At 37.0% G+C, this 72089-nt stretch overlaps 4 protein-coding genes and 2 pseudogenes across 12 annotated transcripts in view; 3 read left to right on the forward strand and 3 right to left on the reverse strand.

Moving 5' to 3' along the window:
• Positions 1 to 285: 285 nt before the first annotated feature.
• Positions 286 to 641, forward strand: LOC104610419 (dolichyl-diphosphooligosaccharide--protein glycosyltransferase subunit DAD1 pseudogene; annotated as a pseudogene).
• Positions 642 to 1902: 1261 nt separating this feature from the next.
• LOC104610349 (uncharacterized) lies at positions 1903 to 4684 on the forward strand (annotated as a pseudogene). The gene is made up of 2 exons (XR_016081003.1): positions 1903 to 2157; positions 3228 to 4684. The product of XR_016081003.1 is annotated as an uncharacterized LOC104610349 (transcript).
• A 17131-nt stretch (positions 4685 to 21815) lies between these two features.
• LOC104610348 (protein HAIKU1) lies at positions 21816 to 26628 on the reverse strand. Of its 3 annotated transcripts, none has more exons than XM_088896019.1 (2): positions 24812 to 26628; positions 21816 to 22239 (listed from the first exon to the last, which is right to left on the reverse strand). In XM_088896019.1, the coding sequence occupies exon 1, from the start codon at positions 26008 to 26010 to the stop codon at positions 25102 to 25104; it is 909 nt and encodes a 302-aa protein (XP_088752145.1). In that variant the 5' UTR covers positions 26011 to 26628; the 3' UTR covers positions 21816 to 22239; positions 24812 to 25101. The 3 variants fall into 3 exon arrangements, with proteins under 3 accessions (XP_088752145.1, XP_088752144.1, XP_010275211.1); XM_088896018.1 differs by having other exon boundaries at positions 21816 to 22255; XM_010276909.3 differs by lacking the exon at positions 21816 to 22239 and adding an exon at positions 24500 to 24642.
• Positions 26629 to 44155: 17527 nt separating this feature from the next.
• Positions 44156 to 48738, forward strand: LOC148804432 (FAM50A-like protein). Of its 6 annotated transcripts, none has more exons than XM_088896025.1 (6): positions 44156 to 44429; positions 44849 to 45108; positions 46719 to 47007; positions 47100 to 47230; positions 47651 to 48360; positions 48446 to 48738. In XM_088896025.1, the coding sequence occupies exons 3-5, from the start codon at positions 46731 to 46733 to the stop codon at positions 48182 to 48184; spliced, it is 942 nt and encodes a 313-aa protein (XP_088752151.1). In that variant the 5' UTR covers positions 44156 to 44429; positions 44849 to 45108; positions 46719 to 46730; the 3' UTR covers positions 48185 to 48360; positions 48446 to 48738. The 6 variants fall into 6 exon arrangements, with proteins under 6 accessions (XP_088752151.1, XP_088752147.1, XP_088752150.1 ...); XM_088896021.1 differs by having other exon boundaries at positions 44160 to 44429; positions 44849 to 45414; XM_088896024.1 differs by lacking the exon at positions 44849 to 45108 and having other exon boundaries at positions 44162 to 44429.
• Positions 48739 to 62470: 13732 nt separating this feature from the next.
• LOC148804433 (uncharacterized) lies at positions 62471 to 62824 on the reverse strand. Its single transcript, XM_088901272.1, has one exon. It carries the CDS (start codon positions 62822 to 62824, stop codon positions 62471 to 62473), a length of 354 nt encoding a protein of 117 aa, XP_088757398.1.
• Positions 62825 to 69524: 6700 nt separating this feature from the next.
• Positions 69525 to 72089, reverse strand: part of LOC104610347 (transcription factor MYC2-like) — a 2816-nt gene continuing 251 nt past the window's right edge. Inside the window, exon 1 of the mRNA XM_010276908.3 lies at positions 69525 to 72089. This exon is cut by the window's right edge and continues 251 nt beyond it. Within this exon, the coding sequence (XP_010275210.1) occupies positions 69926 to 71926 (2001 nt within the window). The 5' untranslated portion in view covers positions 71927 to 72089 and the 3' untranslated portion in view covers positions 69525 to 69925.

Below are 72089 nucleotides of genomic sequence, written 5' to 3' on the forward strand. Positions count from 1 at the left end.
CACTTCTCACGTTCCTTCTCTTCAACCTCCTCTTCTTTGACAGCAACACCACAGGCCTGAAACATCACTCCACAATCCCCTCCTCTTTGCAGATTCGCGGTTCCTTAGTAACCAGAAATGAAGTTCAATCTTCAAAAAAATCACCTCTCTACTTCGAAGTTCCTCTGATCTCTCTCTACTTTGAAGTTGAATCCTTGTTTCAATTCGTCAAAAAGAACATATAACTCTTTGCGAAGGTTTTATTTTGTGTGTTGGCGTCGTCGGAGAAACAGAAGCAGAAAAAGTATGGCGAGGTTGACATCCAAGGATACCCAAGCCCTCTTCCGGTTCTGGTCTCTTCGCTTGGCGTACACCGCTACACCCGCAACTCTCAAGATAATTGATCTCTACGTGATTTTGCGATTTTTCACAGTGTTAATTCAGGTTGTTTACATGGCAATTGTTGGATTTTTCCCATCCAATTCTTTACTTTCAGGAGTCCTATCTTGCGTGGGGACAGCCAATCCTAGCTGTTTGACTTCACATTCAGGTTAACAAAGAGAACAAGGAAATCAAGGACTTGCTACCAGAACGTGCATTTACCCACTTTGTGCTCTACAATTTGGTTGGTGCTACATTTGGTGATCACGAATTTCTTCTAAACATTGTAGTTTAATTACTTTAAAATTTGACGATGGATGGATATACATATCAGCATGGATCACCAAATTTAGCCTTTTGGAGCTATTAATCTCTTCCAAACCAAAAGATGAATACACAAAATCACCACGGAGAATAAAAATAAAAGAACTGATTAAAGACTACCAGTGATGCTTGGGAAATCTATACAAGGCTTGTAAAGGTTTTCCTACTTTTCTTTCTGTTTTTTTTTTTTTTTTTGTTCCTTTTTCCTTTAAATCAAACACAGCCTAAAGGAATGAGAGAAACCAACTGACATGACTGGGTTTGGATTTCAATTACTGTTCAAAACTTTGGCTTTTAGGCTGTATTTGGTTGCAATGTAAATAAATTTACACTGATGTAAAATCATGGCAGTACAAATGATTTGAGGCTGTTTTTGTTTCAAATTTTAACTTATTTTGTTTGATTATGATATAAATTTGCATTTTCATGTATTTATACTAGTATAAATAAATTTGCACTGCAACCAAACACAGCATTAAGATTTTCCGTTGATGTTTCAGAGGAGGAATTTCCAAAAATAAATTGCTGAAATTTCTGGTAATAGATTCAGCAGCAAGTTTAGAGGAAGGTGTTTTGACAATATGTAAAGACTAGGGGTACTTCTGCCAGACCCAGATTCGTAGTTCTTTCGTAATCTTGTTTACAGTGACAAAGATACCCAGAACCGTTTGTGGAGGTGGAGAAATTGCTGTTTCCCTTTCTTTTTCAGAAATTAGGGTTTTGCTTTTAAAGTTTGAGAGACGATGGAAGGCAAATTTGACATTTTGGTTTAATTTGAAAGGAGTACAAATGCAAATATATTTTATAATGTTTATTTATTTTTTTAATTTTTTGAAAATAAATAATAAATAATTATTAATTATATATAATATTTATTTATGTTTTACATTATACATATTTGTATTTGTACTCTCTCAGCTTTTATTTATTTTTCATTATAAAAAAAAAGAAAAATAATAAGGGTATTTAAAAAATAGTAATTGTATAGTTAGCCAATTTCTTTAAAAAGTTATCAAAAATTAAGAAATTTTACTTTTAGTACTTTACATACCGTACTTTTTAACTGTGATCACATTAGCTCCGCACAGAGCGCGCCCCATATCACATCACAACCGTGCATTGGGTACATCTCCCACCCAATGCACGCTGAGACGTGCTGTGGGGCGTTCGTGCGGTGCACTCCGTGGGAGCCAATCCGGATTCCTTTTCACTAGTTGAAAGACTTGAAACCTAAAACGAACACTAAACCTCTGTTCGCCGACCTCCATGGCTCCATCTCTACGTTCATCCGTATTTGCCGATCTCCATCTCTGCGTTCCCTGTGTTTGCCTTTATTTTTTTGAGGCATATTCTCTATAAAACTCCGGTTGCCACCTTGAACTCTTTGTTCGCTGGTCTCTGCAGTCGCAGGCCAACTCGTCGTCAGCCATCAATATCGCCAGCACTTGAACACTCCTTGGAATCACCAATCAAGTAAGTTGGTTCAGATTTCATTCCCCTTTTTGTTTTCGACCCCTTCATTGATTCATTGTCATCGGTTCAAATTGCGAAGTGAACTTGGTTGAGCAGCCCTGGACACTATCGAACCCACTAGTTAATATTCCTATTGTAAAAGAACTTATTCCCACTATTTAAGGAAACATCGAGAATGCATGTTTGATTTAGAGGTAATTTCCCGATACTTGGATGTTAATATTGAAGATCCAAAGCAATGGTGGTGCTTTTTGTTACTCATTTGATTATATAAAATTATTGATGTTGCTCTACATCCTTCATGTACATTTACCTCCCTCATTTTTTATCTATAAATGAAAGTTACCTTCTTTGAAAAGGAAAAAAAAATTATTGATGTTGCCTAGTAGCTTTACTCAGAAGATTATTTTAAGTTCACGTGTCATGGTTCATTTTATTGGTTTTCGGTGTGTTTTGATTGTACCTATGTCTGAGCACATTATCAAATTGCTTAACCAATTTCACTTAGACCTTCAATCATTTCTGTCCATGTCTTTTCAGCTAGCTATCTTGCTTACCTTTTTTAGTTGGCTACTCATGGTCATACTTTTGGTTTTGTTGATTAAGATCCCTTTTTAGTGTTTGGTTTGTTAGAATTCTAACTTTTCTAGATTAGTACGCAGCTTGTAAGTAAATTTTTAGATTCAATTTTTGTGCTTTTGAGCTGATTGTAACATGGATTTTGCTGACATTTAACATGTTTTTAGTTTTCTATCTCTAAATTAACGTGGATGGTTCCAATTTTCAGCTATTCCAAGTTTTTTTTTCTTTGTTAATTCTTGTAACTATGCCTTTTCTTTTCGTCCATTTTCAATACTTCATTTTCTGGGGACATTTACGTGGTTCAGATGGCTAGAGTAATTTGAAATGGATAGCTTATTACCGGGAGATCTCATTTATGGATCAATGAAATGTGTATCTCCAGTAATGCCTTTAATCAGTTAACATTGATTGTTTTAGAGAATCAAAGAATGTTTTTCTTTCTCAATTTGGTTAACTTTCTAACTCTTTTCTCCTATGCTTTCTTCTAGGTAATTAAAATTCATATTGGATTTGCCAGAGATGGATAGTGAAGCGGTATATTCAAGGTTCATCAAACCATGGGTAGTGTTCTGTGTTGCAAGTGTGGGATCCCTATGACCCCAAATGCAGCTAATATGTGTGTCAAATGTCTGCGTTCTGAAGTTGACATCACCGAGGGTCTACAGAAGCATGTTATTATCATGCATTGCCCTGAGTGTGACAGTTACTTGCAGCCACCCAAAACTTGGATAAAAGCTCAGTTGGAGTCAAAGGAGCTGTTAACATTTTGTGTGAAGAGGTTGAAGAACTTGAATAAGTGGGTGGCACCTGTCCAACTCAGGCAGCATGTTTCTCACAGGAGGACTTTCTTCTATTTGAAGCAGCTTATCCTTCGCCATGACGCCGCTGTTCATGCAATAAAAATTAAGCAGATGGATCAGGGTATTGACTTCTTCTTTGTTAATAGGAGCCATGGTGTAAAATTTGTGGAGTCCTTGGGTAAAGTTGCCCCTATAAGGAGCCACAATGATAAGCAACTCATATCCCATGATCCCAAGAGAGTAACAACTACAACTACAAGTACACATTCTCTGTTGATTTATGCCCAATTTAATTTGCAGGGAAGATCTGATATGTCTGCCCCCAAAAGTGGCAGCTAATTTAAGAAATTTAGGTCCGCTTGTGTTGTGCACAAAGGTGACTAATAGCATGACTCTACTGGATCCATTTACTCTACGGTATACTGTTTCATGGATGCTGACCAGTATTGGTGGGCCCCCTTCACATCTCTACTCTCAAGTAGGCAGCTTGTGGAATATATAGTGTTGGACATGGAGATTGTGTCCCCTGAAGTCAATGTTGGAGGTTCAAATATGTTTTAGCTGATGCCCAAGTGGCACGCATGTCTGATTTTGGGAGAAATGACAAGATTTTCCATACAAGGACACATCTGGGCCATATTTTAAATCCTGGAGATTATGCTCTGGGCTATGACCTATATGGAGCTAATAGTAATGATATTCAACTTGACAAGTACAAAGGTCTTGTTCTTCCAGAGGCAATCTTGATAAAGAAGAGGTATGAAGAGAAGCGCCAGAGGTAGCGTGGGAAGCCTCGTCAAATCTCTGAACATGGAAGTAGATAGCTCTGCTAAAGGTAGAATTGATGAAGATAAGATGAACAAGGAGTATGGTGAGTTCTTAAAGGACTTAGAGGAGAACCCTGAATTGAGATTTAATATATCTTTGTACCGAAATAAAGAATACCAGCCATCAGAGATGGCATCTATGGCTGATGAGGAGGATGTACCTTCTGTGCCATTGGAGGAATTGCTTGCTGATCTTGATCTAAGTGATGGTGAAAGTAGGGATGACAACATGAGGGAGTAATTTGCACTTTGTTGTCCTGTTGGATTTTGCATTCATTTTTCATCAATGCATATGTAACGACTTGCCTTTTTCTTTGCACCTTACCAAGATAGTAGAAAAATAATGTTGTGATATTTGTTACACACACACACACACAGGGAGAATGTCAATCTGAACGGATGAATTTCTGATTCACTTTTCACATAGAGCTATAGACGTAGATGTCATATGTAGCAAGTCCCTGAAATCCTGAGATGTGAACATCCTACCTATATTTATGTGGCAATCCTAGCTCCTTAGGAGTGGGTATGTTTGGATACAATTTGGCCAATATTTTTATTGAATTACGCTGGTCCAATTGGTACAGGAAACTCCTTTGTAGCCAAACTCTTTCTGATAAAGGACTAAAGTTCGCATTTGTATGGGATGGTTTTTGATTGTGGAAGGGGACTGCCAAGTTGTGATCAGTTTGTTGTTGGATAGGTAGGTGGCACTTGAGTGATCAAATATCATATTTGAAAAGCAGATCCTTTAGGCTGAATGGCTCAGTGAGATGGGTTCCTATCAACAGATAATGATCTTGCAAACCCTCTTGATAGTTAATTGTGAGGATACTTTCCGGGGGCTATCAGCCTTGAGGTACATCTTGTATTGTATGTAATATATGGTATTCCTATACCTGTGTTATGTCTGCTGTTAGCGGGTATCTTTGGTCCCTTTCAATTATTGACTTGTATGAGTGGAGGGGTTTCTATTTTCTTTAACATTTATCGAGCATTAGAACCTCTTTGATAGAGTTTTAGATAAAAATGATATTTCTGTATGTTTCATATGCCTTGTTCATTTTGCATGTTATTTAAGTTTGAAATAAAATTTACTTGTTTGTAGTATCTTCTTTAGAAGTAAATACAAGTAGACATAGATCTGTGTCCAACCTTGTCAACCTTGTATTGTTAAATAGACATATCTATTTGGTTTGAAAAGCATGTTCTTGGTTTTTGTTTCCAAAACCGAAACCAAAATCATGTTGTTGTTGCTGTTGTTTTTTCTTTTGTTGCTGCAGGAAACCAAAAACATGTTTTTGAAATTTATTTTTAAATAACATGTTTTCATTTGGTTATTTAATCTTATGTTCTATAAATCATATAATATCTGAACTACATTTTTTTTATTGTTTTAAAAACATCATTTTGATGGTTTGAGAAATATGAACCGTTTTTTTAAACAAAACCAACTTGTTTTTCTTTTGTTTTACAAAACGAAAACACAGTTCAAAAACTACATTTTTTTTTTTCTTTTGGTGATGTGACAATTTCAAAAAACAAATGAATACAAAAAGCATTTATGCTACAGCAACACCCCATAAACCACATCCTGCCCGTGAATTTGGCATCAATCCACGGGCAGATTCAGTCCACCCGTAGAAATCTTAGCTCCACCAAACTATGAAAACCCCTAAAAAAATCCATCTTGATTTCTAACGTGGCATGTAAACATTGTCGAATCTTCTTTTCTTGGTTTTTTATCAGGTAAATTAGAAAGACCCCCTTGTATTATGGGGTCAGTGACAAAGGCTCCCCTGTACTTTTTTTTACGACAAAGACCCCCTGAATTTTAGCGTTATGACAAAAACCCCCTTGACCATTAAGTTAGATGACGGAAAGTGTTAAATTACCAAAATACCCTACTAAACTTTTTTTTTTTAATTTTTTTCTTGCCCTTTTTCTCTTAAAACCTATTTAACGTAGGAAATGGATATCTAATCCTCCAGAGTGATTTTATTTATTTTGATTGCCGATCTTTGTTTGTATCCCGAGCACTCTACAAAGTTCCGGAAACGCCCACTTCCTAGTGGCCAAGGCCAACTTGTCACAATCTCACCCATGTGCAATGCGGCCTCCAGAGTCTCCGCCGCGCTATCATGTGCCGAGTCTACGATCCCTATTTTGACCGCCTCCTTGGCCTTTACCTTCGCGGCGTGCAGAACAGTATAAAAAGGGTCCCCATACCATTGTACTCTTCAAATGCAGTCGCCGCGGATCTGCAAGGAGCCCCATCCCATGAGATGATGAGAATGAGTGGGGGATCCATCGGTGGATTTGTTTCACATGGGATACTTCATAGTTGTTCGGTGGCCAGTGTGGGGACCATCTAGCCGAGATTGAAATTCAATTCATGTTCGATCGAGTTTTATGTTTTATACTCTGAACTCGATTCAATATTTTACATTTCACATTTTTTCTTCTAGAATTCTGATATTTTCTATCATCTAGAATTCTGATGTTTTACATTTCAAAAACAGAGCATTATTTCTATCTTCTAGAATTCTGATATTTTCCTTCTTATTCTATCTTCTCTGTTACATTTCACGTTTTCTCTCTTTTCTTCTTCTTCTACTTCTTCTTCTGTATTTGCTGCAATTTTCCTTCTGCGCTGGACGTTGATCGGATATCGCTTGAGAGTCCTGGTGGTCGGGAAGAAATTAGCTTGTCTTCGTCGGCCGGAGCCCAGCTGCAATTATTCGTTTATCTTTGAAAACCCAGAATCAGAAACGCAGAAAATTTTCATTTTTCTTTTCCTGGTGCATGTATAAATCATACTGACGAGGTGGTGGAGGAAGACTGAGATCTCGACTCGAGCAAGCTCATACACAGGACAAAGACGTGGGCCAACGCCGAATGGCGTAAACAGATTCCTTGTCGATGTTGCTGCTCCTCCCCCCCGTATTACTCTGTTTCAATTATATTTTTTTACGTTACAACGTTTCTCTCATTATTTCATTGAAATAAATAAATGAATAAATTCAACAGAGAGGGAGAGAGCACAGCCCGAAATGATGCAAAAACTTTCCAACCCTTTGTTATGGTGTAGAGTGCTTGAGGTTAGTTTTGAGGTTCAATTGAGAAGAGAATGAACAGTATAAAAGGGTAGTAAGGACATTTAAAAAATTTTAAACGTTCAAATGAGAATCTTTTTCAAATTAACGAATAGAATTCTAACAGAGGGGTCTTTGTGACAAAAAAAAAAGTACAGGGGGATTTTGTCACTGGCCCATAGTACAAGGGGGTTTTTGTAATTTATTTTCTTTATCTTTCTTTTTTGGGTAAAATATAAAAACCTCCCATGGGTTTTCTGATAATCATAAAAATCTCCCCTTGACATAAGGGGTGTATTGAACTTCCAAAAATGCCCTTATTACCATTAGGGCATCGTTGTATATAATCCAAAATTCCAACTTTGCCCTTCCATACTTCACTCGGCATGACACCTTCACTTTGTCCAAATCTGAAAACACATCTCTACTGGCAATGGCCTTAACATATCATTTATCTGCTCCACAAATTTGAGATCTCATTGGAGTTGGAGCACTCAAAGAAGGCATTAGCATTCATTTCTCTTTCAAATCTGTATATATAAATCCAGACCCACAAGCAGCTCGGTGATGACAGTCTTGGTCGATGACTGGTTCACAAAATAGAGTGCATGCATAAGAAGAACATTTGTCTTTGGCATCAAATCAAAGCTATGCTCACTCTGCCATTCTATCATACATGTTGTGTGCTAACAGTGGTAATCAACCCAGAATCCTTCCAAATGCATCTCTCCACTCTCTAGCCCCTAGCAACATCTTATGCTAGTTGACAATATTCCTTAGCAGTCATCCCTAGCATCAACATCAAGAGCAATTGATTCGTGTCTGAAGCAAATGGGGTTCTTGCCTGAAAGGGATTTTTCAGAGCTGGATGAGCTTGGACATTAGCCCACTGATCTCAAAAGCTAAGATGCCAACATGGATATATTACACATTTTGTTGGTTGTTGTAGACTTTAGTTGTCCAAATCAATCTGTCTCCAGAGACATGGATTTGAAGGTTGAGGATGTGGTATTATTGCTTTTGTTAGGAAGAATGAGAAAGGCATGGAGAAGACAAAGGAAAAGAAAATGATTGAATAATAGAACTGTAGAGAAAGAGAAATTTCAAATGCCAGTCTTTACTGCTATACTTCAAATATGAAATTTGCTGCTTCTCCGATGGCTGAACTTTGGCTACGATGAGGTTTCAGGGAAAGTGAAGAGTAAGTACATAGGATCATTTGACCGGATAGTCCTTGGTTTGGGGTAATTTAGGAAATGAATACTAAATGGAAATTTTCAAGGATAAAATTGGTATTTAAAAAAATCAATTCTCCTTTTCTGTTGGGAAAGATAGCAAAGGGACGGTATTTATACATCTTTTTAAAATGTTAGGAGAATTTTTTTGTTAAAATTAAAAATACAAAGGAGATTTTTATGATTGTCATAAAACTTATGGGAGGTTTTTATATTTTACCCTTTTTTCTTAAGAAAAGGGAAGGAAAAGACACAGGCAAGCACTCCGGCACTCCCTATCACAAGGGGGGAGTGCAGTTTAGCACCATACTCACACATGAGCTTCTAGACATGCAGTGTACAGTGACTTTATAGGAAATTACTGGCACACAACTTTTTAATCCGAACCTCCCCTGCCTAAGCCACCCTTGAATATTTTTTGGGTTTGGTTGGGCCTTGGGCGGTAGTAAAGTAGTAGTACAATGAGGGTTTCTCACTTCTCAGGGGATCTGAGCAACTACGAACAAGGTCTTTGCTGTTAGCCTCCAAGAACTGCTATCACCAAAGACCGGTTGCTGGTTATAGCTCTCTTTCATGCAACGTTTTAAAAATCGATCTGGAAATGGAATTGTTCTAGCCATTGGTTTTTCGGTTGGTGGTCCGATAGTCTAGTCTGAACAAATGGTCTGTTTTGACAAATAAATTAAAAAAATAAAAAAAAAATAATCAAAAACCGCTAAACGGGTTAATTGCTCGACCATTTTAATTAATAGGTTATTGACTTTTTTAACCAAATACCGGATTTGGAGTAAAACAAAACCGATTACCTGAACGATTCCCAGGCCAAACGGTCCAACCGTCTGGACCAACGGCGCTTGCTTTCATGAATGCATTGAGTTGAAAACAATGCGGCAATGCCCCATCTAACAGTTCGAACATAGACATTTTTTTAATGTAATCTCAGGTTTAGGAATTATGAGAGGTGGCTGTACTGTGCTTGCATCCAACTGAGTAATAAATTAATAATAAAACCATGGACTTTTTAACAAATGGGATGGTATCAGTGTTTTACCGGTTGGTTTGGTTACAGTATTTGCTGTGAGCCTGGGACAGCAGCAGAATATGAGTTTTGTGCCTTTCAGAACAGATGATACTCAAATCGGATTTTCTGCCCACTACTGACATCTTGAATTGTGAGATATGTGGGTGTAATTCACGGCAGCGACGGGTAGAGTGTGGATAAAAAAAGTGAATATGCAATCAGAGAACAACAACAATGTACCCAGTTACCTGGCCTTATTCTTCAAGAAATAAATAGTTTGAAAGCATTAATTCTTGGCATGATTATTGATAATGTTGGACAGTTTTGTATGCCCTTAGCTTCAATCATAATGATGTACTCTATGAGTTTATTATAAATGAATAAAAGTGCATATTTGATTCATGATCCCTTGGTATGTTTCTGTGTAATACCCTTAAACTGGACACCTAATGAGACTCGAGTTAGTTTAGAATGTTCACAGCCAGTGGGTCGGTCTGGGGAGATCTATCCTGACAAGGCTGACACTGTTGTGCCACCAAGTCGGTTGGGGTGGCCTGTCTCAGCTGCCAGGGTGAGACCCTAGGCACATACAGTGTGGGATTAATTGAATCTATGAATTGGACCGGATTTCCAGTGTTGCCCTGGACCTTGCATATTGATGGGCAAAACTGTAAAGTTACACCCGACCCCTAGACTCGATTATGATACTGCACTAGGTGTCGGATTGGACTGTTTTTGATGTACCAATCAGTGAGATCCTTAGCGGGGGTCAAAATCCGGGTATGTTGGGACAGTCTGAGAATTCATCTGAGTGGGTGATCATAGTGACAGGATCAGCCCCTTTGTCGGACAAAGGTAATGATCGGGGATGCACTCTCACTGATGGAAACCAAGACTGCCGGCAGCCGAGTTCAATTGTTGAGATTTGTTTTACAAAGTATATTTTATATGAGATATAAAAGTATATATATTATGGTTTCTAAAAGGTTTGCAAAAGGTTTTAATTCCCGGGATCCATATAAGTAGAGAGTGCAACACTGTTCCTTGTAGCCGAGGGAGAGGTCATCTCTTGTCGAGTAGTGTATGATCATTATGGGCTGAGAGGTTATGTGTAAAACCATTGAGGATAATACCTAATGGGATAATCTTGCATCTGCCCACAGTCCCTGGGTGTTACAAGGTGGCTTGGCCCAGGGACCATTTAGGGTAAGTGTTGGGCCCATAGAGCCCATTTGATGGGTTTCAAGGGGTGCATTGTTCATAACAGTGTATTCGGCTAGGCCTGGTAACAAAGGCTGGGCTAAACCCATGTGGCTAATGTGTAGATCAATGCTTGGGTCCCACGCCATACAAGGAAGCCCAACTGGGCAGCAGTTAGGAAGGTTAAGTGAGCACATAAGCTTGATGGGCCTAAAGCCCATTTCGAACTGGGCTATTTAATTAATTAATTATGGGGCGAATTCTGAGATGGATTAGCTGATAGGATAGGGTCTTGACCCTATCCACTCAGAGAGTTCAGATTAATGTGATTCAGATCTAGAAACCTCCTAATGAGATTAGGAGAAAGCTAATCTAATCTGCAGATAAGATAAGGGTTTATCCCTATCACCTAAAGAGAGGTCTTATCCAAATATGATTTGGATAAGCAGCTCCTAATTGGATTAGGAGCTGATCTTTTATGTTAACAAAAGAAGGAAGGGGGCGGCAGTTTTTAGAAGACAATTCATTCAGATCCTCTTGAGTGGTGAAAAATCAAGAAGGAAGAATTAAGCATCCCTACAGAATTCTTTCTTGCCGCCTCCCTGTTCTTGCCGCCTTGTTTGCCAGTTCGATCTCCAGTTGTGGGAGAAGTCAAGATTCGATCTTGACATCAGTTCTTTTAGAAAGAATTGCTTGAAAGCTGTGCTCACGTGCCATCCTGCTGATTCTTGCGAAGGACAGAGTTCTTGGAGAAGAACACTGCTGATTCTGCTCCATCCTACACTGCGCCATATTCAGTGGGAGCAGTCTTTGGATCCTTCCTTGGGCGTGAACACTTTCGTTGGGGGATACTGTTTCTCCGTATCAGATATAATCCTCTCCTACTCCTTTTGGTTCAGATCTGGTTCAGTTTATGGTTCAAGAATGATCATTGAAAATATGATTTTCTAAATAGGGAATGCGATTCCCAGTTGAAGGGAGAGAAAAAGTTTTTTGAGATTCGCCTCCTTATTCCGCAATCTTTGAGCGTCCATAGGATGGATCTCTCATCTCTTCAGATAACACATCCTATAATGCTATAATGGCATGGCATGGGTCCCCAATCTCCATTCCTGAAATAAGCCGGATCAGCTGCACTTAGATGGTTGTGTTAATGGTTGTTTAACTTAATTTAGCTAATAATGATGTCCCCATGTCAGCTATCAAGTGTATTATGTCTATGGCCTAATGGTCCACTCCACATTCCTTCACTTGGCTGATGCGGGCCGGGGGCCTTATTATTATTAGTTAAACAGCAGCCAGCACTAGCAGCCCCTAACCTAAAGACAAACATCATCAAATAATTAAAATAATTAATGCAGCTAAATCTGGATTCCACTTCCACATAAATATGCCAGGCAATTGATATATAATCTGAATCATATCTTTATTTATTATTAAAATACAAAAAAGCATCTTTTACGCTATTTGTAGAAATGACCACAAAGAAAAGAAAGCAACTTCAGCGAGGGGAGGAACTGATCATAGCTTTGAGGAGAGCACTGCACTCCCCAAACCTAGCTAATGGAGAACAAACAAGGACGGATCTCGCCTCTCGGTGTTATAAAATGTAAATTCAGAACAACCCTTGAACTGATTTTGGTTTTCATTGCTGGCAATGGCAAGAACGTGTTTCATTAAGGGATGGTGTTCCAAGTTCCAAGGGAGTGCTGATGTGAACTCAAAGACACACATCAACCCCCATAATCAGCTTTCAAGCTTCCAACAAAAGTACATAGTCATCTACCCTATATGTAAATGGAAATGGAAATGGAAATGGAAATGTAATGTGCTTCCAGTTGATTCCATTTGGTGATAATAGTTCTGGCAGTTATGGTTCTAAATTTTTAAATTCCCGTGGTTATAGTTCTGAATAGTTAAAGTTATGATGAATTGCTAATGTATTTATCCATCTCTTTTGATGATTGGAAATGTGCTCATTTATCTCTTTTATTGGTGATTCTGTCTCATCTTTCATCTATTGTAAAAGTTTTTTCATTTTCTCCTTATTCATTATAAATATTTTGTTTTTTCTAAAAATTTGTATTTTACTTGGTACTGTTACGAGTTCTTTGTTTTCATACAATGTTTCTATACTTTTTTGCTTGATACATTGACTATTACTTTGTATTCATACAAGTTTCATAGTTGAATGAAATATGATGTTTTTCCTTCAAAAAAAAATGTAGACCCTAAAAACGATTTTAGGCAGAAATAGAGAGTGATTATATTGGATAACAAACTACTAATGGTTGAGTTAGCATTTGGTTATATGTAGTATCTTAGATCTCACTCATCTTATGCCCCAACATAAACCCATATATGAAAACGTTCAGCAAGGATCACTTATATCTGTGGATTCTACGGATAGAGAGATCAAAGGTTGAAACCCAAGAGAATGTTTAATACCTGTATTTATTTCATTATGTGAATTATATGAGAGTTGGTTAGAAGTTAGATTGCTTAAGGCCTCAACCCAAATCAAATCCATTGTACATATTTTTCTTCAAGATGACTGCCACCAAGAACATGTACATGCCAGGAGAGATTTTCCATCCATTATAAATATCAACCTAGATAAACAATGGCATCAGATTCAGGGCTACGTCACATTTTTTCAGTTGATGGTTCTTTAAGACGACTGGTTTAGTTGATACAATTTCAAAATAAGAAGGCCAAACGCCTACAGCATGGACTTGGGTACTGCATTGGCCTTGACCTTTGATGGGAGAATAATAGTTCAGCCCAGAGTTGGAATTTTTAGGCCTAAAGTACAATTGGGATGGGTGTAAGTTTGAAATTTATACCAATTCACGGATGGGCATTCGTGTATAAATGGGAGTTTTTTTTTTTACTTAAAAGTGTTTTCTTTTTTTAAGAGAAATACTTACCAAACGCTTAAAACACTTGTTGTCACATTTTATTTATCACATCCCAAAGCTCAGTAGCAGAAGTTTATCCAAATGTATCGTTGTTTTAGGGGCGTTCAGTATTCCCAAAAAATGTGAATTGTTTTTATTGCTAGAGTTCCAACAACAAAAAACAAACATTCATCAATTGTTTGTTTCCAAAACTGAACATGTTCTTGGTTGTGTGTCTATGTATGTTTTCGTTTTGTTTTAGATACGGAAAATCAAAATACATATTCTTGAATTTCTGATTTAAAGAATAAATCATATAATATCTATATTCATGGTTTTAAAAAGCTTTTCGGAAATGGAACAGTTCTATCCATTGGTTTCCGGGTCGATGGTCTAACTGTCTGGTTTGAATAAATGGCCCGTTCTGACAAAAAAATTAAATAAAATAATTAAAAATAAAAATGGCCAAAAACCATTAAACAGGTCGACGGTTCGATTACCCAGGTCTATGGGTCATTGACTTTTTCAACGGTTTTTGGCAAGGGACTGGATTTGGGGTAAAATGGAACCGGTTTGGATAGACGGTTCCTAAGCCAAATGGTCCGACCATCCGGGTCAATGGCGGTTTGAGAACCATGTCTATACTAACTTGTTTTTGTTTTTTAGGACAAGTAAAAACTTGTTTTTGTTTTTAAAAACAATGTTTTCATGGTTTCATAAACATGAATTATTCTTTTAAAGAACCAATTTGCTTCTCAAAGGACAATTCAAGAATATTTCTCAATTGTGTGTGTGGGTGTTTGCCAAATGTGGCAATTTTAAAGCAAATGGAAACAAAAACATTCATATTATAAAACACCATCTTCATAAGCTACTTTTTGTTCTTGGGGAAAGGTAACCAAGGGATTTCATAAATAGAATCAGCTTCTAATGTATTCAATTTTCCATAAAAGAATTAGCACGGCTACTTTGCTTGTATAGTTCCACAGTTGACCAGTTGTATAAGCTTTCCCTATAGACAGACAAGAAGTACATGTTACCCTAAAATGGCTATAGTTGCAAGTAAAAAGAGAATGCCAAGAAATGGAAGTTAGAAAATCACCCCTTCTGAAAACAAGATGCAGTATCAATTTCAATCTTCTGATAAATGCAACTTTAAGGGGCGCATTCTTTTTCTGGATTTTGAATCCCATTGACCAAGAATCCTATGTTCTTTTTTCAGATTTATGTGGGGACCAGGGAAAGTTTATTTTCCTGCCTACCACTTACCCAGGTAAGTGATACCCATCTCCTAGGTGGGTAAATAACTTTCCCACCTTGGGGGAAAGTTGCCAATACTTGAATGGGACAAAAATGCCCCTTGTAATAATGGATTTTTATGGCTAAAATGGTCATTGTCTTGTTTGCATGGGAAATAAAAGAACATGGGTAAATGCACTTACCCAAGCAAGTCTTTACTGGGAAACACTTACCTGGGTAAATGTATTTACCCGAGTAAGTAACTTACCAAAAAGTGAACGGGGCCTAAGTATTACCTACCTTTTAGGACCCTATCCCTATGCATTTCTACCTTGTAAACTGTAACTACTGCATTTGGCTTAAGTATAGGAATTAGGAACTACATCTCCAAGATATGGATCCTGTTGGAATTGACTCAAAAATATTGGAATCAAATCCTAGAAAAATTCAGCTCATAATATGATTCTCGGGTACTGTTCAAGCATGAACAGTAACCCATAGAAGGAATTTCTGTTTCCTTTAGTTTTTCGGTCCCATTTTGTTATCTTTATATGGTGTTTTATACACCGTTGAATCGGGGACGAATCAAGGGTCAAGATTAGTTCATGGTGAAAGATTTTTTCTTTGTAATAAGAAAACCTAATTTTTTTGGGTATTTATTTTTTTTCTTTTCAACGGTGAAATTATCATGAAGAGCGTGTGGCTATCTTGTATCTTCTTCTTCAACAATTAAATAAAATTTCTCTTGTGTATGCTCTTCCCATGGATATAGGAGGATTTTCTTCGAACCACGTAAATCCTTGTGCCTTCTTCTCTATTTGTTTAATTTCTTTTTTGTTTACTTTGCCATTATTTTGTATGTACTCCATTTTTCTTTATGGATCAATTCCGGATACATGATCCGATGCTCTTGTGCCAACAAATGGTATCAAAGTTTTGGTGTTAAATCTATGAAGCACTTATGATGGCAAAGATGTCGATTATATAAGTTCGAGGTGGAGAAATTTGATAGCAAGATGGACTTTGGGTTGTGGAGAAAGAGAGTGAAAGCGACTATGGTACATCAGGGTCTTCACAAGGCTCTTCTTGGAAGGGAGAAGGCAAAGAAGATGACAAGTGATGAGTGGGTTGAGTTAGATCTGAAGGCATTGAGCATGATTCAGTTATATTTGGCAGATGAAGTGATGTACAATGTACTCAATGAGGAAATCAACATTGGCTTGTAGACAAAGTTGGAGAAATTGTATATGACAAAATCTCTCACTAATAAGTTATACCTGAAGAGGCAATTATACAGTTCGTGTATGGACGATGGAACCAATTTGTTGGATCATTTGAATACATTCAATCGCTTGATTGCACAGCTTCTCAATGTAGATGTGAAGATTGATGAAGAAGATAAAGTGATTCTTCTCCTCTCATCTCTCCCAGAAATGTATGATCGATGATGACCATCTTGTATGGAAAGGATATATTGGTGATGGATGAGGTCACAAGTACTCTGCTGTCAATCAAGATGCGACGAAAGTCTACCTCTAGTGATGGTGAAGGTTTGACCGCAAAGGATTCAAGTTATGAACAGGGCAAATCTAAAGAGAGGGGAGATAAGAAGAATATAGGCATATCAAAATCCAAATTGAAGAAAGCACAATGCAAGTGGTGCAAGAAAAATGGTCACTAGCTAAAGGATTGCAAGAAATTTGCAGAGGCTCAAAAGAAGAAAGGTAAAGTTGCAAACGAGGCAAGTGTCACTTCCGATATGGAGAATGATGAAGATCTTCTTACAGTCTCCTCAGGTATGGATCCCTTGGATACTTGGATACTTAATTCTAAATGTTCTTATCATATGTGTCCTTATAGATATTGGTTTTCTACATATGAGTCACATGTTGGCGGCACGGTTCTTATGGTAAATGATGTTAAATGTAAAATTGTTGGGATTGGGACAATTAAAACTAAGATGTTTGATGGGATTGTTATAACATTAACAAATGTTAGGCATGTTCCAGATCTTAAGAAAATTTTAGCCTCACTTGGTGCTTTGGATGACCTTGGGTGTACATATAGTGGAACTGATGGAGTCATAAAGGTTAAAAAGGGTGCCATGGTTGTCATGAAAGGAGAGAAAAATGGATTGTTATATAGGTTAATTGGAAAAACTGTCATTAGGGATGCAACTGTCACATTCACTTTAGGTGATGATCATAGTCAGTTATGACACTTGAGATTGACACACATTAGCAAGAGAGGCATGATAGAACTACACAAAAGGAAATTACTTGATGGTGTTAAATTTTCCAAATTAGATTTCTACAAATATTGTATTTATGGAAAGCAATGCAGGTCAGTTTTACAACATCTACTAAAAGAAGCAAAGAGATTCTTGAGTATATGCATGCAGATACATGGAGTTCATTGCCAATGACTTCTAGTGGTGGAGCACGATATTTTGTTAGCTTTGTTGATGATTATTCCAAAAAGGTTTGGTGTACTTCATGAAGCATAAATCCGAAGCCTTTGAGAAGTTCAAGATTTGGAAGGCAAAAGTGGAGAAACAAACCGAAAAGCAGATAAAGTACCTATGAGGCTACAAACAGATAATGGTGGAAAGTTTACCTATATAGAGTTTCAAAAATTTTGTGTAGCAGAAAGGATTACTCAACATCTCACTAGTCCAGGTACACCACAATAGAATGAGGTAGCAGAAAGAATGAGCATGACACTAATAGAAAAGGCAAGGTGCATGAGGATCTTTGTAGATTTACAAAAATAGTTTTGGGCTGAGACAATTAATATGGCTTGTTATGTGACAAATAGATCATCTTGAAAAGCATTAGGACTCAAGATAACAGAAGAGGTATGGATTGGTAATTCTATTGATTACTCAAATTTGAGAATTTTTGGATGCCCTTGTTATGTCTTGTTGCAAGACGGAGAGAGGACAAAGCTTGGTGCTAAGTCAAAACCTTGCATTTTTCTAGAATATAATGAAGGGGTGAAAGGATTCAAACTTTAGAATCCTAACACCAAGAAGGTTGAGATAAGAAGAGATGTTGTATTTGATGAAGCTTCTGTGTTGAAAAAAAAAATCAGCAACAAATCCAAGATGGTGAGAAAAGCAATATCTCAATTCAAGTGGAGCTAAGTGAGGAAGAGAAAATGGGTAGTGAACTAGTTGCTATAATCTACAAATTCTTCTCATCAAAGCCGAAAAGATATACAATTCCAAGAGGAACCATCATATTCCATTGCTATAGGTAGAGCTAAAAGGGACATCAAGATGCTAGTCAAATTTGATGAAACAATTTCATATGCATTAACAACTAATTGTGGTGACCCAGTGACCTACAAGGAGGCAATGAAAGATAAGGACAACTCACTATGAATGGGTGCTATGAAAGAGGAGATGGCTTCTCTTTGGAAGAATGAAACTTGAAAGTTAGTAGAATTGCCTAAGGGTAAGAAGCCTATTGAGTTCAAGTGGATGTACAGAAAGAAAGAAGCTTCATTTACAAGCAAATTGGTTAGATACAAGGCAAGGTTAGTAGCGAAAGGATATACACCAAAGGAAGGAATGGACTTTAATGAATTTTTCTCCTGTAGTGAAGCAATGTTCCATTAGAATCATGTTAGCAATGGTAACTATGTGGGATATAGAGTTAGAGTAGCTTGATGTGAAGATAGCTTTCCTCCATGGGAGTTTAGAAGAGGAGATTTACATGGTGCAATCTAATGGGTTTGTCGAGAAACACAAGGATCAACTAGTTTGCAAGTTGAATAGGTCGCTCTATGGCCTTAAGCAAGCGCCAAAGCAATGGTACAAGTGCTTTAACACTTTTATGACTTCACATGGCTACATCAAAAATAAGTATGATAGTTGTGTTTATTTTTGTTTCCTTCATAATGACTCCATTATACTATTAATGCTTTATATTGACGACATGCTTATTGCCTATAAGAGTTTGCATGAGATTGCTAAGTTAAACTAGTTATTGAGCATGAAATTTGAGATGAAAGATTTAGGTGGAGCAAAGAAAATCTTAGGTATGGAAGTTCAAAGAGACAAGTGCAATGAAAAGTTGTGGTTGACTCAAAAAGGGTATATTGAGAAAGTGTTGGCCAAATTCAATATGAAAGAGGCTAAGGCAATGAGCACACCGCTAGTTCAGCACTTCAGACTATCTGTTCAAAATTGTCCAAAGACAGAAGAAGAATGTGAGGGCATGATACATAAACCTATGCCAGTGCAGTTGGATGTCTTATGTATGTTATGGTATACACCAGACCAGACTTGTTTGAAGTAGTTAGTGTTGTGAGCAGAATTATGGCTAATTCGGTGAAAAAGCATTGGAATGGTGTAAAGTGGATTCTACACTACTTGAACGGTACCCAAGATACAGGTTTACTGTTTCTAAATGGTTTGAAAAGAAACAAAGCGGTTGGGTATGTAGATTTAGATTTTACGGATGACCTTGACAGAAGAAAATCTACTATGAGATATATTTTCACTCTTTCTCAAGGTCCTATTAGTTGGAGATTTACATTACAAGATATGGTGGCTTTGTCTACTATAGAAGCAAAGTGCATGGCAGCAGTAGAGGCAAGCAAGGAAGTTGTATGGTTGATAGGATTGGTTCAAGAGCTTGGAATTGATCAAAAGAACATTTTGTTCAATGTGACAATCAAAGTGCTATATGTTTTGCAAAGGATCCGGTATACCACACAAGGACTAAGTACATAAATGTGCGGTATCACAAGCTCAGAGATTTTGTAGCAGATGGTGACATTCAAACAAGGTTTATAATATTGATACGCCCGATATGCCCCTGTTTTGTTTTACTTTTTTTATTTTTTTCTAAAACCGATTCAAGGGGCAATTTAGGTCTCCTCCACCCCCTGAACCGATCAGACCCCCAATACACCCATTATAAGAGTGTATCGAGGGGTCCAGAAACGATACATATCAACCGATACAGACTAATACGTATCAATATTTTGAACCTTGCATTTAATTGGAAAAGATTTCTTCCTAAACGAACATAGCAAACATGATGACCAAGCCATTGCCAAAGGAGAGGTTCAGGCATTGCCTGAATCTTTCAAACATACAACGGTGCCAAGTTGTGAAGGCCCCAAGAAGAGGGGGCTATATTCTAGAGAGAGAAATGGAATAGATTGAAGAAGAGAGTTGAATTTTTTTTTTTTAGCCAAGGTGGAAAATGTTGGAATTGACTAAAAAATATTGGAATCAAATCCCAAAAAAATTCAGCTCATAATATGGTTCTCGGGTATTATTCAAGCGTGAATAGTAACCCATAGAAGGAATTTCTGCTTAATTGTTCGGTCCCATTTTTTTATCTTTATATGGTGTTTTATACACCATTGAATCAGGGACGAATCAAGGATCGAGATTAGTTCATGGTTAAAGATTTTTTTTGCAATAAGAACTTTTTTTTGGATATTTATTATTTTCTTTTCAATGGCGACATTATCATGAAGAGCGTGTGGCTATCTTATATCTTTTTCAACAATTAAATGAATCTCTCTCGTGTGTTCTCTTAGGATTTTCTCCGAACTACGTAAATCCTTGCTTCTTCTCTATTTGTTTAATTTCTTTTTTATCTACTTTGGCATTATTTTGTGTTCTCCATTTTTCTTAATGGATTGATTCCGGATACGTGATCCGACACTCCCGCGCCAACAGATCCATATTGTCACTGGAGAATCCCATGAATAATTCAATCTATGGAAATTACAAAAGACAATAAATGATATTTTGCAGATGCACATACCAATACCATGGTGGAGGAAAACAAACCTTCCAAGAAAGTTGGCACTAATGTAGGAAAATAAAATTCCTTATAATTTAAGCCATTTTTGAAACAAGGTTGATATTTTCAGTTTGTTTCCGGCAACATTTATGTGATTTTCAACTTTTCAGGTCTGCTTTCCAATTTAAACAAAGCACCAAGAAAATTATGAGTATGATTCACTTTCTATTAAATATCATTTTTTCAAGATAATACTCCATTCACTCGTATTCTACGTGAAACCAAGGGCAGCCTTAATTTCATGTCATAAATACACTTGCATAATTTTTGTAACTAAAACCTTTCCAAAATCTTATCAAAAGGGAGAAAAACATTTCAACACAACAGTCCAAGTATGTAAAATAGCATAACCCTTTAATCTAACATGAACTAAAGTTATATGAAATATACATGTATAACAGATGAAAAGATCAATAAATTAAAACTATTGCATTATAAATCTTGGTGTCCAGGACAAAGTAAAGCTTGGGTTTAACTGGGTATTCATGCATAAGGGGGAAGCCCCTATAGTCTAACCTCTCTCTCTCTCTCTCTCTCTCTTCTTTTTTTCAAGTGGCTGCTCGTAGACTTGAACCCAAGATTTTACCCTTACACCAAGCAATGGCCCCTAATATAGTTAATGGAACAATTAATCAAAACCAGAGGAGTCAGTAGCACTTGGTATATATTTTAATGAAATTAACAAATCCTTGGAAATATGCATGCTCAAGTAAGATGGATACGTAGGGAACTGAACTCCGCGCAGATGGCATAGCTATATCTGTAAGGAATCCTTTCAAGACTATGTTAGAAGAGATCTATCCATATGGTGCATTTTGCATCCTCACGTTAACATTTTGCTTTTTAAGATATAAATACCATTTCTCTTTCTTAACAAAGAAAAAAATGATAGATCAACTAAGGCCAACAAGTTGTGAATGTAAATGATGCAGTTGAAAATCTCTCGACGTATATCAATTATCAAAATTAAATTCCTATACTCGTCACTTACAGCCCCTCCCCCACATTGACAGACTTGGTAACCTTTTTCTTTTTCTATTGGTAAAAACAGACTTGGCAACTTAACATCATATTTCCAGAGCACCAGAAGCCAATATCCTAAAAACTAGAAGTAAAATTTATATTTCATATAATAATCTACATGGATGAGAAGGCTCCTTGAAAGGGAAGCCCAATGCACAAGGCTACTGCCAATGTGGGGTCCGGGGTAGGAGTGGGACAGATATCTGCATCTTTACTCCAGCACATACGAGACTGTTTCCAAGATTTGAACCCTGGTCACCCAGGTCACAATGAAGAAACCCAACCATTGCGCCAAGGCCCATCCTCCCCATGAGAAGGCTCCTAGGTGCCTAAAAAATAAAGTACCTTCAGAAACCCAGAAATTTCAGTTTTAGGCCATACTCACAAGGATAGTGCAAAACATATTTAACCAAAATTCCTGTTGAAATGAATTTACATTGCAATCTTCATGTAGTCCAAAGCATCCACAAAATGTTTAACTTGTAGCAAGTCCCCTTGAAAACAATTATGTTTGCACAAGTTTCTTTTCTATGTTCCATTTTATTCAATCTAAATAGCAAATGCTAATGTTTTAGATAAAACGCAAACACAACAACTTTTTTTTTTTTTTCTTTTTTTTTTTTGGGGGGGGGGGAGATAGGTAAACACAGATAGAGTACAACAAGCCCCCCAAGGAGAACACCTTCGATGAGCACAACCAACAACAGAACTACAAAGTACAAACTACAGCTCCCACAGACTCCCAGACCTCAACCAAATACATTTCCCCTTTGCAGCCGAAACCAGACTACAGGATGTGGAGGCTAGGTATTGCTTTTTCCACCTACAGCCTTCTTTTGGTGCTTGCCCACCAACAACCAAATACATTTCCCACTAAAAAGGTTTGGTCCTGAAAGGTTCCTCCCAGGTGAATTTGTTCATGTTGGAGGCAGCATGCAGCAACACAAATACACATAACATGCTAAAGCAATTGATAAAAATAAAAAATAAACTAAAGCAAAGAAGGAAGGTGTACAAGCACTTTCCTGCATCGGGTCTATAATTTTTCCTTATTGAGGAATCAATAAGCCACTTAAATATACATCTTTTTCTCATAACATATAGAAATTATTCTTGGATTTGATGTGTTTGATTGGACCCAAGGAGACATGAGAATTATTTATTGGGGGTAGTTCATGCTGAAGTGGTGGCAGCCATGAAAGAAATTATATAAAAACAAATCTCAAAATAAGTGCACTCCTCTGTGATCCATGCATAAGAAAGTCTTATCTATATAACTTATTTGGTGGTAGTCGAAAAAGAAGTCCAATGTTTTAACTTTTAACAAAGATAGAATTTGCTTGAATTTCCTGGAAATCCCACAGGTTTGTTATGAAACTTTCAAGTAGAAGTTGCTTGAGGATAGCTCTTTCAGTGAATCATAGCCCTTGGTAATAGGTGTTTTTATTTCAGACAGGGTAATAAAGCATAATTTGGTTTGCAGGGTCTCATGAGAGAGGTCAATTTCACCAAAAGTGATTACAGTTTTATTTGCCAGCTTCACTACTAATTGAAGGGGATTCAACCAGTAGCATTGGATGGAGGCATAGTGTTTGAGGGAGTATACTAGATGCTATGTGAGTGAAATAAGGCACATTAGGGTTTGTGGAACTGTGACTTGAGATGGATACCAAGGGAGAGCAGATGATTTTAAGCAAAAACCAGGGTTAAAAAGGATTGGATATATGGAGAAGCCCCATTTTATACAATCTTTTTATCATTATCTCATCACAGTGGCTCTGACTAGTTGGTCGTTTTAACATGGAAGTGATGTTTGAAGCAGTGTTTTAAAAGGCATGGGAGGCGTACGCCTGGAGGCGCGCTTCCAGGCGAGGCGCCCCCAAAACGGCCTGAGGCGCAGGCTAGAGGCATTGGCACCTCTGAGGCATACGCCTCAGGTGCAAGAGGCGTACGCCTCATGTGCCTCATGCACCTCATATAAAAAGACGAAAGAGGAAAGAAAAAAGAAAAAAGGAAAGGGAAAAGAAGAATAGATAAGGGCAAAGAAAGTGGGCTGGGGGCCGGCTTACGCCTTTCAACTAGTGTTATTCATCTTCATTCTTTTTAATATAAAAGATTTTTATTAAAAATAAAGAAAAATGAGACCCTCCTTCCTTTTCTTCCTCTTGCCCTTCCTCCTCATCCGCCTCGTCTTAAGGAGGTGTAGGCTTACACCTCCTTGTGTTGGGGAGGCTTACGCCTTTCACTACCTAGAGGCTTACTACCTCTAGGTAGTGGAATGCTTGCGCCACGCCTCTGCATTTTAAAACATTGGTTTGAAGAGGGAATGATTGGTTATATTTAAGCTCTTAGTTAATGCTCAAAGTTTTTTCACATCCTCAAGTTTCCTGTATGATTTCACATGTTTCTAAGGCATAGTATTCCACTGACAGATAAGAAAACCAGTTAGCTCAATAGCATATGTTTTATGCAAGAAAAATGCAAACCATTTCCGGCTTCCAGAAGCTCATATGCTGAAAACATACCATAGAGGTGACCATATCTCCAATTCTACACTAGGTTGTCAGCTTTATACGAGGTACAATGTAACTTTACAAGTTACAACTGCCAAACAATTTTTAGTATTAAGCAAGTATTGCTCACCCATTCGCAGCAGCTAATAGACAGTAGACAAAAACTGCTATGAATCACAAGGCATTGCTTTCTGAGTTGAAAGTTGAAACAATTTAGCCCTTCATCAAGCAAAAGAATAGTACAAGAATGTAAGATCAAAAGATAAACTCCTTGGTCATATTGAACAAATAACTGTAAGTTTCCAAACTAAAAAGAACTAATTAATAGACTACAAGAATTCATCTACCAGAGATTCTACAGAGTAAATCTAGGCATCTGTGATCCTACCTCCTTTCTGTTACAGCTCTATCCAATAGGGTTGAATCTCCACATCAGCACAGCTAAAATAACATTTCCACAAAACAGAACAGATTGTAACTGCTACAGGGCCCAGACTCAAACAAGCAATAAAAAACAGAAGCAAGGGATAGAAATTTCTCAAGACCCTTGCACTAGTATACGTTACAGCACAGCTCCAATCTACTAGGAGCTGAGTCAACAATATTCAGAAGAACGACAGTGAATGCCATTAGGCATGTTACTTTTTCACTAGCTGACAGACATGTGTTCATGGAAGACTATAGATTCCTCCATCTAGGACTTGAAATAGGGAAGAATCCCGAAGGAGAAGGTGGGAAAAAACCCGGGGAAAGTGGGGGTTGTGGCCCAGGACCCAAAATCCCTGATTGAGCAAGTGGTGAGAAAGAGAAGTTGGGTGAGATAGGGTACTGAAACCCAGGGTAAGGCAAAGGATAGGGGGAGCGAGGGGACAAAAGATTCAAGAATGAGCTTGGAGATGGCAAGGGAAATGGAGAAGTTGGAGAAGGCAAAAGGGCAGGACCATTTGCCCGTGGCGAAGGGAACGCAGGTGGCGGAGGGGTAGGAAGTAAGCCTGATGAGAATGCCTGAGCTTGACCTTGTGCTTGAACCGGAGCTTGAACTTGAGGTTGGGGCGCAGCACGAGGTTGGACTGGGCTTTGTCTTGGACCCGAATCAATGATAGAATTCTGAAGGTACCGCATGTAAGCCGAGATTGGAGACTCCGCCGTGTTGGACCAAATCGAGTCGCCAGGAGTAAACGGTGGTGGTGTCGGCATAGGTAAGGGCGATGCCAACGGTTGACCAAGCTGACCGGGTCTGACAAAATTGTTGTTGAAAGGGGGAGGAGGAGCCGGTGCAGGAGGAGGGATCTGGGGTCGGTTAATTGGCGTCAATGGAGGTGGACGGATCTTCTGCAAACGCATACTCGGGGGTTTTGGCGGATTCTGTGGGGGGCGAGGCAAAGGGTCTTGAGAGGGTGAACCCGTCAACTGCTGAACAATACTCCGGAAATCATTCTTGCTGATATTGTAAACCTGTGGCTGAGGTTGTTGCTTAGGGTTTGCAAAATTCGGTTGGTGCATAGGGCTCTTCTTAATGTTCTTCCCCAGCTTGTTCACCCCCAGATGTTCAGTATGCCTACTCTTGGAAAAATTTGAGTTATCCATCTCCACAACAATCCAATCGCCAGTACCACTCAATCCTTCTCCCCAACACACAAAACTCAAACTTTTGGGCACTAAATGGAAACCAAGCTCAAACCATTCAAAGGCCTCCAATCAAACCGTCAAAGTTCACAAACCCAAAGCTCAAACAACGAAAGTCTTACTAGAAAACCAACTAAACCAGGAGGTTTTCAAATCCAGGCAGACAACAAAGTCAATCTCCAAAAAAGAGATCATTCCAGGCAGAAATCATACCGTATTCTCTGTTCCGTCTCCTCCAAACCCTAAACCAGATTACCTCTCAAATTTGTCAAAACCCGAAGCCCAAATCCATAAATGATCCGCCAGAATTCATCGTCAGGTTCTTCTCCACCGGAATATAAAAAAAAAAGTAGAAAATTCAAAATAGATCCGAGCAAATCCGACGAACCTCGAAGATCTTTTCTACGACGAAACCGACCACGAAATCCCCGGAAGAGAAGAAAAAGAAAATAGGAACGAAAACAAAACCCTAGAATTTTCTCTCGTTTCACACAACGAAGAACTATCGAAGTAAAAAAGGAGTAAACGCGGGGAAGGAGACATCCCGTCTTGACTTTGTGCCAGTGTGACCTGCTGAACGGGTTAGAGATGGACACGAGCAGGTCTCAGAAGCCCTAGCTTCAGCAGCAGACAAGTGTTTGCGTAGACAGCTGTCCACCTCAACTCTTAGTCTGACAGACTCGATAGTTAGGTGATGAGTGCCGCCGATTTGCAAAGCTCTTACGTTTCATTTCCCGGTCTCCACCGGCTTACGATAGTTACGGTGTCGAAATCCTCTACGTGAACCGAACAATACTGTGGTCTGTGCCAATCATGATACGCCACGTAATCCCAGCTAGGAATATAGAGCTTGACCTCCATATGTTTCATGATTACGAGTTGAACAATAAAAGATAGAATGCCATGGCTATTGGTTACGGCCCAATGAATCTGCTTAATTCCAAAAATAGTCTAATTGCTTAGTTTAATGAAATTAGTTAATTTTGTAATAAATTAATTATTAATTACTTATCGGCTATCAAAAAATTTATTAATTACTTATCAACGAAATAATTATTAATTAGATAGAGAGAGTGAAATATAAAGAATTATAAACAAGGAATAGACAACCGCGGCCGAAATCCTGAGGAAAACGACAAAAAACAAAAGTGTATTTAGTGGATTCCACTTGACTATGAATGCCCAATCGGTTGCGGGCACGTGGCTGCCGTGGTGAAATGTGACACTAGTATTTACGATTCGTCTACGAGATCGGATTCAGTCATCCCAAGATCGAGATCGCATCTGCGCCCCACAAACGCATCATATGCATATCTCACTATGCTTTGAAAACATCTTTGAAAATTATCAGTGGAAGTCTGGAAGATGATCCGAATAGACAGTTGGGATATGCTTTGGGGCGTTAGTGAGGCGCAGATGTGAATTGCCAAGACCGTACTCACACCGTACTGAATCCGAATTCTTCGCCTACATGGCGTGGCAAAACTGATTACGGTAAGATGACACTGTCTGCCTAACAAATTGACGTCGTAAGATTTGCACCTTTCTTCATTCCACCCTCTCACGAACTCCTCTACAGCTTTACTCGTAATAGCTGAGTCATCATGATTCATGCATGATACACGACACCGGATCTGCTCCTCACTCAGGGCACCTCATTCGCACCTTACATGCACATCGTATCATGCATTGGAAACATCTTCCGTACTTATAAGTTATTATTGGTAGAAGATATTTTCAATGCACGATGGGTGTGCATGTGAGATGCCCCTGTGTGAGGAGCAGATCCCGTTCTATGATACACACTGTCAGTTCTGAACACGTAGATGTTTCACATAAGGGGCATTCTTTTCTGGATTTGGAGAGGGAGAAAAGTTGGTCAATGAGATTTTGGTTCCCATTGACCAAGAATCTCATGTTCATTTTCCAGATTAATGTGGTGACTATGGAAAGTTTATTTTCTTAGGTATCACTTACCTAGAAAAGTGATACCCATCTCCTAGGTGGGTAAATAACTTTCCCACATAGGGGGAAAGTTGCCAACACTTCAATGGGACAAAAATGCCCCTTTTAATAATGAATTTCTCTGTCTAAAATGGTCATAGCCTTATTTCCCTGAGAAATAAAAGAACATGGGTAAATGCACTTATCTATGTAAGTGTTTTCCAAGAAAAATTTACCCAAGTAATTACATTTTTCCGAGTAAGTAACTTACCGAAAAACAAACAAGGCCATAAAGTCATTAAATCTGCAAAGGATTCAAACTGACATCGAAAATTTTGGATTAGGTCAAGGAAAAGGCATTGGTCAAAAGGATCCAACTAGTTATAATCAAATCAAGTTAGATATGAAAAGGCGATCTATTTATTAATTGGATCAAATCCAATCCAATCTGAATACTATTTCTGGCTTCCTCAATATATTCATCTTCGAGTTTGAATAAGTTGCACATTTTTTCCTACACTTTTACATTTAGCAATCAATGTGTGGCATAGTATGTCTTCCTACACAGTCATGATACGCGATTTAAGCAAATGAATCTGGCAAAAGGGCTTCTTCTAATACATGATTTGCTTCCACTCTAGCACTCAAGAGGGTGCTTGAGACCCACGCATTTGGTGCCACATCAGAAAAAAAAGGGTAAATAAATCACGTTTTGGTGGTTTGTTTCTTAAAAAAAAAAACAAAAGATGTTCTTGCAATAATTAACTTGGGGATCCGGGAAAGGAAGGGTTTCTTAAAATGTCAAATTGAAGTTTCTTGAATCGCTAAGGTGTTGTGGCATATTAAAATTTGAAAAAGCTGACTTCTTTCTAAGATGTCATACAACTGTCACTATAAAAATATTATAATAATATGCCAAATGACTTTAAACACCCCATCACTCTACATCCCGATTTTTTTTTTTTGTGTTTTACAAAAAAACAGGTGAAATGAAAACACCTATGAATCAGGGCCCATTTGTGAAATAGAACGCTTGTAAAATGCTTTGATGCTAAACGTCCCCCAAATTGTACAGTTTGCAAATTCACATTGGGTTGCATTTGGATATAAGTTTCAGGATTTGTTCTTAACCCTCCCCCCCCCCCAAAAAAAAATAAATAAATAAATAAAAGCAAAAAACCTCATTTGAGCATTTTAAGTCTTAAGGTTGCGTTTGGGAAGAGTGCAAATAGAGTGTTAATGCAAATATATAGAGTGTATTCTGATCCATACAAATGCAAAGTTGGTTTAGTTTTGTATTGATAAATTTACTTTCTTACCAAATGAGTTTTAGTTGTAATGGATGCAAACACAAATCCCGATGTTAAAATATACCTTTTTATCATTGATCACTTTGAGTGCAAATGTTTACATTTTTTTCGATGTAAAATTACCTCTCATTCTGGGTGTAAATATGCCTTGAAAATTGTGTTTTCTGTCATTGCCAATGTATAAATGCATTCTTACCAAACACTAGTAAAAGTAAACTAGAGTACATATTTGTACTGAATCAACATTTGCATTCTTCCCAAATATAGCCTAAAAGTATTTTGGGTTTAGATTATCATATTTTTAAAAGCAATTCTAATCAAACTTTTTTTTTCCTATGAAACCAATAAGTGTTATGATCTCACAAAACGATGAGTCCCAAAATAGGCTTCAGTTCCACAAACAAAACTCTACCAAGATTTGTTGCAGCAATGAAAATTGCCACGAGCTCTAGCATCAGAAATGGAGTTGTTGGTTACATAAGGAAGAAAGACAACAAACTCAACTCTGATTTAGGGTTTGTTTGGGAAGCATTTGTTCTAGGGCTTGGCTTGGCTTTGTTACTTTTGAGAATAAGATTAATGAAGAAATAATGACGGGAAATGATGCATTTATCCTTCATTGAATTGAAGGAGAGTAGGATTCGTTTACCAACTATCTTATTCACTGGTTTGTTTGTAGGGAGAAGACCAATGTGGTTCATTTCCCATGTGATATTGACTATATATGGAGTGATATTGGTCACTAGAGAGAGGATCCCACTTCCTTTCAAATCTTGAGCTAGGGATAAAGTATTGGGATCAGGTTAAACCCCAAAATTTTAAGATCGAATTCAATCTTTATAAAATAATGCTCACACAATACTCACAACCACTTGTTGCTATGCATTGGGAATATCTTTTCATAATAAAAATATACAAGTACGAAGATATTCTCAATACATAGTTGTAAGTGGCTGTGAGGATAGTGTGAACACCTTTTTATGAGGACTAAATACGAGTTCCAAAATTTATGAGTTCAAACCAAAAATCTAGATTCTAGGATCAAGTTTAGAAATTTTTGGGCTGACACTAAAGCATTAGGCCCAAGCCAAATAAAAAAAAATCGGACTAAACACAAAATCTAGAAACAAATTTGAAAATTTCTAGTCAGGCCAGGCTGGGCTACAAATGATTTTACATCATGGAGATCTTGAGCAAATATGACATTTTCTACACCAACAATCAATCAATCAATTAAAAAATACAATGTTCAGTGTGTTTTATAAAACAAGTTTTTAGGGTTTTAGAAATAAAGGTTATTTACTCATACATTCTTATAGTTTTATGTATTTACTAAATAACTTAACCTATAATGTTTGTATTACTAAAACACCTCTATAATGTGCAACCTCTTTACTTAATTAACCTCTCATCAAGAGACACATGACCAAATAACCTATTTAAATGAGTAGTAAATGTGAATGGGCATTGGCTAAAGGTTTTTATTCTAAACATACCCCTATAAACTTTCATATAAAATATATCAACACTTTTTCATATAAAAAACATCATTTACTACTCCTATCTAATAAAAATAGCAATAAGTGGTTGCAAACTGTAGGGTGTCATAGCAACACACAAGCTATAAGATAAGCTTTAGTAAATACATGAAACCATATGGCAATACTTATTCTTACCTAGTCATGAGAGGAGATAAACTCGACCAAATGCATTTTTTAAGTTAATTTTAGGGTTTAGGGGTTTAAGGTTTAAAATTTAGGGTGGCATTTGAACACTTTTGTTTATTAATTTATAATATATATATATATATATATAATATACATAAATATATAGAAATATGTGTATATTGGTTGGTTTGGTAAAACAAAACCGAACTGGTACCTTCAATTTTTTAAAAATACCAAACCAGAATTTTCAATTTGGTCTCATTGGTTTGGTTCGATTTTTCTTGCTCACCCCTATATTTGACACAACACATGAACATTACTCGAATGTTATAAGAAATTAATGGATTTGGGTTTATCTTAATTGTGTCAGTGTAAAAATCATGTAGACTTATTTAACACCATTAATAAATGTGTCAATTTTGAGTTGATTCACTTAACTCAAAATAACCTATTTATTACTTGAAGTTGTATCCGATCATCTATGCGTATTTTTGAATGAAATGTAATTATAGTAGGTAATGATGACATTGAATGATTTTTATGAATTTGTTTAGATAATAGATGAACGGATGTTTAATTTATTATTTAAATATATTAATTATTTAGTAGGTGTTTTGCATCGTGGTTGTTTCTAGTGAGTTGTTTTCTGGAGAAAATACAATGCAACACCTTATTAGAAACGACTACAAAATGTCTATTTTGTTATTGGGCACTGCTTGTTGCCATGTAGAAAAGCATGCAATGTTTTCACCTATATTCTATTTGGTTCAAAATGTTTTCTTAATGGTGTTTTTTGATACAATGTATCAGGATAAGTTGATAAATATTCTATGAACAACATTCGCCTAGCTTCTCCTCTTTAGTGTGCAGTTATTCTCCTCCAATGCTACTACTGTAGATGGTGATGTTAATAGTAGTGAAAAAAAAAAAAAGAAAAAAGCAAACAAAAAATGAAACAATGATGATTAAAGAAGGGGGAGTTGCATATCTGAATCAAAAATACAGATGCACTAGATAATATTTTGCTCCTACCAAGTTAACATATACATAGGAGCCAGTGAGCCACGTCACCTAGAGGTTTCTTGGGACTGAAGTGCTGCACAAGCAATGTGTTTCTTGGAAAATCTAGAACACCTTGGGAAACACTAACAACCAACTCCAATATAAAAAATGTTAAGAACTGATTCATGCCTCATCAGCGAAAATAAATGCATCAGTAAAAAGATTTATTTCGTGCCATGGTGTTGCAAGTTTGGTATTTCTTCTTTGTGGAACACTTGCATGCAACACATGTGCATGTCACAATGTCATTATACTAATCTAGCAATCTGGAAATAACTAACATAATGTTATATAACTAATATTATTAATCATAACTAATTTTAAATATTAGATACATAGAGCATGCATAAATAATTTTTGTGAATAATTTATATTATTACATGATCATTTTAATATTTTAAAACATAAAAATAAATAAATAAATAACATAATAAGCTATGTAAGTAATGTACATGATTGCTTTATACTATTACAAAACTGAAAGGCTTACATAGAAACCACAACTAAGAGTTATGATTTGGGGGATGTTTGGTATCGTGGGCGTTTTTCTGAAAAACGGTGCCATATCGGAGTCACATTAAAGATTCCTCTTTTCAACGCCTACCATACTGTTGATTTAGGTGATTTTTGAAAATACGGAGAAAAACACTTTTGCTTCATAAATCGCATTCCTCTCGTTGCACATCGGCGAGCTGTTGCACCCGATGGCTATATGAGGTGGTGCTTACATGTATCCTAGTTGTCCATTGAATTGTCGATGGTTAGAATGTTCTGGTGCATCTTGGCCCACTAGAACTTCAAACCCAATGGTAAGTAGGGCTTTAATATATTGCACATTTTTCTTCTCTACCGCCAAAGTTTTTCCCCTTTCACCGCTCAATCGCTGCAATCATCATTAAGGGAGGTTGTTACTAGAGGAGGTATTGTTATATTCTTTTATTTTAGGATTTCTACATTTTTTTCCATGGAGAAACTTCTTTAATACTATCATTTTCGCATTTTGTGTCTTCAAGAGGAATTTATAGAGCATCATCATCATCTAGTCCATCCTTCATCTTCGAGCAAGAGGTTAGTACTAGTGTTTACATTTGTTTTTATTCCTTGCCAAAAGATGATGAGTTCATTCATGCCTTGTGGATCTTTCACCCTTATTTGTTTTTATTCATGCCTTGTGGATCTGTTTACATATGTTTTTATTCAAGCCAAAAGAGGCTGCATTAAGCATGTTTTGGCTAGTATAATCTAGAAGAATTTACCATTAGAACGTGCTTAACTCAAAAACAAACATGAAACCCAAAAAGAGACACTTCTTCAATCCCTCAAGAATACCAAAAGACTCAATTAGATAAAGGAAAAAAACATAACTAAAATCCAACTTCCAATCAAATTAACAATCACAAATCAATTTGAGAACACAATTAACCAATATTAACAATTTAAAGAGTACACAAAACCCAATATAACCAATCCATTCAACAAAACTAATCAAAGAAAACTCAAACCCAATAGAAAATGACCAATATCCCATTTACCCCAATGACATAAGCCAAATCTTCTAACATGGTGGTTTTAAGAGTACGTTCATATATTGGTTAATTTCTCTTATAACAAATCTGAGTCTTAAGGACAAACCATTACAACCCAAGGAATTTTCAAGTTGTAGCCCTAGTGGTAGTGCTAATTGCTCTGCCCTACTGAATTACTCTCCCCATTTCCTACTTTGAACTTCACACCTTTTGCAAACAAGTAGCCGGTCTTTTTAGTGTCACCTATGTGGTTTTTAAAAAGTCCTATTTTAGATAGTCTTTGGTTTCCTAAGGCCCATATAATGAAATTAAGTTAATGAGAGACCACTTTGTGCCTTGTCTTAGAGGGTGTTTGGTTCCGTTTTTGTTTATTTAGTAAACGTTTTATACTTGTGTGACTGCAAAATTGAGAAACACATTTAATGAGGGTGTTTACATAAGAGCCATTAAGCACCACATCAGCAAAATGCCAATAAATGCCTAAGCTTCCTGAAACAGGAGAGGTGCGCAGAAACCGAAGTTTGCAATTGATGAGGCATTTGCTGATGGGGTGCCCATGTGGCACCGTCAATAAACGTAAATGGAACCAAACATATACTTAGTCTTTTTGTGTGGGAGGTTTTCCAATTTAGGTGTAGTGCGCTTAAATTGTATCATACTCTATAAATCAAGGTAATAAGTGTAGTGCATCACAATGGACTGGATTTCAAATTGAGAGGCCATAAATGGGCTTAGGACAAATCACAACAACAGGACAAGAGTTATGTCTTTATTGCAATAGCAATTCAAGTGGTGCACCTGTATGATGTTGAAGCCATTATCGAGTTTTGAATCTTAAAACTCCCCCACCACCAATCTTTTTAGTTTGAATCTCTTCCTTCAATTGAACACAATTGATAGCTCCTGCTTATAATCTCAAGTTCCAACATAATTTGTTTCAATCTTTATCTTTTTGATTTATTTGTAACAACTACACATTATATATATATGATGGATGAGGTTGATGTTCAAAAGAAAACAATGTCACAAATTATACCTTCCTTGGAAAATCAATTTGTTTATTAATTAACCAACCTCTAACAAGTAAAATATGTTTACTACTAAAACTATGTAGAATACCTGAATAGGCCTCGATGTTGGTACAATCAATGGCACAATCAAATTCTATGTCCATCCTCCTTTAGATAAAAGTGTTGATCACATAAGGCTTGTAAGTGCATATAATTTACTAAACTTAATAAGTTGGATATAATTTACTATGTCAATTGATTGTTCGTCAATAAGTGCTCATGCTAGTTTAACTAGCATTTGAATTTGTCTTCTTTGTCTCGATAGCTAAAAATCTGAATATGTGATATTTTTGTGATACGAAACAACCTTATTTTTTGAATTTATTTTATTTTTTTATTAAGGTCATCTTTGTTATGTTAGTATTAGAAATGGCTGGTTGATAATTTACATCACCCCATTCAAGTCCTAAGAGCACTATTCACAATAATAAAATGAAGCATAGCGGGTTTGATAACAGGATGGCAATTGATTTAGATAGTGGAGAAGTCAAACTAGGTCCTGATAGTGCGTAGTGGTCTGATGCAGAGAGGATGATACTTTCATTAATCTAATGGTGGAACAAGTTAGGGCATACAATAGGCCAACATCTTCCTTTAACGCAAAAGGGTGGAAATACATACGTGAGAAATTTAACGAGGAACGTAACAATAGTTATGTCCATGCTCAGTTAAAAAACAAGTATAATGCACTTAGACAGCGTCGAAAGCGATATTTAACCCTCCTTAACCACACAACTGTGATTGTAGATCCATTGAAAAAAATCCTACCACAAATAAAGAAGCCTGGCAAAGTCTGATGAAGGTAATTTTGCCTTAAACCCACTCATTTACTTTTAGTTTATAATAGTATAAAACCTAATCAATTCCTTATATTGTGCAGACTTATTGTTGGGTACGATCATTTAAGAAACAAGTTTATCATCATTGGGATGAATTAGAATACATTTTTAGAGGAACACAGGCAACCAGGGACATGGGATACTCTTTTGAAATGGGTCTTGATGATCATGTCCCTATTTTAGATAATCCACCACCAATTGTCATGTTAGATGATCAAGAGACACTAGTGATTGGGGAATCTCTCGCCAGTCCATACACTATTAAATCCAATGACGATGTATTAGAGATGTCAGGCCGTAAGAGGAGAGTTGGCAACCCACCCACTAGCATGAAAGGAAGAAACAATGTCTTCCTTCTTAACTTAATTTAGTGATTAATTCATGGTAGAGTCAAATAAGAAGAAACTTGAAATCTTAGAAAATGAAAACTCACAATATATCAATAAGCAGTGAGAAATGGAAATGGAGAAGGAGATTGTAGTACAAAGGGAAAGAATGATAGAATTAGAAAGGTCAAAGATTCAAGAAATGGAGAAGGAAAGAAATTTAGAAAGGGATAGACTTGACAAAGCTCATGAGAAGAAAGAAATAGAGGAATGCATTGAAATCCTTAATTCCATATTTCAAGTTGAAAAATTATCTCTAACATGCTATTTCAAGACAATCAAGTTGTTTATAGAAGAGAAATGGAGGAACATTTTCCTTACTATGCCTACAAATATTAGAAGTTTTTAGTTTTATGGATTGAACAACGAGCCGTTAAACCCATAATTTCTAGAATAATTTTCCTTTCTTTTTGGGCTTGGTTAACTTTGAACACTTTTTTTATTGATATTTTTTTTATTATTTTTGGTAATGGGTGATGACCTCTTATGCTTACATGCACTTCCATTTGGATTGATGACATTTTTTGTCACATGTTGGTATTCACATGATTATATGCTAGTTATAACCATGGTGTGATGTTTATTTTGATTTCATTAATTATAATGTTGTTTGTCATACAACAATATTCTATGGATCCTCATCAGTGTCGATGAAAAAGGTATACTATTGATTCAAATGATGATGATGATGAGGAAATGATAAACTTCATTATGACTTCCAACACAGTATACTTGTATTGTCCACAAACAAGATCCAATGTTGCATGACTTCATACTTATGTGTGGATAGAAGTCCTCAATGACTTAGAACACATAGATAAATGCTACAATTCATTTAGGATGGAACAATACATCTTCAAAAACCTAGCCTCTCTAATTACGATAAGAGGAATTTTGAAGAACATTAGGAATACCACCGTCAATGAGTCACTTGCATTATTTCTCATCACAATTGGTCATAATGAGAGAAACCGCTTGATGTGTGAGTGATTCTGACATTCTTTATGGACCATCAATACACATGTATAAAAAGTTGTCTATACAATTTACAAAATAAAGGAGGAGCTCATAATGAGTCACTTGTATTATTCCTCATCACAATTGGTCATAATGAAAGAAACCGCTTGATGTGAGTGATTCCGACATTCTTTATGGACCATCAATACACATGTATAGAAAGTTGTCTATGCAATTTACAAAATAGAGGAGGAGCTCATAATGCCACCTGCATTCACTGAAGTTCAACCATTTATTAGGGTAACTACACTTCATAGTTTGTAGTAACTTAGGCTCTCTCTACACTTGTTGTTCTAACTATGTTCATAATTGTGACTAGGATTGTATAGGGGTTATAGACGGTGCACATGTATCAACTAGTGTTTTAGTTGTTGAACAAATACCGTATAAAAGAAGGAAGAAGGTTTATACGATAAATGTTTTGCCTGTTTGTGATTTTGATATGTTCTTTACCTCTATATACATGGGATGGGAAGGATCAGCACACGATTCAAGGATATTGGCAGAAGCACTTAGTAGGTTCAATGTAAGGTTTCTTAAACCAACTCTAAGTGAAGTAGACATTCCTTAGAATTATCCTTCATCATTTGTGTGTCTTCACATCTAGAATTCAATGTAGGAAAGTACTACCTTATTGATTTTGGATATGTTAATGCTCCCAGTTTCCTTGCCTCATACTCTAGTGAACGATACCACCTTAGTGAGTTTAGGAGACATTCTGATAGATTTAGACAAAGGAAGACCTTTTTAACTACATTCATTTTTCACTGTGTAATGTCATTGAACATTGCTTTGGGATCTTAAAGGGTAAATTCCCCATCTTGAAAAACATGTCATGCTATTAATTAGACTTCCAACGACTTCTTGTAAGGTCATGTTTAATAATATATAACTTCATAAAACAAGAGATGCGTGAAGATAAACACATAGATGAGTGTGTAGAGAGTTATGAAATGACTATGGTGGTTCGAGTGGCGATGATGATGGCGAAGAGTATATTGCAATTGCACCAGGTTCGAGTAGAGAGATGGACATGGTTAGAGACCTAATTGCTTTTGAGCTATGGGAAAAGTACCAAATGTCTACCTGATTGGTTACATAGATTTGTGGCTTATGCCAAAGCATGTAAAACCTGATGTTAGGATTCAGACTAAGAAGATCATGAAATTCAAACTATGGTGATGTTTATGTTTGTTATGGATTGAACTTCTTTACTACTTCATCTATTTTAAGTTTATGAATTTTTATGCTCACTTGTTAATCATTATTGGATGTTTACTATGCAAATTATCCATGCAAAAATGACTAATGGAATGTTCTCATCAAACTACTCTTATGGTAAAGGGGAGATGACACTACATATGGCAAGGATGGAAACTAATTACGGGCAATGGTTTTTATCTTCTCAATAAGGGGTAACCATAGGGGTTCATTTGTATAGTAGATGAATATGGTAGAATCTACCATAGAGCACCTAGGGCTGAAGTTATCCAGCATAATTCATCTACTATACAACCACAATAAAACAATAGATATTTTGCACTCATTGGTTGTTGTGATTGTAACTTGGTTTGTCTTTTAATTTGGGTTTAGCTAATAATTATCCTACTAGTCTTGAAGCTCATTAAATAGGATGAATATGTTATTATCAAACTTGATGGAAAAATGGAGACACGAGTAGACATTCTTAACTAATACTTATTGGATTATCTGAATTTTCTTTTTAAATCATTTAACTATTGTTATTTTCTCAAAATCCATCTACTCTATGTGGAAAAATATTGTCCAAATGGAACGTAGAATGAAATGGTAAAGGATTATTACATGTAAAGTAAATATGGTTTTGTTTGTACTAATAGATGATTGGATCACTTACAACCATTGGATATGATGCCATTATTCATGTTGATGTTGTTGATCTAATCCAACAACAATTTCAACCATTGGATTTAAAGTTTTAGGACAAACACTATAAAACAATCATCTAATTAATCTAGACCATTTGATAAGCATCATTATAAAAAATGGTATAATATTAGTGTGTACCATCATACAGAATAATGTGTGTACATACATGAGAAATAGTGATGGAAATCACCTTACCAAACAACATTAGTGTTGCTTACTACCTATATGGCAAAAACACTACCAAACATATGAATGTGTTTATTTGTGAAAAATAGGTTTAGCAAGCGTGGGCATTTTTTTTTTGAAAACTGGTCTCAAAAAACGCCCATGCTTCCAAACACCATTTTGGTTAGTAAGGCTTACATAGAAACCATGCCTCTTTACAAGATATATTTATTCGGGTAAATTACAAGGAACCCCTTGTACTATGGAGTCAATGACAAAGACCCCTACACTTTTTATTGCGACAAAGATCCACTGAACTTTAGTCATTAGACAAAGACCCCTTGAACTTTAGCCGGTAGACAAAAACCCCCTCGGCCATCAAGTTAGATGATGGAAGGCGTTAAATTAGTAAAATACCCCACTAAAATTTCTCCATTTTCTTTTTCTTATCATTCGCTCTTAAAACCTAACTGACCCAAAAATGGAGACTTCCCTTCTTACACTTCCTACGGGATGAGCAACAAAGAGGCATTGTACTTTACCCTTAAAATTTTAATAGTGTACTGTTGTTTGGAGTCCACATTCCACATTCTTTTTTTTCTCAGTTTTCTCTAAGCTAAAAGACGATAGAGACCAAGATCATCAATCTTACTTTCCAGTTAAACATATCCATCGAGAGCCCCATATTGTTTAAGAAAATGATAAAAAACTAAGATATTTCTCCTTTTTTATGCTTGTTAAGAAACGAGGAGATTACATAACAGAAGAAAAAGTTGCTAGCATTTAAACGATAAAGTGCATTGTTGAAAATATAGATTAGAGGCTGAACCGTTTTTTCCTGGGTCAAATGGGTTTATAGTTAATCACCTAGATTGAATAGTAACCATTCAACCAAATCAATAGTTTCATCTCTACAAGCTTCAACAAGGGCATGAAAGACCCTAAAACAAGGGTTGTTTCCTCTTGTAAATCCATTGATTCCTTTTCTTTTTATCTCAATTAATAATTTGGTTGGTCCTGTCGAAGCGGCCATTACCTTCTTCATAGAGGTGTAAATAGGGCCGTGTCATGGCCCGATATGATTGTATGGACCAAGGGGCCATGCTGGGGTTGGGGTTTCAGGTCAGCGGTTCGGGCCGATATGGCCCACACGGTTTTGTCGTGCCGTCCATAGTCTGCAGGCTAGCACAACCCATATATATTTTATATATAATATATATCATATTTATATATTTATATATAATATATTATATAATTATAATTATATAATAATATATAGTATATAATATATTAATAAAATAAACAAAATTTTCAATTTTATTATACTATTTTATTTAATTATTGTATATATAAGCAATGGTATACATCAAAATTCATATAAATTAAAACTTAAGTTTTTTTTATTTATTTTTAAATAAATAACTTTGGCTCGGTCTACGGCCCGGCCTAGCGCAAGGCTCGGCTCCACTGACCAATCTATCCCAGCACGGGCTTGGGCTGTGGGATGTGCTGGGCTGACCCCCCAAAATATCCCAGGGGAGGGAGGAAGGACCTGTGGGCCGGCACGTTTTACACCTCTACTTCCATATACCAGATCAAAACCATAGTATCATGAGGAGAAGGATGACTGAGGCCCCGTTTGGTTCATGGGAATATGGGTCTGGAACCGGAATTGGAATGGGCTATTCCGATTCCAACTGTTAGTTGGGTAAAATCAGAATCTTATTTCTATTCCTACTAAAATGACATTCCCCCATTTGAGGGAGTGTTCATTCCCTCTCCTCCCTTGGGTATGAAATCCTATTCTTATTGATTCCAATTTCCATTCCCATTCTGTCTGAACCAAACATACTATGGGAATTGACCATTCCAATTCCGATTCCGATGGCGAACCAAACAAATCCTGATTTTTTTTTCTTTCCTTTAGGTGTGTTGCGAGATTCCCTAGTTTTGTTTTGATTTGTGATGAGAGAGAAGTCCTGTTAAATATAGGGGAGAATGGGTATGCCATGCAACATTCTGAAGCTCCATTGAATGTGTAGTGAGAGGAAGCACTCGGGAAATTTTGATAACTCTATTTTTGGATTTGTTGCAATTGTGATTCTTATTTCCATGTTTTTCATTATGTCCATCTTCAAGAGATTTCTAAGGCTGAGATCAACCGGACTAACGCCTTTTGGTGGTAAAAATCACAACGATCTCAAGAGTCAAGGTGTAGATTGCCTTCAACGAAAAGCTTGGTAGCCATGACCCATGATCACCCAAAGTAATCTTTTTCTTTCTCTCTCTCTCTCTCTCTCTCCCATTTTTCTCAACCTCCCATTTTCCTACGTCACGACTGACATTGTATCATGCCAGTCATGCATATCGGTCTGATACGCACCGATGTAAAGGCATATCAAACCCAAGTTTAACAGAAAAGCACTTCACTAGAAAAAGGGATTTTGCGTGATGCGACCCTTGAAACCAGGGTGGCCTAGCGTCCAGGAGTGCAAGATCTTAACCATCTAGCAACCTTCTATTTTGTGATAATAAGTGAAATAAATTATCTTTTATTAAAATTAATTCTTACATTTAATCTAAACAAATAAAATATTCAATAACTCTAAGTACAAATTAAAAAGTATAATATTTAAAATTATTATTTTATAAACCAATAAAATAAATAATTTATCAAATCCATATACATATATTTTTAATTTCAATAAATTTATACAAATAAAAAATATTATTAATAGAATAATTATTTTAATACTTAGAATTATTTATGTAGACTTCACAAATTATAATATTTATTTTATAAATTATTAATTAATATTTTAATTTGCATAAAATAACAATGCATTTTTTATTTAAAAAGATAAAATATTGTTTACAAAATATTTGACAATATAATATAAATTGAATCTTTCAAATCCACTAATCTACATTTAAATACTTTTTTTTATTTTAAAAAATTCATAAAAATAAAGTATTAATAATGGAATGATTATTTTAGTAATTAAAATTTATGAATTTTCATATGATATGCATCTTCAAAAATTTTAATAGATTTGATATATTTTAAGTTAAGATTATATATTTTATAAATTATTAATTGATATTTTCATTTACATTTTATATAAACATATTTATTGTTTTCAAAAATAAGAGTATTATTTATTGAACATTCACGAATTAATATTTAGTTGATTTTTCCGTTTATGTTAAAAATTGAAAATAGTAAAAAAAATTGATATAATAATTCAAATATGATGGTTGCATATGTTTTGTGCCTTGGATTTTAATAAACATAAAAATTGAAGCATTAGCAATAAAATTGTATAATATCTATCCATCTCGTTATATCAATAGTAATATATTTCTTTAGTTATAGCATTAAAATATACAATTCCTATGTATTTATATATTATTTATAATTATTTTGACATTAAACTTGAAGTTATTAATATAATTATTGAATTTGTATACATTTCCTTAGCGTATCCAAGCATTTCCGTATTTTTCATCCATATCCATGTATTTCCCAAGCGTATCCATATCCAAGTTGTCCGATATAATACTCGATACCGATACTTTAATCCTTGGGCATATTTTGATTGACGGTCAATATTGGCTCATAATGAATCAGAGGAAGACGATGAAAATGAGGAGTTCAATTAGAAGTGGACATATTATGAATAACGAAAAATAGAAAGAAAATGAACAACACCACCGAAGATGGAAGTGATTTATCAAAATCTAAAGGGGGTAGATTGTGATTTGTGAATCATGAGGGAGAAAATACTTTTCGATGCGATTCTGTTTTTTTTTCCAGATGTGGCAATGATCCATGTCAGCGGAATTGAAATGGATGTGAAACACATCGATTCCCAAACACCCTCCTAATTGTTACAAGAAACATCAGCATCGTGTTTCAAGCGATTGTGAGTTATGCGGATTCCAAGGTGTTTCCATTTCCGCTGTTTTCTTCCTTAAAACAGTCCAACCAAATATATTTTTTGACCGTTGAAGTAGAATCTCTTGTGAGGCACGTAGGTGGACTCAAAACGGGCATGCGACAAGTTAGTAGGGCTGTTCATAAGAAGGCCCAACCCGACCAAATTGACCAACCCAATTTGAGTCGGCCGGGTTTTCATCAGCACCAGTCGATTTCAGGTTGTACAAATTCATAAACCGATGGTTCGGGTCGGTTTCGGTTTTCAAACTGAAACTGAACCGACTTAGTTCCTACTTAACTAAAAACTGAAATATCCAAAAATATATATTCCAATATCTATATCTAAAAAATATATATCACGAAATATGCCAGATATATATTTCCAGAAAATATATATTCCAATATATTTGTATGTATATTTTTGTTTATATATATATATATTTCTAAAATACATATTTCAGTTTTAAATATATTTCCAGAAAACTAGGTAGCCATGGGGGGCATGGATGAACTTAGAGCCGAAACCGACCCAAACTGACCCAACCCGACTCAAACCGACCAGGTTAGTTTTACTTAACACTAGGTCGGTTTCAATTTCCATCTTAGGTAACCCGACCAGGTTGGGTCGGTTGGAAAAACCTCAGTAAACCAACCCAACCCAACCCGTAAACAGCCCTACAAGTTAGTGGTTGGTGTGGTGCAATAACAAAGCCAGAAATTTTAATTTAGGGGTCAAATTAAATAAAAAAATGAAATAGGGAGTAGAAAAGGTAGGGATTTGAAAGATATGGGATGCATAGGTTTGGATCGATTACAGATTTAAAAAAAATAAAGTTTTTTTTTTTTAATTTTGAGAAACATTTCATTAAAGTTTGGGGGGAGGGGCAAGGACCCCACCAATATGCTTGGCTCCAACCCTGCTGGGGTGCATGTTGCGTGTATTACCGTGTACATGTAATAGCCTAATAGGTCGTGTTCGTATTTATACCAACCCATATGTCCGGTTAACTATACGTTGGCACGATATATGATATATCAACACTAATGAAGTAATGAGGTTGGTGAACATGTTTTCAACGATGACACGTGGAAGATCAAAAATGTGCCACGTTAAATACACCTTCGTAATTCGTTGGAGTGTATCATATTGTCTCTCTTTTATTGTTTTTAATTTTTTTTTTTAATTTTGTTTGTTTTTAAAATTTTAATTGGTCAGTCGAAAATCGAAATTCCAATGGAAGAAGAGGTTTTGGAACGAAAGAAGAGAGGGAACTAAGACCAGGCAAATAGCAGCATGTGTTCGTTAAAATCGCCCCTAAAAACCCGTAAAGACCATTTCTAAATCCGACCATCCACTCCCGAGTCTCGACCCATTACAACACCACGTTTTCCTCTCGCCTTCTCACCTCCATTACTAGTATTAGCTCCTCTCTTGCTCACGTAAACCCAACCAGATCCTCGTTTTTGTTTTTGTTTTTTTGTTTTTTTGTTTTTTTTTTGTTTTTTTTGCAAATAGACCACCACCCAATCTGAGTTCAATCTCCAGGTATTTCTGTTGTTTGATTTCTTTCTCATTCCAGTATGAGTTTTCTCCGCATTTAATCATATATTCGTGTCTTATGAGTTGAAACCTCTTCTTTATTGTGCTCATGATGCCTATTTCTGAAATATTTGCTTTTAACTATTGTCAAGCTCTGCTTGGGTTATGATTTAGAGATCCATGCATTTGTTCATGAACATTTATTGATTTCCTCAGCATTTTAGTGTATCTTTAATTGTGTTACACTTGGGTTTCTCTTAACTAAAAAACTGTTCTACATTCTAGAAAGTTATTCCAGATTCTGTGCCTATTTCCAACTATCTGCAATTCTGTATTGCCAATCCAAATTTTTCGTCTTGCTTGCGTTTCTTTTCTTTTTACCTTCAATGGATTTTGGAGACTGAAAGCGGTCATCATTATTTCAGCTGATAATCTTTTCTCTTGAAAGATGGTTGTCAAATCCTGCAACATTTCTGGTGATTCTGAAGCTTATATATCCAATGCTCTGTTTTGGGTTATTCTGGAAAGGTTGCTTTTACATCTTATTGGAACAGTTTCTGGTGCTTAGAGGCATTACATCACCTTCTGATTTCTGCGGAAGATGGATTGTACTGATTGGTGACTGCTGCTCTATTGCATTCTAATTGGTGCACTGTGCAATACCGATACTAGATATAATCTTAAGGTATCTAACTTGAAACTTGAAAGAGTGGAATGGGTCTTAAAATGTTTCCAGTTTCCTCTGTTAAAGACAACCTGGGGAGATGGACTTAACATTTGATGGAAATATGAAATTAGAAGATCCAAAAAGAGAAAAGAAACAGAGCATTTTTTTTAACCAAGGATTCATCCTATCTGGTGACTACACATTGATTTGGATGCATATGAACCTGGCACTTGTTTGAGATAAAAGACTTTTAGATCAAATGACTGAGATCTTCTTGTTAAGACCATGCTTGAATGTAGGAGAATTAAGTTGGGGATCTAAATGGTAGGTCTTTCCATGCTTGCCATTCCATTGAAGATCATCATTATGGGCTGCATTGTCGAGAAACTTTATGTTATCTTCTTTTCTGTATAAACTCATAATTTCCCTATGCACAAACATGCAGGAAAATATTAATGCACACATGAAATTTCTAAATTCTAAATCACTCAGATTGTGTAGAGAGAATAAAACACAACCTTTAATGGGTGGACAGCCCATCTGTACATAACAACAGAAATAGGCTAGACTCTAGAGCATGGCAATACTTCCATGTACTCTGTTAATTGACTAGGTTTAGTTTCTATAGGATTGCGTTGGAGCATGGAGCATCCTAAGAACAAATTAATTATTTCCTGATAATTTTCAACGGCAACAGGTTTGATGGGACAATATGAGTGTACATACGTAACTAGATAAAATAGTCTCCACTAAAACACCATAGAAAAAATGAGTTTGGTCTCTGGAATCATTATTTTACTTTTCAACTGTTGCTTTTCTATAGTTGCTACTTTTTGATACACTCCTTCCGGGAAATAGTAGTTGCATTATTAATGTTGTCATTATGGATAAATACTTTAGCCTATCCTGAAGTTCCATAAAGACCCTAGAAAGATCCTCCCTTAGTTTCTTCCTAATCCTTAAAACATAAAAGATGCCCTTAATACCAGAAATGTCCTTCATTACAAAGAGAGATTGAGAGATTGTGATTACTGATAACCTTTAAAAATAATTATGGTCAGGGAAGGCAATTAGATCTGCTGGAACAAAATGATGGCAGTACCAACGTTGTGGTCGGTATACTTTTCCTTTGGCTTGAGAGGAAAGCAGACTGTAAGCCATGGTGGGCATTTGGATCCATTTAATTTAAGGTCAAATTAAATAGAGGCACTATTAGGATTTTTAAAAATAAATTTAATATGATTATGGCACTGAACAGAACAAAATGGTGAAACAGGATCCATGTAGCCAATCCCATATAGTTGGGAAAAGGTATGGCGACGATGATGTGTGATTACATGCTAATGGAAACTAATGGCAGGCTAACTGAGTGGTGGTTTTTGTCTTGCCATGTCAGTCAACAGAACTGGTTAGAGTCCTTTCAGAAAGGTCAGGGGATGTTATAGCATTTGTTAGAAGCTTCAGAGGATGTTTAAGTATTTCTTTTAAAGATTCTCATTTGCGTGCACTTTGGATGCTTTTGCGACAAGTGTTGATGGTTTCATCAGAATAACATCTTAATAGAAGTTATTAAGAGCCATATCCAACATTTACAGTTTTAGTGTGACCAGCAGGACTCTGTATTTCAGGTGAACTTTTTGATGATCAACCAGCTTGACAGGCACAGGACTTCTGTGAATTTAGAAATTCACCGCCTAAAGAACAGGGTGAGACAACAAAAGTGTAGGGCCCGAAAACGTAAGGAGATCGAGAAAGCAAAAAGAAATGAACAAACCCTATTTCCCCCAGATATGTTTACCATGGATGCACCCAATTTGACTAATGCAAGTCCTGAATTGAGATATAATATAGGTAAAATTGTAGGACCTATGGTTGGAACAAATTCAATGGATATTGTTCAAGGAGATATCCACCAAGGTACAACACATAATTTTTTTTTTGTTTGTTTGTTTGTCTTGAGATCTGCAAATATTCAAAATTCTATATACTGAGTGGTTTTTCTAATTCAGGATCTCACCAAACTCCTTTAATCACTGCACACCACCAACAACAAAATTGCGGTGTCCTGTATTTTGGAACTGATGCAGAGAACACCACAGACATAATACCTACACACAGTCATACATCTCTCCCTCATAAGGTAAAGTCTCCATTCTATTCCTTATGGTATGGTAAACATTTGATGGGAGAGAATATTTTGGTCTAGAGAACACTGGCATTACAGGTTGAATAGTTGATTCCTTTGCTCCATGATTAATAAATTGGAACTGTATGATTTCAAGATAGTTGGTCAGAACAGGAAAGGGTTGTATCTTACCATGCAATTATGGATGAAAGCTATACATCTTGCCCATCCAAAACTGCTTTGGATACAGATTTGTAAGACGCTATCCATCAATTTTGATCTCAATACACTGGGAGGGAACATAGAATATGCCACCAGTTGTTTGGGTGATAGTTAGAAAACACAATTTAACTAATGAAGTGATATTAGTAAAAGCATAATGCTTAATGCAGAATGTGATGCTTCTATGTATTTTAATTTCATTTATTGATGCAGATTCTGCAATCTGCATATGAGTCTAGTACCAATGCTCCCAAATCTCAAGACAATAATGTAACAGAACTTCCTAATCAGAGTGAACAGTCTAGATTTGATAATGACCTAATGGCCCGTCGCCTCAAGAATAGAGAACGACAACGCAGATATAGGGCCCGGAAGCGTCTTGAAGCAGATAAGAAGAAGGCTTCTCTTATAAACCAATCAACTATGATCCAAGAACACTCCCAACTGGATGGCTCCATTAGTAAGTTTGTGACTCGTGTGCGTCGCGAGCGAGATTGGAAAAAAGATGCAAGGAGGGCTCATGTATCTGAGGAACCAGAAATCATGTCAACTGGACTCCTCTTGCCTGCTCATACATTTGTAAGTGAAGATCAGTCAAACTCTTTGCCATCAGAAATAAAGGTAGAACCACCATTAGAAGGTGAATTCCTGCCTGAGCAGTCTTTAGGCTTGAATGATATCCAACCTAATGAGGTAATATATGGTTGGAGAGATTGGAAAGCTGCTGCAAGAAGCAGGGCGGATTGAAGTATTTATGACTGGTGAAGACTGTTTTGCTAGTGGGATGCCTTATCGTTTGGCACTTAGTTGCTTTGTATGGCAGAATGTACATATTACACATATGTCTGCCAACCTAAAACTGTTTGAAAGGGAGATCATCAAAGAATGTCCAAACCAAGCAAGAAACAAATATAAAGAATCTGGTGAGTTTGTAGTGGGACTTGTGTTCTATGTCCTCCATTTTTTTTTTTTTTTTTGTATAGTAATTTTTTGTTGTTGCACTTGCAGATATGATTGGCATTACAAAAGTTCTCCGATCAACCGTTAGATCATTAGAAACTGCATATTTTGGTACAGCAGGACAATTCACCTTACTATATGGATAACAAAATCAGATTTGAGTTCAGATGTAATGTGAATCTTCAAGTAATTGCTGTTAAGGATGACCTAGGTATATGGTGTGTATGGATAAAATTGTAATGCAGAGGTGCAGACAAAAACAAGCATAGTCATTCTATGCATACTTTTCTCATGTAATTTGAAGCCTTAATATACAAGTAAACTTTTTTGAGATAAAAAAAGGTTGCTTTGTATCATAGAAGGAAGTGTGAAAGGGAGAAAAATGGACAAAATGTACAAAACATATTTTTAGGATAGCTCCCTCAAAACCACACACACCCCAAGTTTTGCACTTGTGCTAAACTATTAGCCATGGAATTCACCTTTCGAGGGTTGCAACGGAGTTGCAGCTGAATGCTGGCGAAAATTTCTCTGATTTCGTTTAACAAATGACCCAACTGCCAAGGTCTGTCTGTTATTCGGCATCATGGAATGACATTAGCCGAGTTCCCTTCTTGGCAAAGTGAGATCTGGGGGTGCTTTGAAATGGGTGATAACTTTTCCTTCGACAGAATTTTGATTGAATGGCTTGATGCCTTTTCATTCTGATTTCCTTGAATATATAGCTGAATATACAATAATTAAAGGCTGATTTGTCTCTACCTACAGCTATACTAATTTACAGAGATTTAAGGCTGATTTATCTCTACCTACAGCTATACTGATTTACAGAGATTTAAGGCTGATTTATCTCTACCTACAGCTATACAATCTTCTTATGGAAAGATAATATGAATACGAAATAAATAGGCTGTACAAAATAAATGTTTGCTCTATATGGCAACATCCCCCCTCAAATTGATGCTGGTTGATCAAGAAGCATCAATTTGCCAATAAGAAATTGATGGCGCTGTCGAGTAAGAGACTTGGTAAACACATCGGCAATTTGCAAAGCTGTGGAAACATGTGGAAGAGAAATAACTCGAGTATTTACAGCATCTCGAATATAATGACAGTCAACTTCAATGTGCTTGGTGCGCTCATGGTAGACTGGATTAGTAGCAATTTGAATAGCACTAGTATTATCTGCATGTAGAGGAGTGGGATTAGATTGAGGAAATCCAATCTCAGTCAACAATCCTTAAGCCAAGTAATCTTAGAGCAGGCAGCAGACATTGCCCGATTTTTAGATTCAATAGAAGATTTAGAGACCCAATCTTGTTTCTTACTCTTCCACGAGATCAAAGAATCCCCAAGAAACATACACCAACCTGTAATAGAGCGACGAGTATTTGGGCAGCCAGCCCAATCGGCATCGCTAAAAGCACTAAGGTGCAAAGAAGACCCAACGGGAAAAAATAAACCACGACATGGAGTACCCCGAAGATATCTTATGATGCGACGAACTGCAGCCAAGTGAAGATGACGGGGAGAGTGCATAAACTGACTAACTTGCTGGACAGCAAAGGAAATGTTAGGTCTGGTAATAGTCAGGTAGTTTAAGCTGCCCACTAATTGTCGATACAAAGATGGATCAATAAGTAGCTCCCCCTCATCCGAGTGGTACTTGACATTCACTTCGAGAGGAGTATCAACCAATGAAGAATCCTGAAGACCAGCCAATGCAACTAAATCTTGAGTATATTTATGTTGATTGAGAAATATACCAGAGGAGTCAGATTGAACTTCCAATCCCAAGAAATATGTAAGGTGGCCAAGATCCTTCATATGAAAGGACTCTTGAAGACGCTGCTGAAACTGAGTAATCAATAAAGAATCCGTTCTTGTTATAACTATGTCATCAACATAGACCAAAAGAAGGACAATTCCAGTATAAGTTTTATGAAGGAATAGAGAAGAGTCATATTGACTTTGCACAAACTTAAACTGTAGCAAGGTAGATCTGAATTTCTCAAACCATGCACGGGGAGCTTGTTTTAAGCCATACAATGAGCGATTCAACTTACAAACTTCCAAAGTAGAAGAGGAAAACAAATCAGGAGGAGGTGTCATGTAGATATCTTCTTTGAGATCACCATGGAGAAAAGCATTTTTGACATCCATTTGTTTAAGTAGCCAACCCGGTGAAGCAGCAATGGCAAGGATTGTTCACACAGTAGTCATTTTAGCCATCGGAGCATATGTCTCCTCATAGTCCACCCCATACTCCTGTCAATTACCAAGAGCAACCAACCTAGCCTTATAGCGCTCTAGAGTCCCATCAGAGCGAAGTTTCACTAAGTAAACCCACTTACACCCAATAGGTTTAACTTTGGGTGGACGTGGAACAATATCCCATGTATGATTTTCCTGAAGAGCTCGAAGTTCTTCTTGCATTGCTTGTTGCCAACACTCATGCTTAACTTCCTGGGAGTAAGAAGATGGAACCGAAACAGAGGATAAAGCAGCACTAAAGGATGTATGATAGGAGCCATACCAATTAGGAGGACGGGAGACTCTAGTGGAGCGTCTCAAGATAGCCGGAGCAGGATCAGGTGACAGATTTGGAGTCGGAAGGGGCGGTGGTGAATGACGTCGTTCATACACATATCCAGGCTTGAATCGTTCAGGAGAAGAAGACGATTCATCGAAGCTAGGAAGAATAGCAATATCAGAGAATGACTGATCACAAGTTGGAAAGAAAAACTGATTTTCAAAGAAAACAACATTGTGAGAAACACAAAGCTTCTTAGAAGAGGAATCATGACAAACAAAACCTTTATGATTTGTACTATATCCCATAAATGCACATTTAACAGATTGAGTAGAAAGTTTATGACGTTCAGGAGGAGGCAAATGAACGAAACAAACACAACCAAATGTATGTAAATGCCCATACTGAGGATGTTGTTGATAAAGACGAAAATATGGAGAATCAAGGTTTAGAATTTGAGAAGGTAGTCTATTAATAAGATAAGCTGCTGTAGATAAAGCTTCTACCCAGAACTGAGGAGGAACGGAAGCCTCAAGTAGCAAAGTACGAGCAACTTCTAAGAGATGACGATTCTTTCTCTCCGCCACACCATTTTGTTGAGGTGTGTGTGGACAAGAACGTTGTGAGAGAATACCTTTTTCATTTAAAAAATCATGAAGTACATGAGACATGTATTCTCCACCAGAATCAGATCGAAGAACTTTGATGACAGTAGAAAATTGAGTTTCAACATGTGCAACAAAAGTCTTGAAGACCGAAAAAACATCAGATTTGGAACGAAGAAAATAAATCCAAGTAAATCGACTATAGTCATCAATAAATGTCACAAAATACTTATAATGTGCATGAGAGATAACAGGTGTAATCCCCCATACATCACTATGAATAATATCAAAGCATTTATCTGCACGACTACCGGGAAGAGGAAAAGGAAGAATTTTACTTTTTCCCAATTTACAAGTTGAACAGTCAAATGAAAGGCTTGAAATTTTATCATTATTGCCTAATAAACCAGAATTCAACAAGTAAGACAATATAGTAGAATTGGGGTGTCCTAAACGTTTATGCCACACCTCATTTTTATTACTAACAGCAGAACATGCAAAAGAAACATTACTAGGAATGGAAATGTGCAGAGGAAATAAACGTCCAACTTTAGGCCCCTTCGCGATCACCGTCCCCGATTCTTGATCCTGCACACAACAACCATTACGAGAAAAATGGACATTATAGTTATTTTCTACTAATTGGCCAACTGAAAGAAGATTATCAGAAAGTCCAGGTGATATAAGAGCATTGTTGAAAACCGGAGTAATATCACCAACACCAGTAATGGGCAAATGATTTCCATTAGCAACTTGAATATTTTCTGAACAATGATAGGACCAGACATTTTGTAGCAAATTAGCAGAACTAGTCATGTGATTTGATGCGGCAGAATCAACAAGCCAAGACTTAGATAAAGAATTACCATTACCTTGGAGTTTTAGAGCTGAGAGGGCTGAAACTATCATTTGTTGCACCATTTCAGGAGTAAGAACAGTGGATTGAGCATTTTGATTGACTGCTGACATAGTTGAGGGCCTAGTTTGAATCTGATCCGTAGAAGAATTGCCAACTGTTGCTTGAAAAGCAGTGTTTTGACGATTTTGAGGGCGAGTTAAACAATCTTTGATGATGTGCCCATGCTTTTTGCCAACTGCAATATGCCCATAATTCTTGCAACTAAAACACTGAACCTTACTCATATATTTACTCTTGCTTTTTCCGTGAACCGAAAATGCCATGTGTGTTGTAGTCATTTTCTCCTGTTCAATAGTGGTTTGTGTAAGAAGACGTTGTTCCTCACGAAGCAATTCACTGAAACACACATCCAAGGTAGGAGGAGGATGACGATTCATCAAATTAGAACGAGCATTTTCAAAATCTGAACGTAGCTTCATCAGAAACTGATCGCGCTTGCTAATTTCATAAACAACCAATACATCAGCAAGAGAAACTTTAGACACTACAGCACACACTATATCAGAAAATTCAGCCCATAAATTTTGAAAACCAGAATAGTAATCTTGAATAGAGAGACTCCCCTGTGTATAATCTGCAATTTCACACTCCAATTGAAATCTCCTGGCTGAATTTGTTTGATTATAAACCTTTTTCAAATATTCCCACATGGTTTGAGCACTTTTATAGGGCGTAAATTAAGAACAATTTTAGAATCACATGACCCGGTAATCCAAGACATCACCCTAGCATCTTTGATTTTCCATTCAGCTAATTTAGTAGCATATGCTGGAGCTGGAGTAGTACCATCAATATGTCCCCATAACTCTTTTCCAGTAACATATAAACAGAATTGAAATTCCCATGCCGAATAATTTTTTCCCTTAAATTTAACACAAAATTCAGAGTGGTTACCAGCCATTTTCAGCAGAAAACAAGACAAATATAGAGAGATAAACAACCCAAAATATGACCGGAAAGAAATTACCAAAATACGTGAGCTTTCCGAAGAAAATCACCCAGATGGAACTTGCAATCTATGGCGGCCTGAAGTTCCAATGTCACCCAAGAATAACCAGAAATTCCAAAACTCTAAGACAATGGCTCTGATACCATGATAACTTTTCCTTCGACAGAATTTTGATTGAATGGCTCGATGCCTTTTCATTCTGATTTCCTTGAATATATAGCTGAATATACAGTAATTAAAGGCTGATTTGTCTCTACCTACAGCTATACTGATTTACAGAGATTTAAGGCTGATTTATCTCTACCTACAGCTATACTGATTTACAGAAATTTAAAGCTGATTTATCTCTACCTACAGCTATACAATCTTCTTATGGAAAGATAATATGAATACAAAATAAATAGGTTGTACAAAATAAATGTTTGCTCTATATGGCAACAATGGGAACGTCCAAGAAGATTCTCACTCTGTCTGTCTGATGAGATTGCATCCTCGAATGCACCAGGATTTAGAGTGCCGACATCTTGGGGAGGATTGAAGAATTGGTCGAAGTTAGTTTGCATGTAATGACTCTGAAACCATTGATGGCTAACACCCAAGAGGAGAAAACATTCAGGATATGGCATTGCAATGCCTCAAAGGAAGACTCTTACTATTTGTTTCAGTTCTTTCCAATATGCATCACCACATTAAAAGAATAGATAGCGACCTTCCATTCCTCGAATACGTTTTTACTTCCTTTAACATGCCCCCTCACAGTTCACATCAAACCTATTGGACTTGATGTTTGGAAAACACAGACATACCTGTACCGTGCTGAAAATCCTGAAATTTAATAAATTATAATGGGGTTGACAAGAGTCGAACACTAGACCACTTGGTCAAACAGACTCTGATCAAGGTTCAAAGTATCAATATGATACGAATTTCGGCCTTATCGTATCGGTACTTAAAAATGGCCGAAAGACTTTTTTTTTTTTAGTTTTTTTTTCAAACTTTGTTTTTTTTGGAAAGATTATAGGCTGTTTTTTATTATTAAAAAAATGGGGGTCCAAGACTTTTTTTTTTAGTTTTTTTTTTCAAACTTTGTTTTTTTGGAAAGATTATAGGCTGTTTTTTATTATTAAAAAAATGGGGGTCCAAAACACCTGGAAACAGGCGTTTTCGACCGTATCGTTTGTGAAAGATACGATACGATACACCCCGATACTTTGATACCGTCTTAAGGAACTGTTCAACCTAAAAGCTTAAGTTGTTAGGTAAGGTCCTTGAATACGTTTTTGTTCTCTAATCACCAGCCAAATCAAAACAAATGCTCAGTGTAATTGTTTGAATTTATTCACATTCACATTGTAGAAAATGGATGGCACACGAAAAATATTCTTATTATTTACATCGATAAAGGGTAAAAACAAAGAAACAAATGCAGCCTTAAAGGCATGAAGTGGAAACAAATGGTAAAGGTGCTTGATCTGCAGTATATTAGACCCTCTCCCTTCATGTTAAGACTCCAAACAACAAACTTCTTAGTTTGATCTGATCTTGATCCCTCCTTTTCTTGATGTGAACCAACTTGGGAAATGTGAGAACTCTTAACTGAGCTTTCTAAAAATAGTAGTATCTGTTACAGTGGCATTGTGTTTTGAGTTGATCAATACAAATGTATGAGATATATGTCGTGTCACATCATATATAGATGTCATTTTAATTAGAGAAATGCATGTTTCTAAGAAACATCAATTTGATGTTTTAGGTAGTGCCAACACCTGATTTTTGCATGGTCCTCTATCTGAACCCCCAGCTCACCCCCAAACACCAATCAAACCATTTTGACCTTGCCGAAACCAAAAGAATCCAAAGAACCCAAATCTCAACCCCAAAATCCCTAAAATCCATTGTCGAACCCCACCTCATACCCTAAATTACCAAAATACCCCCAACCAAATGCCCAAAATACCCTTTGACCAAAATCCCAAATTAACCCCTTGATCAAATTCCCAAAATACCCTTGACCAGGTTACCCAAATTACACCTTGGACCAATTCCCAAATTACCTCAACCCATACCTTAAATTACCAAAATACCCCTTTGATCAATTACAAAAACACCCCTGACTTAATTCCCAAAATTACCAAAATACCCTTCATTTGCCCCTTCTTTCCAAATGCCTAAAAATACCCTTAACCAAATTACCAAAATACCCCTGACCAAATGCCCAAAATACCCTTTGACCAAATTCCCAAATTACCCCCTTGACCAAATTCCCAAAATACCCTTGATTAGGTTACCCAAATTACCCGACCTAATTCCCAAGTTCCCAAAATACCCCTTGGACCAATTACCAAAATACCCCTGACCTAATTCCCAAATTACCCCTCCTTTCAAAATTACCAATGTCCTCTCCATTTTCTAAATTACCAAAATACCCTTTTCCCAAACCCCTAAATTACCAAATTCCCAAATCACTCTTTTCAAAATTACCTAAAATACCCTTACCCAAATATGATCCTAAATGCACCCTTTCAAACCCTAATTGCTGAGTTAACCTAAAAGACCCCATGTACCTTGAGGATTTTGGCAGAAACCACCCTTCCCTCTCCTTCTAAATAGGAAGTACCATTCCCAAGAGAAGGAGAGATCGAAGGGGTTAAATTTGAGAATGGTGGTGGGAGGGAAGTGCAACTCGAGGTTTTATGAAAACCCCTGAGTTAAGTAAGGGTCAAAGGGGGCCTTTTGAGAGGGGTATTGCGAATAGAGGAGAAAATAGAGGTTAGAGAAGTCTAGGAGTTTTGGGGAGAGCGAACAAAGAGAAAGAGAGCGGAGAGAAGAAAGGGAGAAGACTTCTTATCCCTTCAGCCTAGGCCATCGAACGAACCTCCATTCTATGTTCACTGACGTCGATATCCTATTTCCATTCAGCTCCAACATCATTGCCATCCAAGTCGAAGTGAGATTCACACCTCATCTCTTTGCGGTTTCATCCATTTATTTTTCTTTTCTTGAGTTTTTCTCAGACAAGAGTGCTTGCTTGTTCTTGCAATCAAAGGAAGAAATTCAAGGGCTCTCTTTCCTTCCAATTGATCGACTGAGTAAGATTGTGGGGGTCCTGATAGAAAAGGGGTGGGAATGTAGTCTCACCCTTTTGCTCAAACCCCTATACCTAAAAGGAGATTAAATGGGGAGAAAGAGATGCGTAGTTACAGAAGTTCCCTTCCATTGCAGGTGGAAGGCAAATTTCTTCTTCTATCGCCTTCTTTTCATATGTGATTTCAAGGAATGGAATTAATATTTGCACCGATCAGAGAGAGGGGTGCCTAACCCCTTCCCTCTCTCTCTCAGCTTACCTACATCTTCGTTGACAAGGTCTGGAGTCTTTTTTTTTTGGGTTTAATTGCAATTATTCAGGAGACCTTCACTCCCTACTTTGTGATTTTGGTGGGTGGCGACTCTAAACAATCAGCCAAGAAGTGAACTACCAATTTTTTCCGATGTTCAAGGTAGAAAAACAATTTGTATTGATCAACTTAAAACATTTCATATAAAAAAAAAACCTCTCTATCACAAATTTGAAAGGGTAAATTACAAAGACCCCCTTATACTATGGGGTTTGTGACAAAAATCCCCTTGTACTTTGTTTTGCAACAAAGACCCCCCCCGGTACTATGACCGTGAGATAAAGACCCCCTTCGGTTAGTTTTCCATTGAAATTCGCATTGCAATATTTTTTAATCTCCATACTACCCTTATAATAAAGACAATTGGGAGAAAAACACTTCACCTTCTCCGACCTCACCATACCGAACAGCAGCTCTAAACAGCTCCTCCATGGCTGGAGCCTGGAGGGTGTTTGCTATTACCCGAGAAATGACTGATGGGTTTGCACCCGCCTTTGCGCAGACTAATAATCTTCGTGAGCTTAATTTAAATGAAGGATCAAATGACAAAAACAAGAAAAAAACAAATAATACTCTTTTTCTCCGCCTTTCAAACTAATTTCCCACACGATTATTAGAAAAATTCTGTGTTTTTCGCTCACCCATAAATCCCTAATCTATAATTGTTGATAGAAATGTCATGAACATAGATCTAGTTACGATCCTTATCATTATGAGAAACCCACCACATTATTCAACCAAGCAATCTTTCTAAGTTACCGGTGAAGCCAAAGGCCAATTTAAAGAAGCAATTGCCCTGACTACAAGGTTCTCTCCAAAACTAAAACTTGAGTTTCAAACACCCTCCATAGCTGAAGGTTCTGAACAGCTCCTTCACGATACACGACATAGTACAAAGCTTCCCCGACCCACAACCAAAAGCAAGGTTTTTCAGCCGAGCAGCTCCTCCATAGCTCGTCTTCAACGTCGTCGTCTCTGTGGCAAAAAGCCCACTTGTTCTAGACCCATCGGCGTACGAGTAGTCATAGCGGCAAGTACTATGGAGGCGAGTGTGGTTACAGGGCTGGTGTTTCAGAGGGTGAGGGACGAGTTGACACGCTGAGTCGTAACAGTGAACCGGAGCAAATGTGATTGAATGGCGAGCCAAAAAGGCAGAGCCTGAAGGGTGTTTGCTACAGTTCCAGCAAGGAAGAGGCTCTGAGGTGGGGTAATCGCCGAAATACTGGCCGGAGCCTGTCGATGCACTGGAGACAATGGGAGCCTTGAAGGATCTACGGCTACGTAGGGCCGAGAAATGAACAAAGAGACGCTCAGAGTCCAAAGAGATTGTGCTGGGGGGTTATAGTTTCAAGTAAAGCAGCCTGGGCGTTAATGAAAGAGGAGAGAAAGGGAAAGGGAAAGGGGAAGAAGAGAGGAAAGCGGGAAAAAGAAAGGGGAGGAAAGAAGGGGAAGGGGAAGAAGAGAAATCAGGGGAGAGAAATAAATGTGAAGGAATTTGAGGTAAAAGGGATTATCTCCACTGTTGGTGTGTATTGTGAGGAACAAAGTACAAGGGGTCTTTGTCACAGACCCCATAATACAAGGGATGTCTTTGTAATTTACCCAATTTGAAATGATCAACCCAAAACACAAGTTAGTCCCTTGCTGTTACAAGTTGTCTACAGGATTTTGCTTAGTCATCCCCTCCAAATCCTCCCAATGAGGAGAGGATCAGCCATTAGCCCAATGATCTCAGGGGGTTTTTGTCACAAACCCCATAATACAAGGGATGTCTTTGTCATTTACCCAATTTGAAATGATCAACCCAAAACACAAGGTAGTCCCTTGCTGTTACAAGTTGTCTACAGGGTTTTGCTTAGTCATCCCCTCCAGATCCTCCCAATGAGGAGAGGATCAGCCATTAGCCCAATGATCTCATACCAAGTCATTCAGTAGTTGGTAGGTAAAGACATAACTGCAAATACACATGATATCGTTTATTTTTTAATTAATTCATGAAAATTATTTGAGAGAATTAACAAAAATGGGATGATACTTTATCTTAATATAGAGACTGTCATGAAAATTCTTTAATTATTTTATTTATTAAAAGATAAAAGCAATAAGTCATTAAGTTCATCCTCTTCCGTCCGCTGTTAGAGACACTAGGCGTTCACATGTGCAGGTGATGAAATAAGCCACAAGTATCTAACTAATTAAATATTAAATTCATTTTTAGTTCTTGTTTTAGTTTAAATTAGGGCGTGTTGTGTAATGTAGACGAGATATTGCATGGTGTGGGATTCATCTACACCACACCACTGTGGCATGGATGAATCCACACCACACCACATGCTGGAGTTGTTCTGTAGTGTGGGCAAACTGTGTGGTTTGAACCACACCACACCACACCAATAAAGGCACTACCCAAGGTGTGGTTCAATTCAATCCACACCTTATGTTTTGATTCTATGTATCCCACATACAATATACCAAATGGTTTATGCCATTGGTCAAGTATAAATATTAGTATGTTTTATAAATAAGATAAATAGTAAAATAATACAAATTAAACATAATTATTAATAATAAGGGACAATGCATTAATACACATTTATCAATAAAAATAAATTAAAATAAAACATTAATGCATATTCATTAATAAATATAAAAATTATTAAAGTCCTAGTTTTATAGATAAATTAAAAGATCAATAAGAAATTAATATGATTTTTTAATAATATTAAAAATGAATAAAATTATTACTTTTGAAATTAAGTTTTAAGTTTAAAATATTTTTAAAATAATAAAAACTATTAAAATATAAATAACATTCAACGCAAAGAAGGCAATGACAGAAAAAGTCAAATAGAAGAAGATACATAGATTATGATGAAACACAGAATCATTCTTTTATTATAAAGGTTAATTGTCCACACCGTGGTGTGGATGGAACCATGAGATAAATCCGTGGATGATATTTTGAAAGATAGACCATTTCAGTCCACAGTATATTGTGTTTGAAAACTTGCAACACCTCAAACGAATACAAGTTTGGGTGTAGCGTGTTTTGAAATGAGCCACCACCTGTCAAATCTATGCTTCAGAACATCCCCTTATTAATGCGTGCTATTCAATATCGGATTGTAATCTGATTTCCATTCAAATTTATCCAAGCTTGATATAAATCCAACGGAGAACATTCAATTCAAATCCAAATATAAATGAATCAAATATGAATCTACTTCTCATCAATTGGATCAGATCTTTTTGTATCCCTAATCTTTAGTTGCAAGTGGAACATAGGATAGAAGAGGAATATGTATCAAATTACCATGTCAAACATTTTCTTAGGCTGACAATTTTGACCCCAACTCACTTGGCCCACCTAACCCACCCATTTGAATAGTGGGTTAATATTAGGTTGAATGACCCATTAGGGTTAGGATGGATTGGGCAATCTCTCTCTCTCTCTCTCTCTCTATCACACACACACACTTAGGTCTCTAGTTTGAAGATTGAAGGCTTGTTCGTTCGAACTAATGCTTGACATTTGAATGCTTCTAAAGTTGTAATAATTTATTTTAAAGGTTGCATTGAGGATGGTGAACTTTTATTGTTCCCGATGTTGTTTTGAAATCTAGGTGTTGAGTTTTGAAAAATGACAATTGACCATTTTAACCCTAGATATGAGATAGTTTGTTTAACTACTTAACAAACTAATTAACGATTGACTAAATGAATATAAAATAATTAATAAATGATTTAATTAATAGAAGCTATAAATTATTAAATATTTTTAAGGAATTGAACATTAATTCATTAATATCTATTTCAAATATATAATTACATAATTATTTATTAAATAATTAGATAATAAGTAATAATTTATAAAGTAAAATAATTTTTAATTATCATTATAATTAATTAAAAACGATTGCATAATTGTTTAGAAATAATTAATATTATTAATTCATTAATAATTATATAATAATAAAAATAATTATTATTCTTATTATTATTTATTTTTATAGGGACATTATAGCATATGTAAAAGAAGTAATAACCTTTTAGGGGTATTTTTAGATAACAAAAATGAGCATTATTGATGTGAAGTATATTAAGGCTGAAGATAAAATAGGAACCGAATGCTCTTATTGCCTTCAAAGGTATTAAGAAATAAGAGATAAGAGGCATTAAGAGCACAAGATCTGAATCTATAAATACATTGGATCTAAAATTTAATAGATTTCTAATGTTTTGAAATATTTGAAATGCCTTAGAATTTTTTACAATTTGAATCTGAACGTATACTTTTATATCCAGAGGACTACAATTTATTAGAAATTATTTTTGTAAATTTTATCTGATTTTCTGAAATATTTTTGAAAATTTGTCACATTCTTTGTTAGATGCAATGTCTGATTTTTTTGAAGTTTGGGGTCATGTTTGAATGGGCATTCTGGTGACCACAACTTTCTTAAATAGAAGAGACAAGGATTTGAGGCTGTTAATTTTTTGTCAATGTTTGGCTTGTTGATAAAGAAAATTAGATGACACTTGAAGGGCATTTGTGTCTTTTCAAATGCCACTTAACGATTGGTTAATAGCTGATTAACGGTAGGCACTGTATTGTCATGTTTTGAAAGTTCGGGAACCAAAGTGGCAGTAGACCCAATCCCCTTTTTTCCTCGGGGATAAAGTGTTTTCCAAGCGCAGGAAACTTAAAAACAGCGACAGTTTTGTAAAAGTAGCCAAAGATCTTCCGAAGTGGAAGTTTGATAAATTTCAAATAGATTCTTAATTCTCCATTAACAGAAAGGTACATGGGATCTCCACCTCTAGAAGGTCCAACAGCAATTTAAAGTGAAGAATTCAAAAGCTCTCTATAAAACATGCATTCAGAGCTCTTGAGATCCAGAAGGTATAGATTCATCAAAGGGCTTAAGCTTTTAGGTTAGAACAGTTATTTGAGATGGTAACAGTTGCTATTTAAAATTAAATTTCAACACAAGATTTGAATGGGGGCCTAGCTTAGCCACGCTTCAAGGTTGAATGGTTCTTTGAGACTACTCATCGCCATCTGCTAAAATCTTTCCACAAAACTTTTTATCAAGCAATTCATTTCTTATTTGATCAAGCACATTAAATAAATTTGAAAAGTATGATTTCCTCAAAACATATACAGCTTTCAAAAATGCCACAGAGTTTCTCCATTAATGGAGCTTACAAGCTTGGTTTAATAGAATTAGAAGTCCATGTTCACAATCAGAAATTACCAGTCTTTGCACAAGAGTTCAAAACTAATGAATTGCATATGCAACAATGGAATCGATAAAAACAATTATTTTCTGAAACCCAACCTTAGGATCCATATTTGAAACATATGATTCAACCCACGAAGGCAAATCCACCAAATGAGACAGGTAAATCGATTCTGAGAAAGAAATCAGTACAAAAAGAAATCATATTCTTCGTTTTTTTTTTTTTTGATAATTTTGCATTCATCATTAAGTCTTAGTAGATCACCCATTTATAGAAAGAACCAGCTGCACCAGATTCAAAACACAGAAACTACTTAGACCCACATATCCATTAATTTCATGGATTGAATCAAATTGTACTTTCTCTTCGGCTCCATGAAAACACAATGATAAGACAAGAAGGAAAAACAGCCCTCATGTTTTAAATTCTTAATACTCTCTCCCTTCATCAATTCTTGTTTGTGTGAGATCTTCAAAGCTCCAATCTCTTCTCATACCACCACTTCGCAACAGTCTTGGTTCCCCGGTCCCGGTCTCCATGCCGAATGCAACTGCACCGGTGCTGTGGATGCGGCGGTGACCCTTCTTCCGATTGTTCTTCATCTCCGTCGGCGACTCACTTCTCATTATTTTATTGTAGGGAGGTGGTGTGAGGCTCCCCGACCAGCTCCGCTCAACCCCAATACAACATAGTCTGAAACGAGGCTTAACCTGTTCATGGACGAACTCTGAGTCAGGTTCGGTCATTGTGGACCCCTCGCCGGATAGACAACAGAGGCTCATCGTAATATGAAGAACAGCCGACTGATATGAAACTGAAAGAAGTGATTTGATTTACGAGAAGGATCGACGATCTAGAGGGAATTACAATCAAGACAGATGTTTTATATGTTCATGGAACCAAGATCGGAAGGGAGAAGGAAAGGGAGAGGGAGATGGATGTCTGTCGACATGGTAAAGGTAGTGGGAATGGGGTGGCGGATCGGGGTGGTGGCCGGTGACTGGTGGCTGGTGGCTGGTGGCTGATGGCTGATGGCTGATGGCTGGTGCAACTCTCCCTCTTCCTTGGAAATTTGGAATCCGGAGCTCTCCATTAATTAACAACCATCCCTGTATTAGTTAGATCCGAAAACCCTGCTAAACCAGTTCTATTTTGGGCTAACACCAGAAATTAACCCTTCTGTTTGCCTATTTTTTCTAATTTGCCTATTCCTACAAATCAAACGGACCCTTATTATTTCAAATCGTAACGTCACTGTAAATTGCCTATTTTGGTGGTTCACCAATCTGGAGCTTATCTGATCTTCTATCGACCAACTGGTGGATCCTATCAAGTTTCATTTTACAAGTCCGGATCTCCTGCCCTCGAGAATTCTGTCCACTTTTATCGCGGCCATACATGGAGAACATTTATCCTCCGCATAGTATTATATATTACACGGGAGATGTTCGCAATTCACGGGGATAGTGTATTGTGGGTAGGCATGGGCAAGAGATTTGGAGTCTAATTTTACTTGTCATAACATAAATGATAACCAAACCAATGTATACCCTTTTTTTGGGTAAATTGTTGAAACCTCTAATTGCAATCACCCTTGTAGGTAGGAGTTGCGATTTTCCCCGTCCCTGACGGGTACCCGGGCTCCCTGACCCAATAGGGTCAGGTATGGGGGGTACTTTAGTGGGGTTGGGGTTGGGGATGGGGCGATCCCTAAATCCCCAATTGGGTTCGGGGACGGGGGATGGGGAAAGCAATCCCCGCCCAAACCTAGCCCCGATTATATAATTATATAATTACAATAATTATTATTCATTTTTAAAATATTAAAACTTAAAAAACAGTAAAAGTGTAAAACACTAAAACCCTCGACAGTTCAACTTCGAGTCTTTGATAGAGAGAAGAGACTCAAGAGAGAACTCTCAAGTCTCAACTCTGTCTCTGAACGGCTGAACCCTATCTTTGTGCGTGCTTTCGTCTTCCTTTGTCTTCGTCGCCGATTCGCCGACCGCCACCGCTGTTGCCCGCCGTCGCTGTCAAAACCCTAGCTTCGTGCCTTCTCGAATGATAGAGAAGAGATACTCAAAGAGGAGTTTCATATCTTTAATTTTCCTTCAACCTTAGCCTATCGTCACCGACTGCCGTCGTCGTCGTCGTCCGTTGGACTCTCAGTCTCTCTCTCTCTCTTTCTCTCTCTATCGCCAACCTCACCTCACTCTCAGTCTTTCTCTCAATCTCTCTAGAATTGAAATTAGGTAATCACTCTCAGCCCGTCGGGGATTTGGGTCTCCGACAGGGAATTCATCCCCATCAAGGTCGGGAATGGAGGGGTGATTCCTTTCCCCACCGGGGATCGAGAACGGAGATGGGGGTGATTTGGGGGTTGGGGATAGGGTATGTAATCCTTGTCCTGAACCCACCCCGTTGCCATTCCTTCCTATAGGGATGGCTACGAGGTAAGCTTTTTATAAGTTGTTCAAGTTTGATATCTATCTATCTATATATATATAGGGTGTTATCTCGACTTAGTGCCTCGACAACTAAGGGAGACCTCGAATGTTAAGGGAAACCTGCAATCAAAGGCAGCTGAGCTCAAACTTCCGAGCTTTTGACTCAAGCCGAATACAAGCTCAAGTCTCTATCTCAAACCTGATAGTTTATGAGTGAGCCGAGTTCTAATAGCCAAATCTTCGGCACGGCTCAGCTCGAATCCACCCCTAACATTCTAACATTGTTGCAAGTAGACCCACTTTCGTGAGGCATGAAAATGTCTAAAATATCCATCCAGATACTTTTGAATAAAATGTTTTTTCAAATTTCCTCTACATATGAATCTTGCCCAAATCCTTCCAATTGATTTACTTTACAAGTTTTCCATTCATATCAATCACTCAAAGGTAAAGTTGCAACTTTATTAAATTCTCTTTTTTGTTGTTGTTTAAAAAGTTTGTATTGTTTTTTTCTCTAAAAACCAGTCTCTAGTCTAGTTATTTTGAACATTTTTGTACCTCTTTTTAGAAGATTCAAACAAAATGGTTTACTTGCAACTGTGTTATAAAATTTAGGGGAGGTGATTGCATTTACCAAACTTCAAGAAAAGTTTCAGCAAAGGTAAAAAATTTGAGGGAAGGTTTCAGAAATTTACCCTTTTTTTTATAGTAACAAACGTACACCTTTCCTCCTATAATCCATTGATTCCATTCCATCACGGAATCAACCAGACATGTGCTGGCCAGGCCGGGCTTATCACCTGTTATAAACATTATAGCCCCAAATTGGGCTGCATCAGATTCTAGGCCTATGTTTGATTTTTAAATGTAAAAAATATAGGGTAAAAGACTGAAACATACACTGAGTCGTAAATTAATTTAAATATATCTCGAGGTTTTAAAATTGGCTTAAATATACTTTCTGGACTGATCCATTGACTTAATACCCTCTAAAACAATTCATTTACAATTTTTAAAATCCTATTTTGCTCTGTATAAAGATGAGACTTTGTTGTTTGTTGTATGTTCATTACCCCATGTTATTGTTTCAGTGTGCTTCTCTATGGAGCTATTGGGATTTCAGTTGAGAAGACCCTTGAGCAGTAATAGAATGAAGAATCAGAATAGGAAAGCGATAAGGTCACCTTCTGTTGATAATGCCCTCTATGGCAAGGTTTTAAAAACCGGAGACACAGGACCATTTTGGGGACCGGTTTGAATGGATGTTTCGTTTTGATTTAAAAAAAAAAATTAAAAATAAAGAAAAAACGGCCAAAACTGTTATTTGGGTAAATAGGTTGATAGTTTGATTGCCTGTGTCAATGGGTTGTTAATCAAATCAACGATAATTTTAGGGTGAAATAGAACCAATTACCTAATCAGTTCCTGGGTCAGCTGGTCTGACCATCCGGTCCGATTCAATTTTCAAAACCATGCTTTATGGGCTTAATGGCCTTTGTTGGTGATTGTCTGTTCGTTACTGAAAAGTTTGCATGTGGTTTAAGCACATAAGGGAATGGATTGAATTACCTGTTATCTCAAAATTTCATTTCTTGACCACCATCAGTGATAAAAGGAACTTTCCTTCTTTTATTGTAATGACAGAACAGTGGAACTAGTTTCTCACAACTCAAACAACCCACAAAACAAATGCAGGGAGTAGTCGATTAAAAAAGGCAGTCATTTTTCCTTTTATTTCTAGCTTGGGCATTCAATTGGGTATGATCATCCTTTAGGCTGCGTTTGGAAACAATGCAAATAGAGTGTAAATCCTGGTTCAGGATAAATTTGTACTCTGGTTCACCTTTGCCTGTGTTTGGCAACATTACATTTATGCATTGACAAATGATAGAAAATACATTTTCCAATGCATATTTACATTGATAATAAGATGAAGTACACCAATAAAAATAAGTAAATTTGCATTCAAATGGGCTTTTGATAAAAAAAAATGTATATATTTTATTAGAATTCGTATTTGCATCCATTACAGCTAAAGTCTGTTTGGTAAATTGATAAATTTGTCAGTGCAAAACTAACCCAACTTTGCAATTTATATGAACCGTTTTACACTACATATTCACATTCACACTTATTTGCATCGTTTCCAAACGCAGCCTTGTGTTGAATCATAATCTATACAAATTCTGTTGTTAGATAGACAGAATAGTATTTTTTTTTTAATTTGTTCCAATATGTAACTTCAACTTTAATTAAGGCTATAAGACTCATTATGAAAGGATACAAATACAAACATATACAGTGCAAATACATACAAATACAGGCTATAAGACTCATTAAAATACATATGTACAGGCTCATTTTGCACTGTATATATTTGTGTTTGTACTCCTTCCAAACCGTGGAAAGAGTACAAATACAAATATGTACAGTACAAATTGATAAAAAATAATATAAAACACAAGGTTTTACACTCTACATATTTGTATTTGTATTCTTTTAAACTGAGCTTGATGTTGTGTTTGGTTGCAATGCAAATAAATTTGCACTAATGCAAAACCATGACAGTGCAAATGATTTGAGTGTAAATTTTGACTTATTTTTGTTTCAAATTTTAGTTTGTTTTGTTTGATTGTACAAATGAAGCCAATTAAGACATGAAGCAAAATAAAGTAAAATCCAAAACAAAATTAAACAAAAATTGTATTTTTTACATTTGCATTCACATGCATTTGTAGTATTGCAAATAAATTTGCACTGCAACCAATCACGGCCTAAAGGGACAATTTTATTTCCTCCAACTTCTAGAAATGAAACCTCACCATCTAACGATTTTAGAAGAAACGGCATTGAGAAATGTTGAAAATTTTAAGGAGTATAAAGATACAGAAAATGAAACTTTTATCCAAAATATTATTTATATTAGTAAATGTTTACGTGCATTTGCACGTGGTAGTATCTCTAAGACAAAACTATTTATAATTCATGGGCAGTTTCTGAACGGTTACAAGTGGACAGTTTCTATAGTGAGAGTAAAGAAAATATATGCCCTCTTTATGCCCGTTGTATGCTTAGACAAAAAGGTAAAAAACATCCAATGAAAATTCCAGAAAGGAAGGATATATATATATATATATCTATATATGGTCTTGGACATGGACTACTTTTAGTGATATCAACATGGGCCTATATTGTGGCTCAGTTGGTAGGTTCTCTGACTCGTTGGAATAGAGACCTGGATCAAATCCCGCTGCCACCTGGGGTTGGGGGGTTAAGAGAAAGGGGATGGACTACCCTGTTGTGTAGCCCCATGAAGCAAAAAAAAAAAGGGCCTATATTGGGCCGAAAAGCCCGGGAAGGAAACAACAGGACGACATACTCAGCTTAAGCATAATCCAAATTTGTTTAACGTGAACCAATTATGACATCCTTCAAATTTGAATTGGGTCCTCCTAATAGGAATTAATGGGCCTAGGCCCCAACTGGATAGTGAAGAGGAGTGGTTGAACTTTTCTTTTCTCCTTTTCTACCTCATTCCAAGGGACAAGAATCTTAGCACTTTCGATGACCACCGATACACCCACTGTAGGGGCGTATTGGTGGGTTGCCGGAACGATACGTATCGATCGATACGACCGATATGTATCGATACTTTGAACCTTGTCGTGGAGGGAGGAGAAATCAGAAAGCCAACATTTGAATTTCATTGAATTCTGTTAGGGGAGAAATCTTTTACACAATTTCCACCTCGAATTCCAGATTAATTCAAACAAGACCTAGAATTATAAAAGACAAGGAAATATTAGAAGTCTAGAGTAACCAATCACCTCAACATTTTTATTTTATTTTTTCAGCCTACAAAGTGTTAGATTTTATAATTTCTATACTCAAAACCCAAATTCTTCCTTTTTTTCTGTCGTTGCACCGAAGAAGACAAGAGTACAGGCGCATGGATTTCTCAGCCTTCACTATTATCCTTTCTCTCAACTTTTCACAAGTCTGGCTGAGAAGGGAAATATTTCTGGAGCTCTCCTTTAAGCCTTGGAGATACCTAAGAGAACAATTCAGGTCCTCCACAAATCACAAAGAGGTAAAAGCAATTCTGTTGAAAATCAAAGAAGGGATAGAAATTGTATGGGCAAATAAAGTAACACTGAAGATATTCAATATGACCTACTTCTTTTACTTCACATTTGAATTACTTTCTGGCCTTTCCTCATCTTTGTTCCCTACATCTTCTCTATACAATATATGTAAGTTCCTCATCTTTGATTCAGAGCACAACTTCTTCATTAACTTACGAAGATCATTCCTACAACCAGAGAATTTTTAACACTTTTTTTTCTCTTTTTTCCTTCTAAGGAGTCTTTCAAATAGAGATTTGATGGGCTTATAAAATATCAACATGGACCTCTCAATTAGATTTGAAAATGCATCCACAAACGTGGTTATGTGGTATGTGGTTTGTTATCCTTGATCTTAAATTGGGTATGTAGTATGTGGTCGGTGATTCATTGGTTCCATCTAATCAAAAGATGGAAAAAATCTACCTGAATCATCCAGACTCCAGTCGTTGTCTTGAAGAAAATTAAAGATGGTTAGTTTGACTAGTTAAGTTGGATATGAACAGTTGAACTGCTTCAAGGTGATTCAGTAAGTAGAAGGAAGTAATTGACACACTAAATCTCCTAAAGTTGAGGGGAATTTCTTAACAAATTTTGTGAGCATCCCAGCTCTGCTTCTCGACCCTTGACTTCCATCTACAGAGGTGAAAATAAACCCATCACCCTTTGCCAAAATCTGCTGGTGCTGGAGCGTCTTCTTTGGGCTCTCAGAACCAAGACTGAACAAGTAAAATAACTGAAGATTGGACAGTACATAGAGAACAAAAAGGAATTGCAGCAGATCATGCTTGATTTGAATTTACATTTCAGACTTGAGCAGAGCAAGTCAGTCGATAGGTTGCTGGTTGCACATATCGCTTCAATTGATCTAATTTGAGGATTAAAATCAGCTAGAAGCACAAAGCAAGAAATACAGCACAAAAACATATTCAAGTTTCAGTCTCTTCTGCATAGCCGAGCTACTGCTCTACGAAAATCAACTTAAATTACAATCCTATAACTCTTACACTTAACCACTCAACTCGATTGCTTATGCATCCATCTATTTACATCCAAGAGAGACAATTTGTGGCAGCCCTGGACGGAGCAACTACTACTCCATTCTAATTGTCTCGAGCCTTTCCAGCCTTTTCATCTTCTGCAAAAAGAGAGAGAGAGCTAGTTCTAGTAATCTACTAGGAGGCCATTACATATATATTTTTTACATAGCTTTGCCGGGGTTTTAAAATTCTCCGGCCGACCCTGCTGCAGCTGCAACAACCATGGCAGTACAATCTCTGGTCAGAGTTTCAGAGTTTCTATCTACTGGTGCTTATCGTGCATCGCCAACTTTTGAAGACAGAGCAATCCTGAGCTGTTCCTGAGTGTACACCCTACTTGACATCTTCACAGTTGCTTGTTGGATCATCAAATCCTTCACCACAGACACACTTGCATAATGCACATCCAGGTCTAGCTCCTTGAGAGCTGTCATCAGTCTTGCAGCTGGATGGTTCTTCTTATTGCACTGGATGCGAATCATTGCTTCCCAGCCAAGTATCTTCACCTCAATTTCCATGTCCAACAACTTACTTACTTGATGATTCGAAATCTTGAGATCTTGATCAGCTTGAGGCGGAGATCCAGAGTACCGAGATGCTGCAAGTTCCTTTTTCAGGGAATCTACTTGAGATTGCAATCCCTCCTTGTTGGATTCAGCTGCTTGCAGCTTCGTTCTGAGTTCATTGATGTAGGCAATTGCATCCCCAAGCAGGGAAGCTTTATCCATCTTGGAAACATTGGGCACCACAGCTCTGAGAGCGTAGAACCTCTGGTTGAGCTTCTCGCGCCTTTGTCGCTCTGCTTCAACATGGTTAAGAGGTTCTTCTCGGCCATTAGCTGGTTTCCTCCCTCGCTTCCTGGGTCGCTTCTCCGGCTCGCCTACCCTACTGCTCTCGGCCTCTCGAACAGAAGCATCGAGATCAGATTGATCAGAATCCGCAGTTCCACCACTGGATTTCACCACACAAGAAGAAGGCAAGACCACACCAGACGTGAAGGATAACATTCCTTCATTGTTACCTCCTTTCGACGAGGCGGAACGCTTCTTCTTGTCATCAGCCACAAACTGTTGTGAATTATTCGAGAACAGATTACCATTTGCACTGCAGGAGTTTTTCTTACGCTCCCCATAATTCAAAATCTCTCCGGATTCAGGCTTACACGATTGAGCAGAACCATTCCTCGCACTGCTTCCTTCGTATCCGAATTCAGAGAAGTTTAGTTCTCTAGTAAAAAAACTCTGCGTCTGCTGCTGGTGATGATGGTTTTGGTGCTGGGTTTGGACTGATATCGTGCTAGGATTCTCGGTTAAACTACTTGGGCTTTGGTTCTCGAACTGAATTGGCTTCGTGATCTCTTGATTAGAAGGAGTAACAGTAGCAGCAGCGGCAGCAGAAGCAGCTGGGGCTGTATTAACAGAATCCTTAATTTCAATCATCGACGACGGATCCGAAAGCCAGAGGGAGGACGGATCGTTCTCGCCCTGATCGGCCTGAGACGTGGACCAAGGACCCATGTCGGAATTATTGTTGTTGAAATTAAACAAAACCCTAACCTTATTCATCAGATCCGAGCTGTGAAAAATCAATTCCGTCGAACCCAATTCAACCACACCGTTGGCCGAAGGTATACACACCATCGTCCGCAAGCCAAAAATTTGACCTTGTCTCGCCCGCTCGCAAGACGAGCTCGCGAGCCTCTCACCCCCGGCAAGCCACACCGGAGACGACGCGAAGAAAGCCTGACCAGGAAGGCCACTACCGTTGATGAACGACTGCGTCATCGACACAAGAAAGAACCACTCGGTGTCCGTAACCTCTTCATCGACGGGTTCGTCTGCAGACGCCGGAACCCCGGAAATCAACGAATTAAGCTCCCTGAGGACCTTCTTCCGGTGCTCCTGCTCCGCCGGCGAAACTGTCACCCTCCGCTTCATCTTATCTTCCTCGCCTTTGTAGTACCCATCACCCCATCCGAGTAGAGAAGCACCGGACATGTCGACGGATGATTGCCAGAATATCGCGTAAGTCCAGCTCTCACGAGCACCCTCGATTAGGGTCTGAAGCCGCTGTTGCAGTGTGTCCTGATTGAAGAACATCGACGTTTGAGATTGGTTGGTAGTCCTTGAAGGGTCAGTGGCAGTCGTCGTCGTCGAAGCAGAAGCTGTAGGCGCCCAAGAAAATTGAGAGAGATCGGAAGCCATGAATGCCTCCATCATCGATGCGTTGTCGTCTGTCCAAAGATTCATAACCGGCAACCGGTATTCCGTCATTCCACAAACCTGAAAACTAGATTGCTAGGTTGGTTCTACTTGCAAAACTTATTTTTTCTTCTCTTTTCTTTTTTGCTCTCTCTCTCTCTCTCTCTCTGCTTTGGCTTGTCAATCGGCGGTTAAGGAGTGGCGGGAATTACAGGTGGTAAGATGAGACATTTGT

The sequence above is a fragment of the Nelumbo nucifera genome, chromosome 1, assembly GCF_055504915.1.
Source record: "Nelumbo nucifera cultivar China Antique chromosome 1, China Antique-T2T, whole genome shotgun sequence".
Taxonomy (NCBI): Eukaryota; Viridiplantae; Streptophyta; class Magnoliopsida; order Proteales; family Nelumbonaceae; genus Nelumbo; species Nelumbo nucifera.

Excerpts from the sequence above, each read along its gene's own strand:
- LOC104610348 (XM_088896019.1), bottom strand. The coding sequence starts at position 26,010 with ATGGATAACTCAAATTTTTCCAAGAGTAGGCATACTGAACATCTGGGG.
- LOC148804432 (XM_088896021.1), top strand. Across the intron at positions 47,008-47,099 it reads TCAAGGAGATATCCACCAAG|GATCTCACCAAACTCCTTTA; the intron begins GTACAACACATA and ends TTTCTAATTCAG. Across the intron at positions 47,231-47,650 it reads ATACATCTCTCCCTCATAAG|ATTCTGCAATCTGCATATGA; the intron begins GTAAAGTCTCCA and ends TTATTGATGCAG.
- LOC148804433 (XM_088901272.1), bottom strand. The coding sequence starts at position 62,824 with ATGAGCCTCTGTTGTCTATCCGGCGAGGGGTCCACAATGACCGAACCT.